The sequence below is a fragment of the Zeus faber genome (assembly GCF_960531495.2).
Source record: "Zeus faber genome assembly, chromosome: 4".
In the NCBI taxonomy this organism is placed as follows: domain Eukaryota; kingdom Metazoa; phylum Chordata; class Actinopteri; order Zeiformes; family Zeidae; genus Zeus; species Zeus faber.
Window position 1 is genome coordinate 14,244,057 of NC_137191.1, and position 72,089 is coordinate 14,316,145.

At 44.3% G+C, this 72,089-nt stretch overlaps 2 protein-coding genes across 2 annotated transcripts; both read right to left on the reverse strand.

Annotated features, from left to right (window-relative positions):
• Positions 1 to 1,415: 1,415 nt before the first annotated feature.
• On the reverse strand, positions 1,416 to 4,645 carry alkbh5 (alkB homolog 5, RNA demethylase). Its single transcript, XM_079999284.1, has 4 exons — positions 3,560 to 4,645; positions 3,369 to 3,449; positions 3,162 to 3,284; positions 1,416 to 2,328 (listed from the first exon to the last, which is right to left on the reverse strand). Exons 1-4 carry the CDS (start codon positions 4,288 to 4,290, stop codon positions 2,163 to 2,165), a joined length of 1,101 nt encoding a protein of 366 aa, XP_079855410.1. The 5' UTR covers positions 4,291 to 4,645; the 3' UTR covers positions 1,416 to 2,162.
• A 2,097-nt stretch (positions 4,646 to 6,742) lies between these two features.
• myo15ab (myosin XVAb) lies at positions 6,743 to 58,125 on the reverse strand (the record flags this gene model as incomplete). Its single annotated transcript, XM_079999437.1, has 73 exons — positions 6,743 to 6,875; positions 6,989 to 7,129; positions 8,356 to 8,489; positions 9,102 to 9,235; positions 9,387 to 9,520; positions 9,629 to 9,789; positions 13,292 to 13,388; positions 13,504 to 13,581; positions 13,687 to 13,781; positions 13,860 to 13,990; positions 14,317 to 14,399; positions 14,494 to 14,567; positions 14,672 to 14,744; positions 14,881 to 14,950; positions 15,098 to 15,225; positions 15,340 to 15,545; positions 16,901 to 16,975; positions 17,400 to 17,511; positions 17,960 to 18,101; positions 18,340 to 18,458; positions 18,694 to 18,809; positions 18,952 to 19,027; positions 19,339 to 19,398; positions 19,813 to 19,928; positions 21,560 to 21,677; positions 21,807 to 21,897; positions 22,287 to 22,347; positions 22,559 to 22,654; positions 22,946 to 23,027; positions 23,180 to 23,605; positions 23,718 to 23,782; positions 23,873 to 23,941; positions 24,162 to 24,288; positions 25,973 to 26,046; positions 26,283 to 26,362; positions 26,512 to 26,703; positions 28,254 to 28,326; positions 28,773 to 28,951; positions 29,317 to 29,423; positions 31,970 to 32,098; positions 32,411 to 32,506; positions 32,609 to 32,739; positions 32,996 to 33,077; positions 33,211 to 33,243; positions 33,366 to 33,450; positions 33,658 to 33,833; positions 34,847 to 34,964; positions 35,705 to 35,829; positions 36,056 to 36,101; positions 38,195 to 38,346; positions 38,532 to 38,609; positions 39,320 to 39,445; positions 40,517 to 40,648; positions 40,758 to 40,853; positions 40,955 to 41,078; positions 41,452 to 41,510; positions 41,644 to 41,757; positions 43,147 to 43,308; positions 43,641 to 43,754; positions 44,367 to 44,430; positions 45,017 to 45,120; positions 45,457 to 45,553; positions 45,899 to 45,973; positions 46,602 to 46,711; positions 46,805 to 46,868; positions 46,975 to 47,057; positions 47,429 to 47,822; positions 48,036 to 48,277; positions 48,409 to 48,606; positions 52,146 to 52,475; positions 52,572 to 52,691; positions 52,865 to 55,075; positions 55,471 to 58,125. The coding sequence occupies 73 exons, from the start codon at positions 58,123 to 58,125 to the stop codon at positions 6,774 to 6,776; spliced, it is 13,422 nt and encodes a 4,473-aa protein (XP_079855563.1). The 3' UTR covers positions 6,743 to 6,773.
• Between the last annotated feature and the right edge of the window lie 13,964 nt (positions 58,126 to 72,089).

Consider the following 72,089-nt stretch of genomic DNA (forward strand, 5'->3'; position numbering starts at 1 on the left):
ATGTCTGACAGTAAATAATGCTTCATTTTATTTGTACGGAACAGTTCATTTTTGCTTGCTTTTAGTGTCTTAAGGTTTGGTTTTGCTAGTCTCATTAGACAGCCGCAAAAAACTCCAGTTGAGCTTAAACCAGGAATCTGTTTCCCCAAGCAGGATTTATTGCTGAGCTAACTTTAAACTTGGTTCGATATAACCTCTTATTTTCTGTCTTTATGTAATAAATTATATATGACATGTGAAGATGAAATATTTAACCGCTGTGTTCACTGTGCTTTGGCTCAGGAATATAAAAAAAATATTCATTTGAATAGGCCTACATTTAGATTAGATTCAACTAATTGTCATTGCGCAGAGTACAAGTACTGAGGAAACAAAATGCATTTCTCTGCATCTTACCATCCTAGTAACTGACGAATCTAGGAGCAGTGGGCTGCCACATAAGCTTTGTGACACGTGAAAATATATTGCATTTTTCAAAAATATATTAGAAAATATAATAACCATACATGGCCTATTATTACATTATTAATACACATTCTAAAAATATGCTTTGTACAATATAGGAATTGGAATATATTGCATGTTGTAAAAAAATTCAATGCATACAAACATGATTCTAACTCTCCGTCCTCGTGTTATCTGAAGTTCAGTGTTGTATGCTATTACATGCTGAAAACATTGCAAGAACCATTTTGGGCATGAAAAACTTAAAAAAGGTCTAGCTATAAAATCTCCATATCTGGCAAATACATGACTGATAGGCAGTGGTGATCAACGCTGACCCGTGCAAAAAGCCATCTCACCCTGGCAGCAGCTGTTGCTTTTCACTATGATTTTGATTCTTTATACTTGCACTGTCGTACTTATCCCGCTCCTTGACATGAAACAAGTTACAACACCTCTCCACATTTCACATGGCCGACAGTTTCCCCAGAGGTCACACATTCACATGCATGCAGAGGAGAGGATAAACAGAGGCGCGTGTTAACCACCGTCCTGATACCAGTTTACCAAGACACCATCAGTCAGGTTTTGTAAAGCTAAAGGTTCATCAGCTGGCAACGTTGAAGGTGCATTCCATGGTGCCCTAACGGGGGAACGAGGTCCTCGTGGCAGAATCACCTGGACCCTACTTACACTGACCAGCTACCCCATGAGCATCTCACCGCCCTTTACCTAACATACTTTCTTTACCAAAATAAAACAAAGACTCTAAACTCTACTAGTACTGTTTGTTTCTCAAAAGTTAAGCTGGCTGTGACTGTCACATACAGTTTGTGTGATACTGTGCCAAATGTACTTATTGTAAGGCGCTTTGGACAAAAGCGTCTGATCAACGACAATGTAATGTGCATCGTGAGATGGATCGCAGGTGACAAAAGATATTTACAGACTGAAAACAACCAGTTCATCTATCAAATTAGCCTTCTCCCTTAGAAGGCTGTACGGTAGTAAGATTTTAATTTCATTCAAGCTTAAAATTGCATCAATCATCATTCATGCCAAATCAGAAAAAAAAGCAATAAAACCCTATTACTTTGCCAGCTGAACATAACAGACAAGTGAGACTTGGAAAAAAGTTCTCATTTTCTGTTTCAGTGCTACAGATGAGACGCCACGTGGTAAACAGATCAGGCCTGGCTATTTATCCATCACAGTTTTTGCAACATCAGTTTTAGGAACTGTGATAATCTATTGGAACAGGATCGATCTGGGAGCGCGCGGCAGAAGTATGGATTAGAACGGTACGCGTGAAAAAGTAGAAGTTTCTTTCTGCTCAAAGGTTACTCCAATCAAAATCTTTACAAACATATTGTACAATGTAACAACTTACATTTCAAGGTTTCCTTTGTACAAGTCCATACATACATTTGTTTTACTTTAGCTTTTAAGGTCTGTACAACTTGGTTACAAAAAAAAAAATACATGCCATCTTGAATTCTATGAACATAGCAACAGAAATCTTATATTAAAGAATTTAACAGTAGAACAGAGCATGACAGTAGCATGGTTGGGATTTTCATAAAGAATAGCAAAGATGCTGGCAAATCTGGAAAAGGAAACAACCAAACTGACTCCAACAGAAAAAAAAAAAAGAAAAAATATAAAGCAAAGTGATCATGCTCCTCAAATTAAGTTGGAGCTATATATAGACACACAACCTAATGACGCCTCAACTTGACTTTGCGTTCTGAACTTTCTCTGTGTTTGCCGTGCTCTTGGCCTCGTCTCCAGTAATTCTCTGAGCTGCCGCCGCTGCTATGGCGACGATGGTGAGAGAGGGATGGATGTCTGTTCTCCTCCTTGTCCATCTCCAGAACCCGGGGCCTGGTGGAGCAAGAGAGATGCGCAAAAGCAATTAAGCCACTGGATGATTCACACCAGCCAATTCCAAAGATAAACAGTTAGCGTAGCTCATGGTGTCCATGCAAGTGTGTGTTTACCACTTAACTATAAATAGAGTATACACAGAATGCCAACAGTTATTTAATTTTGCAAAGTTTTGCTAATGCAAAGCCACTTGAATTAACAAATAAAAAAATACAGCTAAATTGAGTATCTCAGAAAAAAGTGTGTGTTACTGTAGTGTCAGCCATAAATTTTGACAGGTTTTTCAAAATAACATTGTCCAAATTGTCAAAAAGTTTGTGACCTTGAATCCAGTTTTGTGTTGACAGCATATCAGTAATAAATGCTATTTGATTGACAGCTGGGGAGGATCAATTATTTCAAATTTAGTCTAATTTGTGAATTAATGTTTTCTACCAGGTTGACAAGACTGAAAACTGTTGCCCAAACGTAGTCATAAAATAATTGAGTCGGGCTGCCCCGTGAAAGTTGACGAGTGTAAACATCAATTGGAATCCCATCAAAAATTCACAGGGATAACATTTCATTAGGGAATTATAAATATATTTTTATGTGTATGAAACAGCCCTACAATCGAGTGAGGTCAATAGATACACGGATCAATAGATTGGAACAGTTGGTAAGGTATACCGCACTGGTTGACAAGAGCACAAATCTGGTTGCCGGGGGAAACTGGGCAACGGTTATCATTGAGCACTGTGGTACTTGTATGGATCCTTGTATGATGAGGTGATGCATGTAATCCTGCTGGTTTCAACAGGACTTTACTTCATGCCGCCCTGGCGTTTCACCTGTGAGCAGCGTTGGGGTCGGCTCTGCGACGGGAGCGTTTGGCTTTCAGGGGAGCGGGTCGCTCTGAGAGCGAGGGGCTGAGCGGACTGTCGGTATCCAGACGTGGGGCGTCGGGCCTGGTCCTGAGGGCAAGCAACAGTACAGGAATTACAATGGTGACGACATACAGGTCAAGAAGGAATCGCAATTAGCACGGGGCGACTCACTTCCTTAGGATGATGACTGCACGTCTCTCCTTGATGTCTTGGGGTCGGATACAGTGGGTGATGTCATCAGCGGCATAACCACTAGTCGAAAACGAGAGGAAGAGAGCGAGAGACAGAGAGTGAGTGATCTCAGGACTCCGGAGCCTTGAAAGTCAAAGACCGAGTTCCTCCAGCTCCCACCTCTGACCCACCTGAGCACCGTGACGCTCCCTCTCCTCACCGGCAGCACGAGCACGGGCTCCGACACCCGGATGGGTTTGAACTGGAAGCGGCAGCCGAAGCAGAGCGCAGAGTCGCTGAAGAAGGACACGGACACGATGGGCCGAGCAAAGATGTGCAGGGGATCGATGTGGGACACGATGCAGCCGCCCGGCTGGTAGTCGTTGATCACCGCGCTGTTGACAAAGCCCTCGGGGATGACCCCGTCCGACACCAGCCGCTTGATCACCAGCTTGTGCACCCAGGCCGGGATCTCGTCCACCTCCCCCTTCCTGTACAGCCTCTCCTGGCCAGGGCCGCGCTTCTCCAGCTGGGCGCCGTACGTGTAGCCCTCCCCGAAGAAGTACTTGTTCCGCAGCGGCGCCCGGTCCACAGTGTGCTCCCGGTAGAGCCCCGCCTCGCCGTTGGCCACCACGTCGTCGATCTTCTCCTCGATCAGGGCGCACTCCTCCGGGGAGAACGTGCACCGCTGCGCGATGCCGCTCTTCACCCGCCGGGCCTCGTGCTCGCGCGGCTCCCCGGTGGCAACGGCAACGGCGTCGTCGCCGCCGCTGTGCTCGAGCTCGTCGTCCTCCGACTCGCGGAACTTCCGCTTCGGGCCTTTCCCGTTGGTCTCGTCGGCGGATTTATTTTTACACTCGTCCCTGTGCGGAGTCATGGATTTCAGCTTGTCCCTCAAGTCAGAGAAGCCACTGGCTGCCATGTCACCCGAAACGGCCCCGTGCGCGCTACTGGAGAACAGAGCGCTTCAAAAACGCCTCATTTTCGGCGCCTTTCAGAGACGCACCTTCGGCCCGCACGTCGCACAGTTCCACCTTTCGCCGGCGGGACCCCCCGCGGAAATACTGGGAACGTCGCAGACACGGGCCACTCGCGCCGGACGAGGTCGCGCTAGCGTTAGCTCGCGGAGCTGCTCGGTTAGCCTGCTTAGCGGGGCTAGCCCGGTTTGATTCTCCTGCCGCTTCTCGTTGCCGTCAACAAACGACGCAACAACATTTCACACGCCGACGTTCATTACCAAACCGTAGTAGTCCGGGGGTGGGGGGGGGGGGGGGTGTCCCTACGACATCTTACTTCCTGGGTGGAGGTGAAGAACCAAACTGGACCCAGGCGGAGTTGGCGTTCGGCGTCATGGCTCGTCTCCGGGAGGGAGGGCTGGAGATAAACCCCGAGTAACCTGCCAGAGGTCTGCGCCTGCGCGGAGGCGGACCGCCGCTGTGGAGCGGAGCCACCGTGTTTCTTCGCGTTCGTAGGGCTTAAAGGGTGATGGAATTGTTATTATTATTACTAATAATAAATATTTAGGGACGCCTATTGTAATGGCTGGAGTTAAACATTTTTTTTTTCCTCTCCTCTGCATTTTGTCCAACAACTCATCCCACACGTTAGGAGCTTCCCCAGGCCACGCGTGGACACGAGCAATGGCACCGACCGGTCCATAGGGGGCGCTCTGACACGCGTTGTGAGTCACGGGCTCATGGCCGCCACCACGTTAGTGCGAGCGAAGTGAAACTTGATACGCATGCGGCTGGACGCCCTCAACGCCTTCGCCATTGGAACCTCTAATGTCCGCCGATCACTTTCTTCCGCCATTTTGATTTAAATAAACAAAAAACCTTAAACCCCCCCCCCCCGAAGAACCCTAAGTCCAAATGACACTGATCCACAGGACGTGCTTCGAGATAGTTTGAGAAAAGATGAGGGGATGGGTCAAGGGTTGGAAAGAATTACGAGGCAATTAATCCAATTTAAAAAAAAAAAAAAAGAAAAAAAAAAAAGGGGCAAGAACCTTAATGACACAGTAATACATCCACTGAAAGGGCGCCAAAGCAGCCAGGAACATGACGTGAACACACGTGAACATGTCCGCCAAGAGCGGCGGTGACAGGTTGACATTTGGGGAAAACAACCAGACATCAGCCAACAACAAAAAAAAATGTAAACAAGGCCTAAACCAAGAGAGGGCCGAGAGGTCACCGTTGGCCCGCATTGCAGACTCCATCTTTAAGGTCAGGCTTTCTGTACTGTCCACATGGCACAACTTGAGAAACAGTTACATCCATGTTGCCATGTTGCCAGTCCCCAAAACAGAACCCCTCTTGGCCCCCAGTGGCCACTGTAATAAAACACCCTCAGGTTAATGTAGAGAAGTGCGAGGTGTTCCAACGTGTAGCTGGACATACTGTGTGCAATGTCACTTCTTTACTTCATTCCTTGTCATTCATTGGAACCCGGTTCATATTATATTATAATTATTGAATTAACATTCATTTTTATTAAATTATTATACAAAAAAAAAAAAGTCCAACAGCCTTCATCCATTACAAAAAAAGGTCCCCAGTCCATAAACAGTTTATGGAATGGTGGATTACATTATTTCATCAATAACACTAATACAGCGCCGCCCCATTTAAAATATCATGACACCACTTACAAAACTGTAAATCCAATTTTGGACGGAGGGCTTTGACTGTCCGACCTTTCCCACTGCCATTACATCTCAGTGAATAAAGACTGTCGTGTTGGTCATTTCTATGTACCATAATAAATTGAATTGCGATAAAATCAAAAACCTTCACATCATGATCACATCATGTTAAAGCATTATTCTACAATCAACCACACTGTGCAGATGAGAAATAGTTTTATTTTACTGTGAAACCTTTACAAAATGCAATAATTCATGAAAAACAACGCATTTTCACTAATGTATCTGATATTTACATAAAATTTCCATAAAAAATAAAATTAAGGTCGCTCACACGTCAGTTACAAAACAAGGATGAGGACAATGACTCATCCTTCATTTCATGATAAACAGTATCGTCATAGACAGCCTCTCCCCTGTGCCCTATTCACGTTCAAATAAGATGTTAAACCTGAAAATAAATATGAATTTTTATTTCCATTATTGTTAAGCTGTTTCATTTCACTTGATGGTGGTGCCATCAAGTTATTTCATCATTGCAGTGCATATAATCAATAAATAGTGTGAGAGTCAGTAAAAGCTACACATGTTAAAACACCTGAATAGAATAGGAGGTAGGTTATTCCGGAGGTCTGTGTGTTTTTAGTCACACGTGTCTGTGGGTAAATGTGTGTGTGTGTGTGTGTGTGTGTGTGTGTGTGTGTGTGTTCACTTCACTGCTATCGCATGATTGCTTGATTGTGTGAGTGAACACTGAATTACAGCATGGTGATCTCGCTGGGCGGCAGCGTGAGTCTCTTCTCCCGAAGTGACATCATGTTCTGTACCTGCATGGCGATGACCCGGCACAACTCAAGGCCCTGTTTGCACACACACAAAACACACGCACATGAGAAGGAGGGTTGTAGCGGAGGAACTCTGGTGGAAGAGGGATTCTCTGTGAGTCATTGTGGGAGTGTCATGTGTGCAGTACCTGCTCCAGCTGCAGTTGGTTGACCCTCTGAGCACTCATGTCTCCCAGGGTGAGGTCGACGTAGGGGTAGCTGGTTCCCGCCGTGGGCCTCTGGGTTCGGCTCGACTGCACCTCCACTAGGGAGACCATCTGCATCAGCTCCTGCACAATAGGGACAAAATAGCATGGATAGCATTTACAGATGTATGTAGAGTTATTAGTGATGGAAGAAGTACTCCGCTTTTACTTAAAGGTGCAGTGTGTAGAACTTACGGAACGGATTTGGCAGAAATGGAATAGAGTATTCATTAGTGTGCTTTCATTAGTGTATAATACCATGAAGATAAGAATCATTGTGTTGATGTTACCTCTGAATGAGCCATTTTTATCTACATAGGTAGTGGATACGCTTCATGAAGTCCACCAAGTCGCCATGTTGTTTCTTCTACAGTAGCCCAGAATGGACAAACTAAACACTGGCTTTAGAGAGGGCTTTTTTTTGTTTGCGAGTTTCGCGGCCACCGTCTCTTTCACGGAGGCCGCCATGTTGCACCGCCATGGGGAGGGAGATTCAGTTGGTTGCGATATGCAACCACCCACCACTAGATGCCACTAAATTCTACACGCTGCACCTAAGTAAAGGTACAAGAGAAGCAGAAAATGATTCCAGTAAAAGTGAAAGTACCGTCATATTACATTACGTCATTTCGCAGACACTTTTGTCCTTTGTCCAAAGCTACTTACAAAAAGTACATTTTGTCATCGAACTATAAAGAAAGGAATCTCTGTCTGTCTGTCTGTCTGTATGTGCTTTGACTTATCTCGTCAACAATCTACTTCACATTTGGGACCCAAGAACGTACAGTGTCAAATTTGGTGCAATTTGGACATGGGACACGTGTAATATTTGAAAAACAACACGTGACCGCTCAGCTCTGTGCAGCAGCGGGCGCGGCTTCAGCGCTCTGTGACTGAGTCACAAAGAGTAGCGGCCAGCACGGTTGGCAGATCAAGCAGGCGTCACATTCTTGCTCAAGATGAAGAGACAAAGCAGCGCCGCTTTCTCAGCAATGTTGTTTATGAAGAGCTGCCGACGAGATAAAGGATTTACAGTCGGCATAAACAGGACTGAATCACTGACAGAAGGAACCTGGACTCGACTGATCCTCCTGAAGTTCTAAAATGCCTACATTTTCACATTCGGTGCTTCTCTTTTCTTGCAAAGTTGTCCTCACATCTTGTTAAACTGTGCCATTAAAATGTCTTAGAAAGTCTTAAATTCGGAACGGGCATGCACTAGTTGTATCAAACAACTGTATATCAGTCACAGCCAACTAAAAATTTTATGTTCGCGCATGACCGTGTGGACGGGTGTGCCGTTTTCTCACATGTGTGTCCTTGTGCAGGAAGTGGAGGCCATTTTGATTGACAGCCAGGATACAAGGGGCACAGAAAGAGGTGGAGCTGCTACTGTGGATGTAGAAGAAGGAGGAGCCGAACATCGGGAAAGCGCTGACCAGCCCTGGAAATGAAGCAAAGACACAAGGTTTAAAGACGAAAGCCCAGGGTTCATGCTGGCATTACAAAATGAAATTCAAGGACTTTCAAGTACTTTCTTAAGCACATTTTTCATTTTCAAGGGGGGGTCCGAGAAGTAGCAACAGGGAGACGGCAGTGCAGCCAGAACACACAACAAAGCTATTTTACTTTTGTTCTCTGGGTTTTAAATATATTTCTTATTTAAATTCTACTTTTCTTTGTGTTTTTTTTTTGTTTACCGTGATGAAGAATCAAATAAAAAATAAATAATCCTGTCCCATGCATGGTATCGTGTCATATCCGGTGTCACTTTGCGTGTGTTTTCGTGACAAAACGTAGTTTGGAGACCCAGCCGACTCGTCTGGGATTCTTCCTGGTGAAAGATCTTGTAATGTGTGACCCTCCATTGCCAATCAGTCGTGTAGAGTGTAAACCACAAGACTGCTAGATTCCCGATCACAAGACAGAAAGTTGGGCAGTGTGAAGAGTACAGCGATCTGACGACTTTGGAAGTCGGGCGGTGCGCCCATGGCATTAAGGACCTGGTAAGAACGCTGTGGACTGTTGAGCTGGTTAATGCTGTGCACAGTCTCACCCAGGAACTGAGCTCTGGCCTGGTGCGGGCTCAAGGTCTGGACCTGCTGCATGTGCTGCGTCACCATAGTGACCCACTGCTGGGGCGGCTGCTTCCCAAACAGAGGTGGAGGGATGTACTCGGACAATTCGTGGCTATAAGATTAGAGACAGAAATACAGATCAGGGAAAATGAAGGACTAGAGACATATTTTGACTAATAGGTTCAGGTAGAATGTTATGCAAAGGACGTTTATTATATGTTATGGATATGTGAAATTAGATTTTTTATCATGAGAATTCTCACATGCTGGGGATGAAGATAATGTCTTTGGCTCTGTGCTGCAGGGCGGCCAATTTGGAGATCTGGTGGAACTGCTGATCGCTCACTTTTCCTCGTGGAAGCACGTTTAATAGGCCTTTACGATAGTCAGGCAAAACCTGGCCGCGCACACACACACACACACGTACCGTAACATCATTGTGAGCAGCCTGAAAAGATGATCTCACCCAGATATCTGCTTAATTCCATCTGTCTGTGTCCTATACCTGGTTGTAGTGCATCTCCACGCAGAGTTCATTGTCGAATTTGAGAGGCTGCGTCCAGACGACCCGTCTGAACCAGAAGCTGTAGCTGCCGTCCACCAGCTCGGCCTCAGTAGCGATGTCTAGAATGTACTCATGCTTGTTCAAAGGACGCACATTTTGACCTGGACACAGAGGAAACACAAACACCCAGTCCCAATCACAAACAACATTAAGCACAGATTATTGTGTCTACTTACAGAACCATGCTTCTCAACATCCATGAATATGTTTTTATTTGTTACACTTCATTGATTATTTTGGAAATTTAATTTGAGCAAAAACTTCCAGAGCCAGAAATAAAAACAACTATCATTCGGCTGAAGTGTGGGGCCAAAATGAGGTGCAACCTGAAACTGATACAATGTCAACAGGCAGCAAATCATTGATTCAAACAATGTGATATGATTCCAGATTCAAGATTCAAAAGGTTCATTTTTCACATACATGCGTTCATACATATATGCAGTGAAATGTCATGGCACCCGGAGGTTTACACACAATAAGCTTTTAGACTTCTAAAATGTGCGCAATTGACACCAGGCTGAGTGTATGAGAGAGAAAGAGTGGTGGAGAGGTGGATACCTCTTCATACACGGTTCCCGGTAAATTACTGGTATAACCTTTCAGGCACCGCTAGTGAGTTTCACAATTCACACATGCAGCTACATTCCGGAGAATGTCCGTCTTGTGCCTTTTCACACATGCCATGACAATGCCAGAATAGATGGGCAACGGACAGTCCAGCAGATGGTGGTAATGCAACATGCCCATCCCCCCCTCCCCACTAACTGGCTCCCCCTCCACGGCTTCAGCTGCCTCCGCTGCCGGGGGACCGGAGCTCACAGCTCCGCTGTCACCATCGTCATCGCCGGAGGCTACACAAGGTTTATTAAATCAGTGTGACCATTTCCAACCTGTCCAACACACTCTGCCTCCGGAGAAGGAACGGTCACCACCCGTTCTACCTCTCCCTGTCCAGCAAGCAAAGCGCTTGTGCCCGATGTCACCACACTCAATAATTTTATATTTCCGGTTTCGTATTTTTAAGAAACATAAGTCAAGTCAAGTCAAATTTTATTTATAAAGCGCATTTCATACCAGGGCAACACAATGCACTTTACAGAGAAATACAATCAAAGAAAATATATAAAATGTATGTGCAACCATAAGAACAGTCAGTGCAGAATAAACAAACCTCACAGCATACAGAACACACACACTGATCTCACAACATACAGAACACACACAGAAATCTCACAACACACACACACACACACACACACACACACACACACACACACACACACACACACACACACACACACACACACACACACACACACACACACACACACACACACACAACACAGTCATAGACTGTAGTGAACAGCAAGGTTTTTAACCTGCTTTTAAAGGTGTTGAGTGTGGGGGCCTCTCTCAGGTCCTCAGGCTGGATGTTCCATCTACTTGGGGCATAGATACAGAAGGCAGCCTCCCCTGCTTTAGAGTTGGTACGAGGGATAGTTAAAAGACCGCTGCCTGTGGAGAGACCTTCTTGCTGGGTCATGAGTAATGAGCATTTCTTTTTTATACTGAGGTGCAAGGCCATTTAGAGCTTTATATACAAGTAACAGAATCTTAAAATGAATCTAAGTTTTAACGCAGAGCCAATGTAAAGAAAGAACAGGTGTAATGTGTTCAAACTTTTTAGTCCCAGTGAGAACGCCTGCAGCCACATTTTGGATTAACTGTTTTGGGAGGCCGGTGATAGGCATTACAGTAGTCCAATCTACTTGTTATGAATGCATGGCTTAATTTTTCAGAATCTGCTTTTGACAGGAAGCCTCCTAATTTTGAAATATTTTTAAGATGGTAGAAAGCTGATTTTGTGATGTGATTGATGTGGCTCTTAAAATTTAGATCGCCGTCTATGATTACACCCATATTTCTGGCTTCATTTTTGATCTCCAGGGACAGTGAACTGAAATGAGCTGCAATTTTCTGTCTCTGAGTCTTTGCACCAAAGATGAATATTTCTGTTTTATCTTTGTTCAGTTGTAAAATGTTCTGTGAGATCCATACATTAATATCATTGATACACTGAGTGAGGGAGTGTATGGGGTGTAGGTCATCAGGAAACAGGGATATGTACAGTTGTGAATTATTTGCATAATTATGGTAATTTATTTTGTGTTTCTTTATAACACAAGCAAGCGGGAGGATACAGAGATTAAACAATAATTGTCCAAGAATCGAACCTTGGGGCACTCCACATATAATCACCACTTTGTTCGAGAGAAAATCTCCAATGGACACAAAGAACTGGCTGTCCTGGCCAGATAGGCCTGAAGTGAACCTGCTGTTTTGTCTTTCTCTACTTTCGTTCTGCCTGGCGACACTCTCTCTTAAGCTGCCTAACAACTGCTCCATTTCTCCAGGGGGCTTTTTTGTTTTTCCATGTTTTTAGTTTTTTTATCAATCATATTTTGTATTTTTGGGTTGAAGTTGTTCACAGGATCCTCAGTTGATGATACCATGAACAGCGGTTACTCATTTACAGTTCTCTTAAAGGTTTCAATGGTATTATTGTTAATGATATGTTTTTAATTATTTGGGTCCCCCTGTGTTGTACAGGAAAAACACCCGCATCAAAAAATATGCAACACTGATCTGAAATAGCAACATCCATGTCACAGGGAACAGTGATATTAAATCCTTTTGATATGACTTAGTCCAGAGTATGCCCCTAATTGTGGATCGGTCCAGAAACATGCTGAGTGAGGTCAAATGCCTCCAATAGGCTAATGAATTGTTGAGCATCTGGGTCTGTTTGATTGTCAACATGAATATTAAAATCACCTGAGATAATTATACTTTCATAATCACTGGAGACCTTGAACAGTAGCTCAGAGAATTCATCAAGAAAGCCACATTTAGATTTTGGTGGCCGATAGACAGTGATGATTAAAATCGGTGCACTGCAGTTTATAGATATAACAAGGCGTTCAAAAGACGTGACTTCTCAGAGGGGATTTTCCTTGCAGCTATAGATATCAGAGAAGACAGCAGCTATTCCACCGGCTCTCTCATGGCTCTAGTGGTTTGGATGAATCTGAAATAAGGAGGTGCTGTCTCAATGAGTGCAACTTTGCCATTTCTGTCCAGCCAGGTCTCAGTCAGTAGAGAGAAATCCAGGTTATGGTTACTTATAAGGTCATTAACTTAAAATGACTTATTAGTTAGTGACCTGACATTTAATAAAGCCATTTTTTTATTGTTCTCGGTTCATCGCTTTGTGGGGGACTGATAGTTGAAGTGCAAACCATTAGTAAATTGTTTGGATTCCTGTATGTTACAGGGAAGCTACATGATTTGGGTTTATGGTTTAAAATCACAGGAATTTGTAAAGCAGAGTGACAGTCATTAATGTTAGTAGAGTGGATCGGACTCAACAAACATCAGTAGTGAAGAGAGGATTTCAATGTAAGTTCCATGTTCATGGCGAGGAGACGTGATCCGTGAGAGTTTGGATGTACTCCATCACGTCTAAAGACGTTTGGACAGTTTCTCTTGGAGAGACCAAGAGAGAGAGAGAGAGGGAGAGAGAGATAGAACTTGTGTTACCTCTATTGGTGACCAAAAACACAGTGTATTCATCCATGACCTCCGGCCTGTGGAGACCCATCTCATAGCACAGCTCCTCTATCACCTCCAGAGCAACCTGAGCAACAGAGCAACGTCAAAAACGGCGACACCAGAACCCTCCCTCTGCACACAACTTCGACAAAACGATCACACACACAAAATGTGAGCATGGATGGAGGGTGTGCACGTACAGAACACGTTTTGATCTTCAGGTGACGCTCAATGCCTCCAGGAAAGAGGAACAGCTGTCGCTTGGAGCTGCGTCCCGCCTACACACACACACACGCGCAGATAATGTGTGTCACTCGCCAATTTCTTAATTGAAGGGCCTAAATGCGTGTGGAGGGAGAGAATAGATTGCAGTGCGTACTAACCACCATGGCCTTCAGCTCCATGCTGTTTGGAGGGACGACACGGCCGCCATATTGGAATGTCTTTTTCAGATTCTGCTCACATGCTTTCGCGATGCCTGTCAATTTGAACAACAAACTAAGCACGGTAGACTAATAAGTATCTGTACGTGTGTGTGTGTGTCCTCTCGTCTCACCCTGGAACAGGACTCCTGGGCTGCGATAGGCCTGCTGGAGGTACTTCATCAGGAAGGTCTTGAGGACTTCAGAGCAGCGGTGGAATGCTGTCAGGATGTACAGTAACCTCCAGCCTCGCTGACAACTGTCCCTGTACAACATTTACACAACAATGTGTACAAATACACACATCCAAAAGCAGACATTAATGGAATACCACAGTCTTGGTCTGTCCTCTAAAAATGACCTACGGGTGAACGACTTCTCGAGTGCCTCTCGGTATGTTTAGAGATACCGTCTACGCTCGGGAAGCCCCTGTGGCGAATCAGTTGTACCTCACTCTGTTAAATGGGTTTAATGTTGCTCTGCTGTGGAAGTTCCCTTTAGGAGGGATGCAGCAGGGCGCACGGGTCGGGTGTTGAGTTGGGAGGAGGGGAGAGCAGACGACATGTTGTAAGCTTGTGAGAGCGGACTTACGGATTGGAGCTGGTGTTCGCAGTAAGTTGTTTGAGGACCTGGCAGTAGGCCTCATCCCTCATCAGGCTGAACTCTCCGATTAGCTGCGGGAAGGGCGTAAACGTTGACGTCGGGTTAATGTCAAACACGGGGCAGCGGAACGCCTCATATCGAGGGAGCGATGGCAAGTGAATTCACCTTGAGGAACGTGCTGACCACCTCCTGCTCCGTAAGTCCTCGGAGGGGATGGTCCCCCATGAAGCGCATCACAGCTGAACAAATACGATGCGAAGCACAGCCGCACATTATGGATTGATCGCAGTAGACATGCAACGGGTGGGGACAGGGTAGAAAACGAAAACGCTTGGAAACTCACCCAGGAAGAGATCGGCTGCCAATCTGTTCATGGCCGGGTCAGTGAACTCTATAAGAGACTCTGAAAGTGGGGACTGCAACACAAACAATATCAATGAACTTAAAACTCGACAAAACGAGCAATCTAGTTGGTTGATCGAGAATATCAGCAGGTTTGAGTGACGTGGGAAAGAATTTTCTAGTTCTTAGGATCACAGTTATGACGGGCACCTTGGAGAACTTGATCATTTCAGAAGGTTCTCTCGAGGCGCTGCTCTTGCTCCTGCTCTTCAAAGAGTCTCTAAAAGACAAATCGAATTGGAAACGGAACCAGTGAAATGGCCAGCTCAACTTTTTACAAACTCACATATCTCCATGGGCTCCTATGTGTGTGTGTGTGTGTGTGTGTGTGTGTGTGTGTATGTATGTGCTTGTGTGTTGGCCTCACCCCTTCCCACGAGTTCCCTGTCTGAAGTATTTCTTGGCAAACACCACCATGTCATATCTGCTGTCATGTATAAGACTTTCGTCCATATCAGCGTCCCCATGGCGATCAAACTCGTCAAGTGACACCTTCTGGAATGAGAAGGTAACACAGCGTAACGCAAGACATTTTAAATCAGTTCAATTTTAGAGAGATAGTGTGTGTGTGTGTGTGTGTGTGTGTGTGTGTGTGTGTGTGTTGTGTACCTCTAAAGTCTGGTCTATCTCGTGTGCAGCCATGGTGGAAGCCACGGCAACAGCCACAGCTGAAGACACGGCGAACTGGCCCGCCCCCCCTCGAGGCTCTGCCCTGCGGTCCAGCGGCAACAACAGGAAGTCGGGGGCAGCCACCGGTCGGACACACTCCGCTGGGAATGCACCGGGGTGGCCGCACACAGCCCCAAACTTCCAGCCTAAAACACACACACACACACACACAAGATGCTGTGAGGAATCATAATAAAATTGCGTCGTTAGTGATTTATTGTGTAATTCATTTCATGCCACTGTCAAAAGTATAAGCCTATTATCGAGATAGAATCCATTTTTTGGGATGAAAACATGTCATTACAGACGATTTTATGAAATGATCAAATGATAATTGTGATCCTGTAATAATTACACACACACTCACTCACACACACACACACACACACCCACCCACCCACATTGAGGGGATAAATATGTGGCAAGTGTCTTTAAAGAGAGGGTTTCAAAACTTGGTCCTCAAAGGAAATCACGGTATCATAAATTTTATTTTTTTCTTATTTTTCTTATTTTAGATATTACTGTACTGTGCAAAAGTTTGAGCCATTTGTGAGAAATGCTATAAAGTGACGACGCTTTCAAAAGTAATGCCATACAAAGTTCAGTAAGCACTTTGAACCTTAATCAAATCTTCGATCAAGCCTTTAAAACAGCACCGATTCTTCAAGGTACACTTGCGCCCATTTTTTTTGGTACTCGGCAGGAAGCGTCTTGGAGAAGTCGCCACAGCTTTTCTTCTGTGGATTTAGGCTCAGGTCTCTGAGCTGTTTCAGGGCTCTGTGGGGGCCACATCAATGTGTCGCAGGACTCCTTGTTCTTTGTTTTGCTGAAGATAGTTCTTCCTGACTCTGACTGTTTGAGGTGGTTGTCACGCGACAGACATATTGACACACTAATGCAGAAGACATCAAATAACCGTCCTAGAGAAACGTTTTTGTGAAGCTTGTAAAATTGCCTAAAACGTACAGTACAGCACACTACTGTTTATATCTTTATTCGTTTGGCCATCCTCATGTATGCACAATTATTTATTGTAAGATTTGCACTTTCTATTGATATGGTTTAAGTAAAACGTTAAACCACATGACCAATTCTAAGTTCATAAAGCGTGGGGGCTAAGTCTGCCAATGCAGCCTTGCCATATAAAAGGTTTTGGAACTCCTGCGCTAAATGACCGGAATGTAAATTCAAAGTTTCACTTCGAGGGGGGTCCAAGTAAACAAAACAATACAGAGGTAAACACACAACATCTGGGACACCGCATGCACCACCTGTCTACTTGTTTTCCCTCGGATCCTCCGGTCACGCTGTGAGCGGCTCCAGGGCCCTGACACTCTCTGTCAGTCAGTTATCGCAAGACAGGGAAGCGTCTCTGTCCCTGTTCACGCAACGACCCCAAGTTCCACCCGAAGCTCGGCTGAAGGAACCTGCGGTGCACCTCGGCTTTACGACGGACAACCCAGGCAAGCGGGCACGACGCCCCGGCTCTGTGCGGACTCACCAAACTCCCGGGTGTCTCTTTTCATCTCCTCCAGGAACACCACCTTCTTCCTCACCGCACAACCGTAGCTGTGTCCTTGAGGAGACAAAACGCACGCGCCGCAGTCAACACCAATCACCGCAACGCTTGAATAATCCCCTTCGCAGGGGATTGTTCTTAGGTGTCATAGTTGCGCAAGTAAGTGAATTATATATATCTAGTTCATTTTTTTTTAAACTGAGTGCCACAAAGTTCAACACATTTCTATTAAATAAATATAAATATATAAACATTAAAAAACGCCCTGGAGGTTTTCAGTTCACAGTGGAGGACAAACTGATCTCCCGCAATGGCTTTATCGACACTCGTGGAGCCTCGGTGGCGGAAGCTCGGCAATAAATCGTCCCCTGTTTTAAATTCTGCTTGAAGTATGTCCCAAAAGTCCTTGGTCAGGAGGCCGGAGAATTCCGCCGGCGTCGCCGGGGGGACAAACATTGTGTCGTGTTGTGTTGCGTCTCACCCTTCTCCAGCCCGTCCATCACTTGCAGCCTGATGATGTCTCCTTTGTGGAAGCTGAGCAGCGAGCAGTCGTCCGTCACAAAGTTACGCTCCGCAATCACGTAGTCTGAGTCCTGCGTGACGGGGGAAAAAAGCTTTTTCCAACACCGGCCGTCCAACCCCCGAGCTCTGTTGGACCGTGTCGGCAGCGGTGTACCTGCTCTCCCTAAAAGAAGGACTGGTGCACTCCAGAAATTAAGGCTCTTATTTATTTATTAACATGCCTTAAATAATATCTTGGCAATTCAAAATAGGCTTGCCTTGCTTCCACTACGGTGTCACACACTGGTGAAGGCAGGGTAGGCCGCTGCAACCCATATAGTGTGGTTTTATCCTGCTCTTTTGACAAACCAAGAAATAATAAAGGCATTCTTAACATATAACTAGCAGGTATGAGCGCCTTGATTTTTGTGGCGTTCACCAGCTCTTCTTTTCAAACTCAGCTGAGCCCAACTTCTCCGCCCCTACACCTTCCCTTTCTGAACTTTGACATCTGGGATCATTGCGGTGGGAAGACCGTACCTTTTTGATCTCGGTGATGAAGGTGTCGATGAGGTGTTTGACCTGGGGTGCCTTGGCCGAAAACAGGATCAGCTTCTCATTGGTCAGGTTGAATTCTAGCATGTTCTCAGACGGTATGGTCACAAACAGAATGTCTCCGTAGCTGGAAAGAGACAGAGACAGAGGTCAACATCATTGTCAACATATGAAAGTACCACATAAACATATTTAAACACAATTAGTTAAACCGCGATTCTGGGATTGTATGACTTGGCTGTGAATTATCTTACCTTTGACCCGATGAATATATATAACCCATCCAAGCAGTATGTGGACAAGAATAGAAAACCTCAAGGAGTTATTTGCGTATGGTAATGGCGCGACATTAAAACTGTACACACGTGTATGGCCGCAGGACCCTGAAGTAGTCTGGGGCTGCAGCGCTGCTCTTCACTGTTTTTAACAGTTTAATGCCTCTGTGAGACACCGACAACACCTGAACGCCTGTTCCCACACTGCCCTGCACGCGCACACACACATACACGCACACGCACACGCACGCACACACACACACACACAGATACTTATTAATGCTGCATTGGGAGTAGAGAACTAGGTGCCATGCCTTGAGAAATGTGTGGGATGGGAGATTATTGTAAGAAATACTTTGATTGCTCTATGAAATTATGTCCAAATACAGTGTTGTATGAACAAATGCCTGAGGATTCTGAGAATGGAGAGCACATAACACTCACCGACGCAGGAAAGAGACGGGAAAAGTAAATTTCCCAGGTTTCCCTGGCTGCCGCAACAATCCTTTTCTTCACATGCTCATCAACTGGATCCATATTCTGCTGAACGCTATGTGTAGCTGTCTCACATACACACACACACACGCGCGCACACGCACACGCACACGCACACACACACAGATGCTTATTAATGCTGCATTGAGAGTAGAGAACGAGGTGCCATGCCTTGAGAAATGTGTGGGATAGGAACAGTTGGCCTACCAAACAGAGCTTTCATTTTCTGCCTTTCATCCCGGGTGATGCGAACACACGCCTCTGACAGAGTGTCATTCACTATCTAGAAAATAGCAGAGAAGAGAAGGCAAGAGAGGAAAAAAAGAACAGAGCAAGAACAGAAGGTGAGAGAGCGAGAGAAGAGACGATAAGAAATAAGAAAAGAGATGAGATGAGACATGCAGCACATTACACATTAAGTGGCGTTTCATCCCAGACAAGGGTGTCTTGGAAGCGGCTGAATAAATACCAGCGTGCGAAGGAAAATCGGGAGGAGAATGAATGAACGGACAAATGAAAGAAAAATGAAAATTTAACCAATGCATTGATTACTGATCCGCCTTAAATTGATTCATTTTGTCCCGACCAATGTACCTGCTTGAAAATGAGGTCAAGCATCAGAGGGTGGTTGAAGCTGTCTTTGGGGTAGAAAACCTACAGTATAAGGGCAACACACAAACACACAACAAAATTAAACATTCAGGACGGAGAACAGTCGCCGAGTCTGCGGAGCCGCATATATTCCCTGCCTGGCCTCCCCAAAGGAAAACTCTGGTGTTTTTTGAACCGAAAACCTCGGTTTTAAATCATTGGGAGTCAACCCGAGTGACTGTCATCCTAATCTTTTAAATTGACCCGGGATTGAGAGAAGAGCTTTTTGCAATTGCGAAAAGGAACGATTGAAAAATAAGGTTGAGGTTAAAAAAAAGAGTTGAGAGAGCAGTTGAGAGTTTTCCTTTAATCGTTCTGGCAATTAAGAAATCAGCCCATATCTCTGTTCTAGGTGAGTGTGTGTGTGTGTGTGTGTGTGTGTGTGTGTGTGTGTGTGTGTGTGTGTTTTGCGGGTACCTCCTTTCTGAGGTACAGCCTCCAGGGGACATTGGTGTAGGTGTAGTGCTCCTCGTTTGTGCTCTGATGAAGCTGCGTCTGGATGGTCTCCGTCTCCACCGGGAGCTCCCGAGAGACTGCACGGAGCACATCAAAGCTGTTGGACCTTTGCCATTCCCCCCATCGGGAACATGAGCTTTTGTTTTGCTTTTTAAATTTCCCTTCAATTTTTTTTAATGACGCCAACGGTCGGCGGCAAATAAACAGGCAAAAGACATTTTGACGGGACACGTTGTCGTCGCTTTGATCATGAGACTTCCGAATGTAAAAATCTGAATCCGAAGAGGCCCTTCAAGTTCAAAATTTCATCAAACACTCCCCCCCCCCCGTTTCCTCGCAGTGAATTTCTGTTGCTCTTACCTCCTGTGTCAGGTTTTCCAGTTCCTTTTGCAGTAATGAGCAGAATAGGGATTGGCCGATGTGCTTCAAAAAACCTCTGACAAATCAGAAAGGGAAGCCCAACTAACTCCTCTCTATAGAGCTCAACAGTCAGTTTCTGGAAGTGAAAACCCCGTTCCTATTCGTATTCCGAATTGAGGATTTTGATTATTGGCCCAAATGTCGTCACCATCCAAGGTCGACGGACCACCAGCTGTGACATGGTGAAACCAAGGTGTATGCTCCTGTAGAAGCCACGAGTCTGTGTTTTATTATGTCATGGAGAACTACTACACTACCCACAATCCTACAGTGTAACAGTAACGTCTCTGATTGGTGGAGCTCGCTGTTACCATGGAAAAGTTCACCGCGCCCCGGTGGCGTTGTACATCGTTTCACGACAGTTTTGGGTCACGGTCGGCGAGTGGGTTACTGCTACCACTGAACTCTATGATCGTTTACGTTACGTTTACCACAGAGCAACCATGATTTATACACTACTATTAACAATATAAACACTGTCATAGTGACAAAGGTTAAATTCAAGAAGAAGCTTAACCATCGTTAGGTTGGAAGTTATGGAAAGGCATCATTAGCAATTATGGGACGAGCAGTTCCTTCACTCTTAAAATAATTATGTTCACTTCCGGGAAAACGGAGCCGCTCTAAAAGTGGGCGGTCACTGTTGACTTCCACTGGTGATGCTTGTGCGCTCCCTTTTGCACCCTTTGCACCCTGCACCATCGCCACACCGCCTCTGTCCACCGCTGCAGCGGCTCAATTTCCCAACGAGCGAAGCACAATCCAACGTAATCACCGATTCGGGCCTCGTTTAGTTGATATGTCGTGTGAGAGAACCTCAGCAAATGGAATGAGCCGAGGGCGCTGACACTTGTTGAGAAAACAGTTACTCATAGTTCCCTCGCGTCGCTGAGCATGTTTCTGTCTGTTTTACACAAATAACATTAGTTTACGTGGCTATAACAGTTCGAAAGTAGTCTGCTAACGCTGGGCTGCGTCACTGCGCCTAGAAAAGGAGGTTATCATCTGTTCTTGACGCACGTCATGTAGAAAAAACACAGCAACCAACCAGAGAACATTTAAAAGAGTAATTGAAGTCATTAATACATATTAAATAATATGTCATTTAAATGAAATGTAACAGTGGAACTATCTGTTAACATATTGATTGTTCTGTAAGCTTTATCAAGCAAATTGCAAATTGAAAGTCTTAATTTTGGCTGCAAGTTACGATAATGTGGCAAAGAAAAGCTTGTGCTGTTTGAGTTAGGACAATATAGTTTGCGTGTGTGCGAGTGTGTGTGAGAACCTGGGGGAGGCACAGGGACAGGTCGTTCTGGCGCTTTTTTCTTGATGCTCTTGGCTGGTTTAAAGCCGGCCTCTTTCACAGCCGAGGCAGATGAAGAGGAGGCAACTGGACGCTTGGGCTGGAAAACACACAAAATGTTGCTGTTACGGTACAGATGCATCTGATTATATTGTATGGATGTATTCTAACCATTCATATACCCATTCCCCAACTCAGTGCTACCGTGTAAGTGTATCTGTGCATGTACCTGCGGAGGAGGAAGGTTGTCTATGTGAGGTTTGAGGATTTGTAAGGCCTCATCTCGAGGGCTTTGCTTCATCCTAAACTTCCCGTCTGGTCTTCTACATGGATTCAGTTTCATAGTACACAATTCATACATTTTTCTCAGCAATACAGAGATTTTCTCCAAAAGATATAACTATACTTTTTCACATTGTTCCTTGTCCAGCCAATTAGTATGTATGACTTCAGGTTTATTGTGTGATTGTGTGTGTGTAGAAGAATTACATTTAGCTTTTCTTTGTGGGATTTTTTGTGTGTGCTGTTTTTTTTTCTCCATTATTTCCAATCAAAAAACACCCTCAATACGTCAGTTACTTTGTGGCCTCCTGTAGTTTATTTACGCTCATTAATAAATGCATAAACAAAATGGAGATTGAAAAATTTACTGTAAGTGTGTGTGAAAGTGTGTATACAGTACATATACAGTGTCTGTGGTAGACCCTACCTCCTGCCAGGTGGCAGAGGCGCTGGTGCCGGAGGTGGTGAATCATACCGCCTGATGATTTCTTTAAAACATCGTCAATGATGAAAGAATTAGGCACTTCAATTGAATAGATGGATTTCTACCATCAGGGTTTGGCTACTTTCACATGCAAGCACAATGCGTTCTAATCTATTACATGCAACAATAAAACAATCAAATGAGAAATTAGATAGATATGATGCCGCTGGTATATTATCATGGCAGTTTTGTTCTTTAAAGCCACCACAGGCTACCTCTGATGTCTTGGCTGGGGACAATATGGTCCGGAGTCCGAGCAGAGTATTTCACCACCTCACCAGCAGGGGGCAGAGGAGTGGTCACTACTGGGGCTAGAATGAAAACAGACAGACAGACAGAGAGAGAGAGAGAGATCTAACGCATCAGTATAAATTGGTAATTCAGCTTATGAGCCGCTCTTAAATACTTTACAAACATATGATTTAACACAAGCTCTCTCTCTCTCTCTCTCTCTCTCTCTCTCTCTCTCTCTCTCTCTCTCTCTCTCTCTCTCTCTCTCTCTCTCTCTCTCTCTCTCTCTCTCTCTCTCTCTCTCTCTCTCTCTCTCTCTCTCTCTCTCTCTCTCTCTCTCTTCATTCTAGCCCCAGTTTTTCTTGTCTTACAAAACTTCTTGGCTGGTTTGTCCTTGTTTATGGGGATACACGGAGCCTTCCGCCGAGGAACACTGTCTTTACCGGTTTCAGCCTGAAGAGAGAATTAAGGTGTTTACATCCAAGCTGGTCGCTGTAACAACAGCTAAAAGCAGCATAACACTGCAGGAAAAGCTGTGATTAATGTGCACGTCATATTATCCAGTGATGGAACAAAATGTGAGTAAGAATTTCCCATTCACTGACCGGTGGATTTGCAGTTGCTTTAGTATTTGCTGGCTCAGTTCCATCAGCTTTCACCAGTCTGGGCTGAACCTCCGGTTTTGGGTCAAGCGCCGGTTTAGAGGTCCCTGGCTTGGCCTTGGTCTGGGTCAGGGTTTGTGATTGTGTCTGGGGCTGGGGTGCAGGTTGAGCCTGGGGTGCAATAGGGGGGTAGGGGCTGGGCGGGATATCTGCAGTAGCATAGGGGCTGGGGGGAATATTGGCGTAGGGGCTGGCGGGAATGTTAGCATAGGGACTGGTTGGTAGGGTGGAGTACGGGCTGATGGGGGCATACGGGCTGGGTGGGTGTTGGAGCAGAGGGCTCATTGGTGGGCTGGTGAGTGGGGAGGTGGGGGGGCTGGTGACTGGGCTGCTGACCATGGCCATGGCCTGCATGGTCATCTGCTGGGCCTAAAACCAAAACAACGAAAACATATCAAATCAAAGACCTCAAAGTAGAAAACAGAACTTCCCTGGTTCCGAGCGCCACGCACATGCGCACTGAGCCACATGGAGGCCTTACCATGATGATAGCCTGTTGATTCATCAGAGCTCGCTGCTGCTGGGCCATGACGGCCTGCTGGGGATCTGTGGAGAGGAAGCAGATGTTGAGGATGACGCAGGAAGATGGAAAGTGAGGGAAATTGTTCCTAATTTGTTTTGACAGATGATACACACCTGGTGTTACTGGTGCAACTGCAGCAACAGGAGGTGACATTACTCCTCCCACCGGCAGGACTCGCACAGCTGCAGGAATGCACGCACGCACGCACGCACGCACGCACGCACACACACACACACACACACACACACACACACACACACACACACACACACACACACACACACACACACACACACACACACACACACACACACACACACACACGGTGTGATTTAAACAAATGTATGGGATTGCACCAGATAGATTTTTTTTGAAACACCCTTGCCAGTGTGTGGTGCTGACCTCCAGGCGGGGGTGGGGGGGAGTAGGGGCTCTGTCTGGGCTCCTCGTCACCCCACCCTCCTCCTCCTCCTCTGACTCCACCGGCCCCCCGCATCCTAGAGGTCAAAGACGCAGCAGATTCCTCCTCCTTGTCCAAGGACGGGGCAGAGGGAGCAGAAGGTGTAAATACATCCAATAATGAAATCAAAGCATAGGAGCAAAAGCAAGTGGATAACGGCTAATCACAGAATGCGATTGCATGTGTGACTTCTGTCTGTATGTTTGTGTGAGTGAGTGGAAGAGACACAAACATAAACAAACACGGACAGACAACCACAAAGCAAAGACTGTGTATTTTAAAATATGTGAACCCTGCATCAGATCAGAAGACTGATACCCACAGGTCGTGTGTGCGTGTGATTATGTGTGTATTTGGTGTGATTATGTGTGTATTTGTGCAATGGAGACAGTGTCTCATTAAATAGTAAGCCCTTCATTTGCCAGAGTGTCAGTTCCTCGTAAGCAGATCTGATGCGTTGCCCGGGTGGGAAATCACCGTGGCGATCTGGTCTCTCTGACAGTTACGGTAACTGGGTAACGTAATAGGTTGCTGGGCGGGCGAGGACTGTAGAACACATCTGATACATGCTAATTCCTGTCGGCCACATCCGATAGCATGGCTTACATTCATTACATCAGTGGCCGGGCTGAATACTGACGGACCCGGCTCGTCTGACATTCTCTGCATCATCGTCCTGTGTCGATACTGAGAGATCTCGCAGAGCAAACGTCTGTCCGATCGGCTGTGCGTGGCAGATACTAAGATGTCGCTGTCACTAATAATATATATCCTGGGTGATTGTTGTATTCAGCGCTGACGGCCTATACCTATTTTATCGTATGTGGCATTTGCCCCTCTAACAGCATAACGATACATGAGTTAAAAGCCCTGTGATCAGTTTGACACGGCTCATATTGGCTACATTAATTTACCGTCACAAAGACAGAGTCGCTTACACTCGCCGGTCTAATCTGTTAAAGGGAAGATTTGACAAGCCGAGGCTGTGAGGTCTGCATGTGAATCTCACAGCAGAAAGAAGTGTCTGTCAAAAGACATGGCTTCCGTAGAACCCAGAACCCAGAACCCTGCGACTAATATGGAAGGAATTCACAATTCACAAATAAGAATAATAAAATAAATACAAATGGAAAAATCTACATCAAATGGAACAAATACATTTCTCCATCCACAAATAACAAGTGAATACTGGAGCCTACAATAGAGTCCAAGTATGTTTTTTATAGTATACCCTTATCAGTCCCACGACAGGGAAATTTGCAATTTCTCTGCATTTACCCATCCTAGGAGCCAATGTATCTAGGAGCAGTAGGCTGCCATATAGAGGCACCTGAGGAGCAGTTAGTTAGTTGCTCAAGGACACATCAGCACGCTACCAGGAGGAGCTTGGGATTGAACTGGCAACCTTCTGCTTACTAGATGACCTGCGCTACTGCCCCTGTAATAATTTATTATTTATTTTTAGGAAAAAATAATAATAAATAAATAAATAAATAAATATATATATATATATATATATATATATATATATATATATATATATATATATATAAAACACAATAAAAAATAAAAATAAAATAATAAAAATAATTATATATATATATATATATATTAAAAAAATTGTGTAAGTGCACTTGTAATGATTTGTAGACGTGTTTCTCCTTGCGTGTGTTTTGTGTCTGCATGTTTGTGTTTGTGTGTGTGTGTGTGTGTGTGTGTGTGTGTGTGTGTGTGTTTGTGTATTTTTATGTACTCCATTCTTATCAGACAGCACAGGGTCAAACAGGCTATCAAGATAGTTATCCATCCCTCGCTGAGGCTCCAAGTCTGCAAAGAGAAGAGGGATGGAGAGACAAGGACAGAGAGGGTGTGGAAAGAGAAGAAGAGAGAGGAAAAGAAAACAACAACCTCATTGTACAGTCACACAAAACTACGCCACAGTGTTTGGGTGAATGTGTGCACTTGTGTAAGCACTTACATATTAAGTGTGTGTGTGCGCAAGTATGTGTGTGTGTGTGTGTGTGTGTGTGTGTGTGTGTGTGTTTGTCTGTGCAGCGATTTACCTTGGATGCACAGTCCTGCAAAGCCCTGTAAGGCCGAAGGTGCAGCATCATTCAAATCAAATCCACTTCCCAATAGGCTTCTTTAGTTTATCAAAGGAACAAGAAAATCATTAACGGTCAATTGTTTTGTATCCAATGCAGCATTTTTCATAGTTTTGCTATGTGTATGTGTATGCGTGTGTGTGTGTGTGTGTGTGTGTGTGTGTGTGTGTGTGTCTGTGTGTCTCACATGCTGGCGTTGGGCCGGACCCTCGCTGGGTCCTGAGCGGAGATGATGAAGTAGCTACTGTGTTTAGGGAAGTCAGCTGACAGTTCCAGGTCAGACATCAGGTCCAGCATGTAGTCGGATCCCTCCAGCTCCACCCACTGGGCCGCCTCCTTCAGCAGCACCGACCAGCCTCGCTGGCCTTCTAACAAACCCCTGGAGGCACACACATACACAGAAGACACACACAAGTCACACATAACTAAACACATAACACAAACGTGCAATTAACATAAGCAGAATTTTTTTTTAGCACTTTTAAAAAGACAAACTGGGCCATGTTTTCAGGTTCATTCTTGTCTTAGCAGGAGGCCTCTGAGCTAAATTTACATGCGTTTATTACCTATGTCTGCATCACCATAGACATTTCGGTCTCACTGGGACTTTAAAATGAAGGTGCAAATATTAATGACTCCCTATTAGTTTCATCTTCAGCACAAAAATATCACCATAGAGCCACCCAAAAATGTCCCAGCTACTTTGTCGTGGTCTCAAAATGGGTATTTGAGACAGGAGAGTTGCTGAGTGATCGTATTGTGTTATTATATTGATACTGAACCTTATTGATAATATTCCAGGAAAATTCTCTGAATTTTGAAATTGAAAACTATTTGAAAGAGAAGAACGGCAGAAGCTGCAAACGCGGTTCACGTCTCGTTTGAACTGGTATGTCACAAACACCTCGTGATTAAAGTTTCATCGAAATCGATCCACATAAGGAGCAGAAATTAGTGAAAAGCCGACCAAATTTGACCAATATCGCAGACACGGTCCAATGCATTAAACAGCAAATAATGTCCAAACCCTGCTAAAAGTATCTGGAACACAACAATGACGTAATCTACGAACACAGTTAAGGTGTCGTTTCAAACGCTATGTCACAGGCATCTCGTGGTTTAAGTTTCATCCAAATTGATCCACATAGGCAACGGATATTATTGAAAAACCGAACAACTTTGACCCCAAATATTCAGCTGGTCGTGCTTGACTGACAAAATGAACTCAAGTGATATTTGAAACCAAAACTTGTCACTCGTGTCAGATTGCACAAACAATTGGAATTGATCTTAATTCTTAAAACACTGTTCTTCGGGAATATTCAAACTGAACGGCAGAAACATGGACGTAACTCCGCGATGTTTGTAAGTTTCGTAAATTGTGATGCATTTCACAGAAACCAAAAGAAACTGGAACACGTACCTAAAACAAATAAACTGGACCCTGTGTATTGCTGCCTGCAGCTATATTTATTATTGATTTTGTTGTGTAACACTTGCCTACATTTTCCAAATGTCAGGTTTATTTTCCATTATCCTGCCAGATTTTACCTTGTACAGTTAACTGTGAGGTTTATTGTAGCTTTCATTTTTCCCCCCATTATTGACATTCCCGATATTGACACCTTACATTTTTATATTTTTGTTCTATTGTTTGTAAGTATTACTGCCTATTGTTTTTTGATGTGAGTTGCTGCGACATTACAATTTCCTTTAGCGATTAATAAAGTATCAATCTATCTACAGTATATCTATCCATCCATCTATCTATAATTTTATTTATGCATCTATCTTATCAACACTGACTTTCACTGCTGTAAAGTAGTGATTGGAATTGGCTATTTTATTATCCAATTCCAATATTATTAAAGGTCATGTCCAGTAAGCCTCTAAGACAGCTTTTTGAGTAAGTGCAGGTTTATTAAAGACCTGTGTTGTAAGATGTCCTTGGCTAGATCCTCTCCGGTCGTCCAGGAGTGAAGAGGACACAGGAAGGATACACCTGGAAGACAGAGGACAACATGTAAACAGAAGCTGTTCTCCGACTGAAATGTTATGAGGGCTTTCATTTGGCCACCGCATCATATTTTTAGCTCCGGGTGAAAGTAGTTGTTACAATCTCTCCATCCCCCAGCATTCCAAATACGCACACATCCACCCACACATATACACACACTGTTGAAACTCACAGCTTTTTTTTTTTTGATTTAGCCCCCAGCAGTGGCTCTATTCCCTTTTTCCTCATCCCAAACTTCTCAAGTATCCCTCCACACTAAGTATGTTTTGGCACGGTGATAATTTCTCCCCACGGATGGTGAATGCTCCCTCCATCACGACGCACGCACGCACACGCACACACACAGTGAGTATCAGGTGTTGCTTAATCCTCAGAAGGGTTCCCAAGAGGCTGGCGGGCATATTAGAAGAAAAAAAAAAAAAGATCCAAACCATCAAAGCAGTGGATGTGCAGCACAGTGTGAGCTCTCTTGCGGTTGGCAGTCCACTCCAGCAGACAGGGCGGGTAGGTGCGGGAATATTCTGGTCCTACACTGAGCCGCCGCAGGGCCTGGATCAGGCGGTGCTGACAGACACACTCATTGCCCTCCGGTCCATAGTCAGACACAAACCTGAAAAAATAATACAGTAAGATGTGATAAGTGTGATAAGTATGATAAGTGTATAGGTACGTTGTGTACTCCCTAAGAGTCTCAATTTCACTGTACATGAGTGACCATTTAATAGACGTTTTCTTTTTAGCAATGAAAACCGAAATATTACACCACCAAGGATAAACGCTGCACAAAAGCTGGAGTCAAGGTTTGAAAATAAATTCCCGAAGTCGAACCCTTTTCCACTTTGCCTCAAACTACAGGTTTTTTCTTTCATATCGCTGTAATAACGTCAACAAAATGAGACCGTGACCCATCGCGTGACGCGTCAGCGTTGAATACTTCATGTAATGTCAGCAGATTTCGGTCGGTGTGTGTCTTACTTGAGGAGGTACTTGGCCAGCCTTTGAGAGGGCAGGAAGGCGGAGAGACAGGCAGACAGGAGGAGCCAGCCGCGCTCCGAGTTGAGAACGTTCGGGTTCCTCCAGACCTGGCCGAGGAGGGGAAGATGGAAGCAAGAACGCGAAAAAGACTCGACAGGATGGGTATACATAAATTGTGCAGTTTTGCGGAATGCTGCTCTCTGGGAGGGCGGGTTCCCGTCCTTTTCTCACTCGTTTGGAAATCTCCAAAATGCTTTGCCGGCCCACATTCAGCCACGAGTAACATGTGAGACGGCCACGTTCGTGAGCTTAGATATTTTAATCCTAAAAGGATCACCGCACAAACAAGCACAGGGGTGGAGTGTCCAGCTTTACATTTTAAAGGAAAATACAATGAAATGACTGTGGTGACAGGGTGGTGTGGTTTAAGCAGAAACACCGGTCTTGGGTCTAGGTAATTAGGCCTGGGATCAGGGTTGCTGGTCAGAGCAATCAATGAGCAACAGGTAAAGGGACACAGACACACACACACACACACACACACACACACACACACACACACACACACACACACACACACACACACACACACACACACACACACACACACACACACACACACACACACACACACACACACACACGGGGAGAGCCTCTGTCATGACATCAGTCCATCTGCTCCAGGCTTGTTACATCTTGCCACCTTCTACAATAAACTGCTGTGTTTGTAAAATCTCTGTCTGTTTCTCTGCGTCGGAGGGCCCTGAAAGCACCACTCGGGTGGCGTGTGGCAGTGGCAGTGCAGAAGGGCCGCAATTACTCTTTAACCCTCTGGGGTTGAGAATTGCCCCCGCAATTATTAAATTAGGTTCGATTTGGCATTAAGTTAGACCTTGCATTTGTTCTCTCTATCTGCCTTTCCAAACCAACATTTATTTATCAAGTCAATGGACTAGGGCGCCCAAATCCACATCCTTTCCATTCAGCCCTGATGCCGCTTTGTATGATAACGCGCGGCCCGCGGTGACCCAGTCGCAGCCCTGCGCCAGTGTGATGTGTGCGGATTCGTTAAATCATCATGTCTTAATACTGAGAAAGAAAGACAGAATTTTGAATTGAGAATTGACCCAGCTGATGACCCAGTACCTGATGATGAGTAAGTTACATGACGATAACACTGTCAAGATAGCTAACGTTACCGGCGGTGGCCACAGGGTAAAGAGATGGGATTTTTCTTTTGCTAAGCAAGCTTAGCGTTGTACAGAACATCCAGGCGATAGCTGAAAACAGTAGCACGCAGCCTTTATGCAGCTCTGCTCTCCTCTCCACTTAGCCCTAGCCGGTGTCCTACAACCTTTTTGTTTTACTTATGGTTACAGTGACAAGGTATGTTTTCCAATGAATTTGCACTGAATGTGTGTGTGTGTGTGTGTGTGTGTGTGTGTGTGTGTGTGTGTGTGTGTGTGTGTGTGTGTGTGTGTGTGTGTGTGTGTGTGTGTGTGTGTATGTGTATGCAGTCTATAAGCTGGTGAGCTGTATGTAGTATGTGGTATCCCCCTGCCTGGCGTGACGTATGTAGTCTGTAGATATATGTCTGATGTAAATATCACATTTCCTTACACATTTTTTAAACTCGTTTTTACAGTATCAGAGCACCTCTACAAGCTGCCACAGAAAATCATCTTGCACCTGCACCAGCTAGCAGGCCAAGACCGCATGCGCCTACTCCTCTAAATATATATTTTGTTCATGAATTCAAATTTTGATTTGACTTGAACGTGATTGTTGGTTCAAGAGTTGCTCTTCTCCCCTATTGCCTAAAAACATTTTTTGGAGTTTTTGTATATAGTTTGTGTGACGTTTTCAATAAATCTTTCAAAACTAAAAACATTTCTTACGTTTCTTGCATTGCTCACTCTCCCCACTCCCACTAGCCTACAGCCTCATTCCTTTGTCTGAGAGAGAAGGGCCCCGCCTGATGCAGATCCACACCTCTAATGGCCCCCACCAGGAGGTTATGAATTTTTAGGTCATTAGCTAATGGCCCATTTCACACCTTGGGGTCAACTGAAATAAAGTTGTGAGCAGTTATGATAAAACCTTGTTTTTACCTATTTAGACGTCAGATTTGATCAACTATTTTGACTTCATTATATACCCAAGACCTTGATGAACAACTTTTGTTGTGACAAAACAGTTCGTCAATGTATTCTAGTGTGCACTACGACAACGTTTCTGGCGGCAACACAAAATAAAAAAACATACTCCTTATATCTTGTGTTTTTCAGATCTATCTAAAAGCTGCATAATATAACTGACAAACTGTTTACGGCATATCAATGTAGCTGTGATTTTCCTTCATATACTGTAGATATATCAACCACTTTGGGTTAAGAGTGTGTTAAGTTGATTATATTTAGATAAACATCAGACCGTACCAAAATCACAAGGCTTCTCTGAATTCAGCAGGGACTCCAGAGGGTTAAACATTATGAAATACAGTTTGTTCTTAAAAATCTTATGAAATAACAATTTCATTAAATATGTATGTTTTGCCAATAATTTGGCGGCCCACGTGAAGTACTATCGTGGACCATTAGGGGTCCATGGTCCACAAGTTGAAAATCCCTGCTAAACAGGGTCTAGATCTTACCTGGTTGGCTACCTGAGCCAGGATTTCGTCTCGGAGACTGGGGTTGGCCAGTCCCCTCTGGATGATGTAGTTCCCAAACAGGTTCTCCTGAGCTCCATTCAGATCAGGATCACCCATAAACCTTAGTATCTTGAACAAGTTCAACACAGTTACCATCTGAATCAGAGCGAAGACAAACAGCCTGGAGGTTTGCCTCAGGGCTTTCTGACGACTAGGAAACCACAGCTGAATCTTTCATATAAGTGCTTAGGCTCTCCTTGGAGTATGCAGGTACGGTTATAAAATACACTCAAATAAATGTGTTTAAAAAATGTTTCTCAACCAGGAGCTACTTTGATCAGGCTCCATACACATGATTGTGTGCATGTGCAGAATGCATATTATTTGGATCACTTTTTTGTGTGTATCCGTGCCCGGTCTTGTGTGTGCGTGCCTGTTTACCAGAATAAAAACATCCAGGGCTTCTTGTTTCAACTCCTCATCCATTCTGGTCAAGGAGTTCTCCAAGGGGGCCGTCAGCATCCCAAACAACGGCTCCTACAGTGGGGACACACTTCTCAGAACCACTCGCCCACACAGGATGAAGGGGGAGCACTCAGCGTACACACTGTATTATAGTGTGTGTACAGGAATCCCTACCCTGAATATGGCCCGTATGTAGTGAGTGATGAGGTAGCTGTTGATGTCTAATGGCAGGGTCAGCTGAGGATCAACCTGAACCTTGGGAGCCTGGACCAAGGCCAAGCAGTCTGAGTGGAGCTCTTCCCCACCTGCACGCACGCACGCACACACACACACACACACACACACACACACACACACACACACACACACACACACACACACACACACACACACACACACACACACACACACACACACACACACACACCAGGATATAGAATTACAAACAAAAACAAACAAGCTTTCCCATGAATAAACTGATATCAGTAAAATATCTGGCTACCAAAGATGTGTGTGTGTGTGTGTGTGTGTGTGTGTGTGTGTGCACAGCATCTGTCACACCTGATGCGGCGCGCAGCAGGGTTGCCAGCTCAGCAGGGATAGGCAACGTTGTCACATTCACCACTTCTCTGTTAATGCGATCCTTCAAAAAAAAAAAAAAACAACACAGGGCGCCACGCTAACTTCATTACTGTTCCTTCACAAAACATGGCCGCCGTCGCCGTCCCTGCTATTACATCTGACTTGTTTCATTTTTCCATTTCACTTCCACTCACCTCCTCTGCCTTCCTAGCGGGCTCCAGCACTGTCTGACAGAAAGAAAACAGCATCATGTTTTACTTATTGCTCGGCGCTCCATTCATTTCCTGTAACATGGAAATATCCCGACGGCGTAGCGCCCGTACCAAAAAGCACAGCAAGGCCAACATACCCTCATGTATCGCAGGCGATTGACAATCAGCAGTACTATGGAGCGAAGCCTGATGAGACGCTTCCTTCTCAGAAGAATCCTCTTCCTATTCAGGGGAAACAGGCCACATGTGTTGTTTTTTTTCATCATATTTTGTTAATTCCTTCACAGGGAAATTCTCTCTTCCACCCTCCGGTTGTCCGGCAGTTTTCTTACTACTGGATATTGGATCTTTTCTGAAATGGAAGCTTGTGAAAATATAAAATATGAAATAAATGCTGATAATGTCTGGTTCAATAAAGAATAAAATGACCTGGCCAAGTGGCCCCTGCCGTGGGCTTGGAGCCGAACCATGCGGAGTTTGAACTTGAGGAAGTTCTTGCGGACGAAAAACATCCGTACGTATCTCTGCAGTGTCATCGCCGCCAAGTTCAGCAACCGGTCACGTTTGCCCTCCAACAGTTGAAACAATTCCTCCTTTAAGAAAATCTAGAACACATGCACGAGTGTGGAAAAAAGAGCAAAACCCAAAACAACATGAAAATCACATACACAAATATACATAATTGCTCCCATTTGAGATATGTACTCAGACATATTCCATATACAGTAAATCAAAGGTACAGGAGGCTTGACATATACATGTTATTTTGCACAGTAACAAACAGGTTACAAAATTATAAATGAATTGTTATATCGCCCCATTATGATGTAAATCCTGATCCAAGTGGTTTTTTTTCCTCTCATATGCAAATTAACTCTAGAGGTCACTTCTCTTCTTTGCTTGCAGGAACACCACGAGCTGAATGGCAGAAGAAATGTCAGGTCCTAACGCACATTGTGAGTGGCGGCTGTGCAGAAAGTGATAAGCGCCTTATATCCATGACAAAGAACAAAAACGATTTTCTTTATGAAATATACCCGATAGCCCAAAAACAAAAAAAGTCACGAGATTTCGCTTGATGTTTCGAGCAGAAAAGTCACATAATCTAGCGACACACGTGCCGGTTGCTAAGGTGGTATGTTTGTAATTGTGTTGTCAGGTTGCCACTTTCTCATTTTCTCTCACGTGAACAAACTTTGGATTGGAGAGTAATGATGTAGAAAAGGACAGATTGTTCAAAACCCTTTGGCTGTAGGAATAAGGCGTGAAAGGCTAAAGTAAAGGAACCGCAGGGAATGAAGAGTCTTTGAACCAACCCCATATAACACCGATATTATTTCAAATTCACAGGTTTGTTCCTTTAAGAAAAGGTTTGAATGATAACCTAAAATGTGTGTATGTGTGTATCTGTGTGCCTATGATTGTATGTAAGTGTGTGTGCACTTGTGCATTTGCATTCGAGATATATTTTTAAACCAAATTGTAAGCCATTGTAGTCCTTACTGCAAAGAATGTAATTTCCCTCAGGGATGGAGTGTAATAAAGTGGATGTGAGCATTGGAGTAAAGTGGATTATATCCTGTTACACATGCACGTATGAGTCTGTGTGTTTGCTCACTTTGGTGACTCCGAGCTGATACGCCCCCTGTTTGACCGGACAGAGCTTGTGGAGCATAATGATACAGCTCTCTCCATCCGCCGCAGGGAGATCCGTCATGAACAGCAGGGCTTTATACCTACGCACGCACACACACACACACGCACACACACACAGCGCATATAATAATGACGACCAAGTGTTTAATCAATGACCAAGTTACAACGAGTAAAATATGAATCCAAAATTGAAACAAATGTCAATCCCACAGTTTAGTCGATTTAGTGTGTCCCCCACCGTGCGTTGGTGAATTACTGTGACGAGCTAGTGTGTGTGAGAATGCGTTCCGAATAAGCAAACTAATAATACTGCGTCCTAAATAACGGTGTGCGAGCGTCAGTCTTCAGTCAGAGTGGAATGGAAGCAAATCCTCAGGCTGCTGCACCCCTGCTGCTCAATAATTACTTAAACCAATTGTCAAGGGTAGATTAAAAAGCATTAACGGAATCCTTCCTCATTACAGATTAGCACTTTTGTTTCATTAGTTTCCCTCATTGATCTACGTGTCATACTATCAGTCTTAATTTGACTTCCAGTATGAATGTGACTGTTAGGATGAACCAGCAGAATATGTAACCTTTTTTACAAATGAAAGACAGTACAAGTTCTACTCCCTGCTCTACTAAGTTCTTAATTGTACTTCTGTTAAATTTGTACATTAGATTTTGTTTTTTACTTGCACTACGGCTGCTCTAACACAAAGTGTTCAAATCTTATGTTATCTTATCTTTTATGTTAAAATATTTCTTCTCACTGACTAATAGATGTAAATACACTATGTTAAATGACAAAACAAGGCGTCATTTATTCCAGGCCGACCTGAACAGAAAGGTGTGAAAGTGCATTCTGATTGGATAGCCCTCCTTCCGAATGTGAATCGTCTCCAAGATGCCACAGTAACGCAGCTGAGTGCTGACCAGCTCCATGTCAAACACCCCGGGCTCCTATGCGCGCGCACGCACGCACGCACGCACGCACGCACACACACACACACACACACACACACACACACACACACACACACACACACACACACACACACACACACACACACACACACACACACACACACACACACACACACACACACACAGAAATACCAATTAGCTGCAAATTTTATATTTAAACCTCAAGTGATCATAGCCCACAAGGCAAAACGTCACAATGTACCTTGTGGTGGTTTGGCTTGATGCATCGCACAAAATAGGGTTTACACCTGCAAGAGACAGACCACAGTGACTAAATACATGGACAAATTATTGAATGAGTAAATAAAATGATGAACAGCGAAGAATTATTCGTTTCACTAATTTGTCAACATTTTATATAGTTATACAGGTACTCCTCACTTAATGACCGAGTTCTGTTCCGAGGACAAGTTCATTAAGCAAATTAGTCGAGAAGCGAGGACCCGTGTTAAGGGGGCTTGGTGATTGTGAACGCTAGTGTAGTGAATACTGACAGACTGCAGGAAATGTACACAGTGTATATAGTATACATGGTGTATATAGTACAGTATATAGTATCTACAGTCTATATAGTGTATACAGTATATATAGTGTGTATAGTATATATAGTGTATATACTGTAGTACATATAGTGTATATAGTATATAGTGTATATAGTGTTTATAGTATATACAGTTTATATAGTGTATATATATATACAGTTCATAAGGAGCAGCGTTCGCATCTGTGCTCGTGTCCCTGTCACGGATGATTAACACATATAAAAATATATTTATGATTCCCCTCATTTATAATTCCTCATTGAAATGTTATCCCTGTGCATTTTGTAAGCTTCTATCTATTTTATCCCGTTATTGTAATGCACACTGACTGACAAAAATAAAATAAAATGACTGCTCCACTTTCCGACTGATAATTCGGAGTCGGGGCAGCTCAAACATTATTACCACCGTAACAAGCAATTTAAAATATATAAGATATCGTACTGTCTATGAATAAAGAGTGAAAATCCCTGTAATGAGTATTGTGATGATAAAATCTGATGCACGCTGGCTTTCGCATAACTTGTGAAGTCACCATAGGAACAAATACTGTATGTTGCTAAAAAAAGAATATAAATTATATCCATCTACTCATGTAATTACATTTAAAAAAAAAATGATTAGAGATGTTGTGTTGAGGCCTGGAAACACATGAATAACTTATATACTAATATGGTATAATATTATGTTTATGTTATACAGTATAGTTGTATTAAAATAATCTCAACTCATCATATGCATCTACGGTGGCCCTGAGAGCTCAACGCACTGCAACTTAAGAAAACACAGGTTTTTATTTCAGCCATCTAAGTGCAATATTCCAGAGAAAACAGCTTCTATTGGCTCTGTGATAGTGTGGTGTCGTTCCTAAACGATCCAAATCTTTTGGGTGAACAAATTCAAATGAATCACTTCCTGAAAATCAGTCATTTCAGTTGGGCTCTCGGTCAGTTGCGAGTGAACGTGATTCAGGATCACGTTCACACGCACTCACTCAGTGAGAGAGTGTGTCCCTACGAATGAATACCCGTTTTCGGCCAAAAGATCTGAATCGTTTGCGAACGACACCACATTATCACGGAGCCGGTAGAAGCTGTTTTCTCTTGAATACCGTACTTAAATGGCTCAAATAAAAATTGAGATTGATATAAAATTATTTTTTTCTATTTATTAATTGCACATATTTATATTGCATTGTATTGCAGATAAAGATGGTGGCCCACTTCCTTAATAGTGTGGCCACTCCCGTAATGTGGTTTTGCGTTTTCTGTTAATGTGGTTCTGTTTTCAGTTTATCTGGTTCTATTTTCTGTTAATGCGTTTGCGGTTTCCGTTAATGCAATTGTTTTCCAATAATGCCGTTGTGTTTTCCGTTAATGCACTTGTGTTTTTCGTTAATCCAGTTGTGTTTTCTGTTAATGTGCTGAGCTTTCCGTTAATGCGGTTCTGTTTGTCATATTTGCAAAGCGTTTTGCTATGCAGTTCGTTCGACACGTCTGGATTTGCAGTGCATTTTATAAATGCTGCGCAAGATGTTTTCTTAATTTGCATGTGTTTTCTTTAGTTGCAGTGCGTTGGGCTCTCAGGGCCACCGTTTGCATCAAGTAGAAAAGAATATCTTTGTGATTTGTAAAATTAATTTTCCAAATCGTTTCCAATTTATAATTTCCTACTTGGGACTTTGCTGCTGATTTCTTACCAAATGGAGTGTAGGAGTACAGCCCACTGTTCTGGATAACATTGTCATACCAATCATATCAAGAAGAAGCCAAAAAGCAGCAGAAGTTTATTTACTCCACCTCTCCATCTTCTCTACGAGCTCCTGTAAGCTGCTCTGAAACTTAGCGCTGACGGTGTTTGCTTGGTGACGACGGGCCGTGCTGCTGTGCCGAATATTGGAGCGCTGCTGAGACACACTCTCTGAATACTTCAGGAACAGGTTGGACACCATCTACACACACACACACACACACACACACACACACACACACACACACACACACACACACACACACACACACACACACACACACACACACACACACACACACACACACACACACACACACACCGTGAAATGTGATAAGAAACCACCGTGATATTTTCAGAGGAGGAAGAGGAGTGTGGGCGTCTCACTCTGTTCTTGCTCTGGATGAAGAGCTCGAGGACATCCTGGCGAACACAGTCAAAGTTCTTATCCAGAAACTTCTGTACCTGGAGTGAAGATTCCAACATTTATGTTTGAAGACCAACACTAGAAGCTCCATAGATGTGACATTGGGGATGCCACGGTGAGGAATTTTTCCCACCGGTGAATAAACTCATGACAACACCGGTGTTACCGGACATTTTACAATGTGTTACCGTTACGCACGGTGCTGCTTTTATTGTAATACATCTAAAATAAGAACACCATGTTCTCAATGTGTCATTGAGAGGACAGGGGCGAACAGTGGACAGAGATCGCGGCCGCAAATGACGCATGTAGAGGGAGAAAGGTCCCGATCCAGGGTCTTCTGGAGCGTTGTTTCTCTACTCTCCTCCCGTGATAAGTGAAATGTGACTCCGCAGACGGTGCGACTCTGCTGCACACGCACAAAGCAGCCACTTTCAGTTCTGTAGTGTCCGACTAAGTATTGATAACGAACTTAGTATTTTACAAATTCGATCTTTTAAATTTGACGAACGTGGGTGCAGACACGTGGAAAGCAACTAAATGTGCTTTATTTCTATTAAAGAAAAACCACTGTGGGGGCGGTGGGAAAATTATGCAATCTGTGTGTGCCGGAAAACACCGTATAACAGCGGTAACACTGGTAACCGCTATGTCACGAGAGAGAGGGAGAGAGAGAGAGAGAGAGAGAGAGAGAGAGAGAGAGAGACAGAGAGAGAGAGAGAGAGAGAGAGAATATCCACATGTGTACCTGATAGGTGACCTTCCCTGCGTAGTGTTTGAGGGTGAACTCTGGAAGGGGCATCTTTGGCCTGGCGTACAGTGGGTTGTTACCATGGTGATAGTGGCACTTCTGAAGAAAGGTGTGGTCTGTTGCCTATCCATGATTATGGAAACCATTTAAAGAAGATGAGAGTATCATTAGGAGAGATCAAGACCTTAAGATGCTCTTCCCAAAGTATATGGTTTATTTGATATCAACGACTTGGGAAACAGAATGGGAGCAGTAAAATGAACAAAACAGTTGGATGCCATGTGGGCGATCTAAGTAAAAAAAGACTAAAAAAACTCTCTTAAACAAATAGAACACATTTGCAAATTGGTTAACATTGTCATTTAACCATGGAGCTAACTTAGATTTATTGTTTTTATGATAAACCGCCCACCTGATTAAAGGCAGTACTATTTTTAACACACATTGCCTTCACTCTGTGCAGCATGTAGACTCACACACACAGTTCATGATTTAATGAAGCATCAAAATCCAGCGTTACGTGGGCCATAAGCTGGAATGTGATGTAGCTCTGTATGAATGTGGGAAGCTATGGATCAGGGAAGTCAATGTTGCTGGCTTCCGGCTCACATTGTAGGCTTCAAAACATCTAATCAGGTAGACAAGTATGTGTGTCAAATCATTTCCATTTCTATCTTGGCTTCACATTAAATCTAAACTATTAATGGATAGAGCTGTCGTCATGTGTGATTTCCCTTCACCTTTGCGTATTCTGCTCCCTCAGCCCACTCGGTTCCCTCAGATCTGGAGCATGTTCAAGCATTAAAGGATTTAGTCCGTGTATAATTTGTATATATATATGAGTGTGTGTATCTGTGTGCGTGTTTATGGGTTTGGCGGAACATTTGCTTATGTGCTCAATTCACTTTGTTGACGTCCAATGAACCCGTCATGCAGCAGCCTACGTTTACATTCACAGTGAAAAAAAATGGATTTGCTTAGTGACCTGCTCTGATGACGGTTGCATTCCACAGAGCTACTATTTTTTTTGAAGACCACTTTCAACTAAACAAATCTTTGTCTTTATTAAAACAATATATTATTATTATAAAATACTCTATTCTCCATTGTTTGTGATTTCCATATCTCAAAAGCTGAAGTGTTTAAAAGTAGTTTTAACGTCAGGGAGCCGGACAGAGGAAGGTGTGGATGTACCTGTGGAAAACCGCTCTGGTCATCCAGAATGCGCAGTATGCCATGAGGCTTAGCAGCAATCAGGTCCAGACAGGCCTGGTTGTGGCTGAAGGGCTGCTGCTGCCACTCGATCTGCTCTCGCATGTACTCCTCCTGAAGACATGACCAAACCAATTGCTCTGCGAGATGGACTTTACGACTCAGGGTAAGTCCATGAAAAGGTCATGTTGGATTCATTTGCAGCTGTGCTGCAAACATATACCTGCTCTTCCTGGAAGATGACCCTATTAAAGTAGAACTGCAGCGTTTCGTTGGCGTAGTTTATGCACAGCTGCTCAAAACTGTTCACCTGCAGCTCCTGAGGGGCGGAGAGCGTTAGACCGGAAGGCGGAGAAAAATCATTAGTCCAATGGGACCCAGTGGGCACCGGGGCGATCAGATGGTAATAGGGGGCTTCACCTCGAAGCCGTAAATGTCCAGTATCCCGATAGAGAGGGCCTCGTGGCGAGGGTAGATGCGTCCATTGATACGCTCCGTCAGCCAACCGAACAGCAGTGAGTACAGGATCTTGGCAACAGCGTCTCTATGGAAACACACAACAGCGTTGCTATAGAAACAGAAACCTGGGTTTCTATGGGAACATGGAACATCTTAGCCCCTGCCCCCCACACCAAGTCCTCCATTTGTCCTCATATCCCTCCAATAGATAGGAAGAGATTACTCAGTCTGTACATTGACTTCTAAACAGAGGGTGAAAAGCGGCCCAAAAACATGTTCATGCCTCCAAAACATTCCTCCAAGTAGCCCTTTACTCACTCACTATCAGAATAGTTAAGACATTAAAACAACCATTTATTTATTCTTTGGTTTATCCATTCATTCAGCTACCAATCCCTCTGCCATACAACAAACTCACTTCCACACTCATCAATTCAATCACTCGCTCACTCACTCACCTGGCATCCACAGCACTCTCTACTGTTAATGGACTGTAGATCTTCTCCCTCACTGTATCCTAGGGATTTAACACATTTCTGTTCTCAACAGGTTTCTTGTCTGTTTGCATTTGTGTTTGTTTGTGTGTGTGTGTGTGTGTGTGTGTGTGTGTGTGTGTGTGTGTGTGTGTGTGTGTGTGTGTGTGAAATTACCGTCAGCTTGAAGGTGACAGCCTTTAGCAGGCCATCAGGTGAGACCTGCAGTAATTCCGCGACCACCCTGATCTCATGAGCACTTACCACAGAAGCTACCTCCTGACCTTCAGCCTGTGCACGCACGCACGCACGCACGCACGCACACACACGCGCACACACACACACACACACACAGTTATTATTATCATCACTCATCAACAACATCCTCAGTCATCCATAAAATATGTTAATGTATGTCTATTTATGCTTGGTTGTGCATAAACTAGTGTTAATGTGTACCTGCATCTGTGTGTGCGGCTGTGTTTGTGTGCTTGCTTGTGTGCATTTTTATGTCTGAATGTTTCTATGTTTCTGAGAGTGTATCAATGTGTGTGAATGTCTGTGTGCCTGGGTGCTAATTTCGTTAACGAAAACTGTGACGAAAAATGTTCGTCAACAACCTTTTTTTATTGAGTAAGACGAGATGTTGATGAGCTAAAAATAGATCTTTGATAATAAAAACTATGACGAAATGTATTGTTTTCATTGATGAGACGGGACTAAAATGTTTGTGGTGGGCTATCGGACATTCAAAATGCATGATACTTTCCCCCAGTTGTGCGTCCTTGAGTTTTTCCTCGAGAAAGTATGTTTCTCTCAACTTATTTTCAAAACTGAGTTTTTTCACTCACCCATTGTTGAACTCTGAACAACAGCAAGAACAGCCATCTTACGGTTTCTTTGATGCACACATGCAGATCCTATATAATAATTCTTTGATATTCTTTGTGATGTCAAGTCAGAATGTGAAACCGTTTTGATAAAATAAGGTTATGAAGTGTATCGACTCGAACGACTGCACCGGCAAGGGGTGACGTCACATCCGTAAACATCGCAAGAAACGACCACAAATAAACACCAGAAGCAAGAAACTTCACTTCTCCGTAAGAAAGAATCATCTCCGTGTTGTTATGGATTAGGAGAAGAGGGCGGCACAAGCTCTCAATTATATCGCAGAACTGCACTGGTAGCGCGAGGCGGCGCAGCGGGGTCCTCCCAGAATAACAGCAATTCCTAGGATGCAAATGGCGGGGCCCTCTAGGTCATTTGCACGCTGGGAGCGGATCCCCAGAATCCCAGCCACACAGACAGTGTATTAACTTCATTGAATTGGTTTAAAGAGAGACTAAAAGTTGAATAAAATGCACTTTTACTTTTCATCGACTAAAGCGTTTTGAGTTGTCATCGATTAAAATTAGACAAAAACTATAAAAGATAAAAATGACTAAAATGTGACTAAAACAAATATGTATTTTGTTGAAAGACTCAGACTTAGACTAAACTTGAAATAGCTGCCAAAATTAACACTGCTTTGAGTGTATCAATGTGTTTATATTTATATTTGTGTCTGTGTTTGTGTCGGCGTCTTGAAGTGTAAGCATCCATCCGCAAGCGTATCAATGCACCATGTTTGAATGTTTGTGTGTGTGTGTGTGTGTGTGTGTGTGTGTTTCTGTGCACCTGGTGTGGTTGGAAGTAGACGTTCCCTAGATGAAGGACGGAGGAGAGCAGTCTGTAGATGCCATTTTGCTCCTCCGTCGAAAAACCCAGGATCTCCATGGCACTGAGAAGACGTTTGAAGTCCCCAGCATCGTCCTTCCCCTCAATCGTACAGTCACCCCCCTACACAATACCCACACACAAACGAGTACACATACTTATCTGCAGAAATATATCTGCCCTAAGCCACACACGATGAGGGACACATCTAAAGAAAAGCTGGTATTTTTTAAACCCCGAACCTTAATATTAGATCATTGTGAATCAACCCAGTGATTGCCATCAGAATCTTTGAAAGTTCCATTCCACAAAATTCCACAATTCTGATTCCAGTCACTCTGGTTGATACTTGTGTTTGAATGAGTGAGTGAGTGAGTGAGTGAGTGAGTGAGTGAGTGAGTGAGTGTGTGTGTGTGTTTGTGTGTGTGTGTGTGTGTGTGTGTGTGTGTGTGTACCTGGTTAAGGTAGTAATAGGTTTCAGCTTCCTGCAGATAAAGTGGGCGTTTCTCATGTGGAGGAAGTCCTGTCAACATCTCATAGAAGATGTGGTAGTTCCTCTCTGATTTGGCCTGCACACACACACATTTGCATACATATTTTTGTGTATGTATGAGTATACGTTTGTGACAATAGTAATCATAATCTTCATAATCATCAGTACGAAAGAGAGTGATTTCAAAGAATAATATTGTTATTTATACTTCATACTAATAACAATTGATTGTTATTAGAATAAATTATACCGTCTTTCAGTAGTGGCACAGTAGTGTTTTGAAGGTATTGTCATATACACAATACATAATTTCATGGGTTTCACAGTAACATTATTAGGTCTAAAATATTTGAGAGAGTTTCACTTGAAAAAAATGTGTTTTTCGTATTTTACCATTTAATTCAATATGATGGGCCAAAGCCAGTTTATCTGACATGATATGATGTACAAATAATATGACAATGGTGAGTGGATGGATGATTCACTAGAACTATAGTTGATTGGTGTGTAATGTTAGACACAAAGAAACAGGTTTGACATTTGTCCCCACTGTCTTCTTCTAGAATGTCTGTTTGTGAGTGACTAAGTGGTAAGAAGACTCCTCTAAGTCTTTATTTGTGTGTGTGTGTGTGTGTGTGTGTGTGTGTGTGTGTGTGTGTGTGTGTGTGTGTGTGTGTGTGTTCGTCACCTGAAAGACGATGCGGGACTTCTCCAGCAGATACTGAGACGTTATGGCACCACTGATCACACCCCTGTAAATGGAACACACACACCCAGAGACACACACAGTGACTCTGAGTTAAGTAACAGGTCATGCATGTGTAATGTCCCGAGAGCTTCTCCGTCACCATTCAGAAGATCTATCAGAAGATCCACCAACTATGGCGCTGTGGCGCATGGAGGTGCACACTAGTGCTCAGTCCAAGTCGGGAATAAACTACGGCACAGCCAATGAACCCCCGTCAAGGCTTGGAATTCCTATCAATGCTTCACGTGTACCATGGCATTGGAAAAAGAAAGAAATCTGCAACACATATACCACCTCCAAACTACTATTTTATTCAGAACATAGTTCTCTGTTTGAAGTTGAAAGATTTGAGGAAATGTGCAATACACATGCTTATTATTATGCTGTCTACATACAACAAATATTATTTCGCTTATCAACGATGGTGAGTTGTTTTTTTTGCGATTCAGACCTGAAAACATTCACGTTTACTTTTCGGAATTATTCTAACTTCCCAAGCTTGTAAAAAAGCTTTTTGTTTATTTCATTTTAATATTTTTTTTGTGCATAAGATGACAGAATTGTTTGTTTCAGAAATGATGACTACTCACTCCTCCATGTAGATCTGGGTAAACTTGCCAAAGCGAGAGGAGTTGTCATTGCGCACCGTTTTGGCATTCCCAAAGGATTCCAGCAGGGGCGTGGCCTCCAGGATCTGAACAATCGTCGCAGACAGGGGTGTTACCATGGTTACCTCCAACAGGTATGCAATGTTAATATGGCAGCAATAAAGACATACAGTATATTGACAAATATAGAATACAGAGGAGAATGTTTACCTCTATCTGTAGGTAGAAACATGGCACGGCAAGAGAGCAAATGCATTAAAATGTTAGTATTCATATTCGCAATACAGACTTTGATACGTGTGTTTGTGTATGTTAGTTATATTTGTACACACACACACACACACACACACACACACACACACACACACACACACACACACACACACACACACACACACACACACACACACACACACACACACACAAACCTGTTGTGTGATGTTGCGTTTGTGATGTATGGCTGTCAGGTAACGAAGGATCAGTTTAGTAGCTTCAGTCTTTCCTGATCCACTCTCCCCACTGTAATAACGACAACAGCATGAAGCTGCAGCTGCGACAATATGGCGTTTATCATCTCCTACAAGGAGTGACAAATTGCTTGTTTCTGACTGAATTTGGGGCCAATCAAGTTAAGTTCTACTTAAAGCCCAATATCAGAAAGTATCTCCAAAGGGGCAATAAATACAATACAATGGACATGCATTCTCAGGAAACTGGAGAGGTACGACTAGATAGTCACATTAAAGCAGCAATAAGTGCTTGAAAATCCTTATTATTGAAGAATCTATTGAGCACAGATGGCAAAAGAGGGAACTGTGTGAGCGCAGAGCTCACTGTCTGGGTATGAACTGTGATTCCTCCTACCTGATAACAATACACTGGTTCTGTTTGGCATCCATCATGGTGGTATATGAGAGATTAGCAATGGCAAAAAGATGACTGGAAAACAACATTAGCAGTAGATTACAATTTGGGCAAACCTTTCGCACGCATGCACACACACACACGCACGCACTCACACACACACACAGTTGCCCACCTGGTCAACTGTGACCAGCTTTTGTGTGTGTGTGTGTGTGTGTGTGTGTGTGTGTGTGTGTGTGTGTGTGTGTGTATGCATGCCTGCATGTGTGTTTAGTAGTTGCTGGACAAGTAATGTGCCAGCGAAATCAATAACCAAGTTCTCCCTTGGCAACCAGCCATCAGTGGAGTAATACGAGCCTCGTTCTAACACCTGAGAATGCCGGTATTTACACCTTCACCTCCACTCCCCTTTTATCAAAGACAGTTGGCTAACGGCTAGCCTCAAGTGTTTATCAAGAGCGAGATTAACAATACATGTAGTCACGCAGTAGAAAAAAGAACAATATAAAATCTATGCTATAAATTCAACTCAATGGTGAAACAGCAAATTTCACTTAACACACGTACAACCTCAAGAGTGTGTCAAGCACTCCTTATGTTTTCTCTACTCCCTGCATGACATGAATGCGCACATATACACACACACACACACACACACGCACACGCACACGCACACGCACACACACACGCAGCCTGGTCTTACGGAGGGTTGTCACCCAGGCCATGGCCCTTGTACTGCAGCACCATGTCAGTTCCATATATGTTGAACATTTTGTAGGGATTCACAGACACTAGAATAGTGCCTATATAGGTCTGGAGGAAAGAGGAAAGGGTGATAAATGAATATAACTTTATTTGATTGTTTGTAATTGTTTAGAATTATGTATATATAAAAAAGAATCATACATATAAGAGCTCTTGATCATAGCGTTTCTTTAGGTTCATCAGGACTGTAGTTTCATTCAACTCCCTGCAATTAATACGACACACACACACACCCACAATTTGAAAAAAAATGCTGTAGTTTGTAGGCAACTTGGTGCTTGTTAGTGTGTGATGGATTGGTTGACACTTACTCCATCTGCGTCATGTCCTCCATCCCATCCGCCCAGCTCTTTACCCTGTGACCTACTGTGGGCATGCATCTAATAGAGTAGACCTTGATGGCAACACACACGGGCATGCGCGCGCGCACACACACACACACACACACACACACACACACACACACACACACACACACACACACACACACACACACACACACACACACACACACACACACACACACACACACACACACACTAAATTAGTTGGGGAGAAACATCTACTCATATTTTAATTGTTAATGCATCCCTGCTTTTCGAGTGGGTCATATCTTCACACACTGCTAAATTAAATTGTTGACTGTCAATAAAAACAATACTATTTACAAAATACAAATTGTAGAAATATCTATGAACTCATGATGCCATGGCTGATGATGGCATCCTCTGGTGCTAGTTGTTGAACATACTGTGCTTCAGATACCTTGTCATACCAACTTCCACTGGGTTCCCCTTCTCTTTCGGGGACCCAGTCCACCTCCCGAGGCCTTCCCTCCATGTCCAGAGATGGCGGCATGTAGTCCTCCAAGATCCCTGCCTCCCGGTACATTGACCACTTTGACAGGTTCTGAACTGTTCCATGTGGCAGGACCCTCTCAGCGGCCCAGACGTCATAGTCTCCATCCCCTCCACCTCGAGCATTCCTGGCCCAGTGGCATGAGCGAGGCCCATAGGGAGGCTCCACAGCATAGTGCCCATCCTCGCTGTACAGCGCTGTTGGCACTCTGTACGACGCATAACGCAGATGCTGGTTCTGGATGGCATCACCTATTAAGGGGTTATGGAATCGACGTGTGAGAATGGATCCATCTGGCAGCCTATGAAACAAGCAAAGGGTCTTTAGGACATATTTTATAAGATGTATGATACTAACCAAAAAAATACATCTTGCTGGCATTTTCTACTGTGGAAATTGTTTTCTGTGATTAAAAGAGGTGATATAGAGGCTCTGTCAATTTGTCTACATTTTTCAAAACTAAATACAGCCAGTCTACCAAGGAGTCGTGTGGATTTTAATAGCAGACCCCTACCTGAAGTTGACACTGCGGAACTCTTGGTTCTGAAGCGCAGATGAAAGTTTTGGGCTAGTTGGTTTGGGCTTTCCTGTGAACACAGAGTTGTCTGAGAGCTGAAAGAGACTTGGAGAGCGCAGGCCCAAGTTCTTCTGCAGTGCTGACGATAGTTTGGGGGAGGTGGGCTTCTGTCCCGGGAGGATAAAAGAGCCATCGGGAAGTTGGTATGAAGCACTACGCATGTTCTCATTTGTGAGAGCCTGTAGGGGGCAAACGACACAGCACCAGAGAATAAGTTGGTCCGATTTCTCAATATATCCATCAATTTGAATTACTCCGTCATACATTGAGAGACAATGAAGAAAGATGAGTTAAAAAGACTAGTACACACCTGAGACAGGTTAGGAGCAACTGGTTTCCTTGGGTCAATAATGATGGTTCCGTCTGGTAGAGTATAAGATGCCCCCTTTAGGTAGGGGTTTTGGAGAGCAGCGGTCAGGTTAGGAGTTTTGGGTTTCCGGGGGTCCACGAAAATAGTACCATCAGGAAGGGTGAACGTTGCACCTTTCAAGGCCGGATTATTCAGAGCCTGAACAACGTGAAATAAATAAAGTCAAATTATGGTCAAATTTAAGTCTCTGGGCTCTCAAGGGAAAGTTCAACGCTACTAAAACAGAACTGAGTAAGCACTCTAAACAACCCCTTTGGCTATGTCTTCAACAACATATTGATTTCACCGAAAAAAACCCCAAAAAACAACACAACAAGGACCATACTATTAGTAGTTTTAGCCCTTGTTTACAAGCAACTATGTATAACAAATACCAGTTGTTATTGAATTGTATTGTAGAATTTAAGTATTTATTTTGTATTTTGAGTATAGAAGCAAAGTGATAAAAATAGGAATATTTAATTCCTTCATCATGCTTTTAATACTTAAAAAGTAGGGGTGTCACGATTCCGATTTGAAATTGAAACTCGATCGAAATGAGCGCTCGATTTCGAACTTCGAAATCACAATAAGGTTCACGATTCGCCCCGAATTTTTATATCGGCCGTCGTGGTCACCATATTAGGGCAGTCAAGATCCACCAGTAAACAAATGCAGTGTGCGCTGGGGGGTGCGGCCCCCTCTGCGGCTCGCCCGGCTCCAAACCGACTTTCATGACATTTGGTTTGGAGTTGGGAGAGCTGCGGTCGGCTCCGCAGAGGGGTCCGCTGTCCCACATCCCTCAATGCATACTTCACCACCCACCTGGCCCTGGGACTGCAGGAACTAAATTCAAAGAGAATTTGAATATTATATTTTTATTATATATATATTACATATTATAATATTACAACAACTAAGTTCAATAAAGTTAATCCAGTTTGTTACACAGTCTGACCAAGTAAGTAGATCAGTTTGCCAAGACCGCGTTGGCGGAGACACGCAAGCGCACCATGTGTTTCCCTCTCCTCCGGTGTTTCACTGTGTGTACAAGGGAGGGTGCGCCCTCGACCAGAATGTCCAGTAATTTCACAGATGTGGTGATGGAAGTGGGGAACAAACCCGACCATCACAAACAGAATATCCTCTAGAGCAGAGGTCTCCAAACACCGGCTCGTGGACCGTGCTGGGCCGTGGGGTATTTTCCACTGGACCATGAGAACGCGGGCAGGACTTTGTCAGGAGCGATCTGCGAGCTCCTCCGCAGCAGAGCAGCAGCAGGAAACGGAGTAAATTAAATACATCTAGAGTTTTAATTTGCTTTGTTTATAGAAAAGTTCACTCTGATCGGTGCTGCAGTTAGTAATTTGCCTTTTAATACCAGCGTTTCTTTCCCTTGGGCAAAAATAGCAACAGTTTTTCTGTGGTTATTTTGATGAGTAACTTAAAAGTAGTTTAATAAGTAAATTATTGTTTATTATTTTAAAGTCTAGTTTGTAAAAAAAAACTCGGTTTTAGTGTGTTATATAGAATATTTTCATATTTTTGTTATTATTTATAATATTTAATATTCAAATTAAAGTTACTGAGAAACAAGAATTTTTCTTTACAAATCAAGACTGGATAGTCTAACAACGGCCGTCAGTGCTGAAAAAATCAAAAATGTTAACAAATTATGACCTTATAATCAAAAGTCAAATCGGGTCGTGGATTTGGAGAATTGTGACACCCCTAATAAATAGTGGGGCGGATAAGGGGGTGTGGTTAAGACACGGTCTGCAGGTGATGGTGCTGGCTTTTTCCCACCACAGCACAGCTGTACCAGGTCTAATAATCTAAGGACTAATCTGCCTCATTAGCGATGATAGGTGGGACCTGGCTGGGAGAGTTTTCTTAAATGTTGTTTGTCTTGCAGTGGGAATCGCAGTGTGCAGGACGCTGCAATATCAGTGGGCCAGACTGCGACTGAGGAAACCCAGACTCTGATTGTTCTCTTAATTTTATGTTCCTGGTTTCAACCAGCAAGCCTTTTCTTTTGAATATGCATGAAAGTCTCGCCATGTCGGCACCACACTGCCAGAAATACTCTGTCTCCCTCCGTAAACCCATACCTGTGGATAGAGACTCCCACAAGTGGTGCCTGAACAGGGACTTGGGAGGGGCAAGACGCCGGATGAAAGGAGCCCAGGAGCTGATCCACTGGCAGCGCCCCGGGGAGAAGGAGGTGCCGAGTGAGCCAACTAGTGCCCGAACAAAAACGCTTGTGCGCATAGAGAATCCCGCGAAAGGTAAACACGGTGTCGAAATTCGATGTGTATCCAATGCCCCGGGTGGAGTCCTTGACCGGGTAGGCACTGCTCGAACACTGGATTTAACCAAGGGCTACTGGCAGATTCCCTTGTCTCCAGAGTCCAAAGCAAGATCGGCCTTCTCCGCTCCGCAGGGGTTGTATCAATTTGTGACGCTTCTGTTTGGGTTGTTCAGGGTCCCAGCCACCTTTCAGAGACTGATGGACCAAGTCCTGCGTCCGCAAGTGGCATACACCGCCGCCTACACAGATGACATAATTATCCACAGTAATTATGACACCTGCAGCACATGCAGCATGTGGGCAACATGCGTCCCTGAGGCGGGTGGGGCTTACCACCAACCCTAAGAAGTGTGCAGTTAAGCGGAGGGAGGTACGGTATCTGGTGTACCACTTGGTTGGAGAGTGGTCCAACCCCAGATAGATAAAACTGCCGCGGTTGCGAACAGTCGGACACCCAAGACGAAAAGGAGGTAAAGCAGTTCTTTGGGCTGGCAGGTTACTATAGGATATTTGTAGCCGACTTTTTGGCGCTGATCAGCCCTTTGTCTGATTTAACTCGGAGAAGTATGGCAGATCCGATCTAGTGGACGGAGAAGGTACAGGTCAGGTACAGGACCGTCAATACCGTCCGGTAACACCTCCTGAAGCGCCCTTTCACCCTCTGTTCAGACTGCAGTGGCTCCACGGCATGAAGGATACCAAGGGTATCCTTGAAGGGTTTTCCAGCCCTTTAAGTTCAAGTGGGGGGGGTATGGGCTGCCGGCCGGATGTCTCCCCAGCCTAAGTTGGGCGGTGGGGGTATGTGGCAGACGAGGGGGCGTGGCTAAGCCACGGTCTGCTGGTGACAGTGCTGGCTTCTTCCCGCCACGGCACAGCTGTACCGGATCCATCTTATCCGCCTCATTAGCGCTGATTGGTCGTTCCCTGCTGGGAGAGTTTTCTTATATGTTGTTTGTCTTGCAGTGGGGATCGCGTGGTGCAGGATGCTGCAACGCCTGCGGACCAGGCTCTGTTCTCTTTATTTTATGTTCCTGGTTTTAGCCAGTGAGCCTTTTGTTTTGAATATGAATAAAAGTCTTGCTATGTCGGCGTCTCCCTCCCTAAACCCCCACCTTGGGGTAGAGACTCTAACAAATTGATAGTAGAATTTGAGATAAAAAGATTAAGAGGGATATTTTTTAATGAAACATTCTAAAATCTGTCTTAATAATTTGAATGTTTAGTCTTTTTTCCCCCAGCACAAGATTACAAATGTCCTTGTCCGCACCATCTTCAATATCTATTTGGGTTTGATTATTACAGAGAATTGAACACCACATGTGTAATGTAACTGATCTTTCAAGAAAAAAAAAAAAACAAGCGATGAGATGTTAAATGCCCTTCTCACCTTTGCCAGGTTTGGTGAGATGGGAGCGTTGGGGTCCGTGACCACTGTTCCTTCTGGGAGTTTATAAGAGGCACTCCGCAGGGCAGAGTTTTGAAGAGCGTTGGACAGATTTGGAGAGACAGGCTTCCGCGGGTCAATAATTATGGTGCCATCAGGCAGAGTGTAGGATGCACTTTTAAGGTAGGGATTCTGAAGTGCTGCCATGAGACTTGGAGAGGCAGATTTTTGTTGTCTGGGGTCAATCACTAAGGTTCCATCTGGGAGCGTATAAGAAGCACTGCGGAGAGCGGGGTTGCTCAGTGCATTAGCAAGATTTGGGGAAATAGGTTCCTGGATGGGAAAAGAAAAAGGATATGTTGGGCGAATATGGGATAGGGAAAAATATACTACCTCTAACTGGAGATATGCTCAGTGATCATGCCATACCTGTTGTCTAGGGTTAACAATTGTGCCATCAGGAAGAGTGTAAGTCGCATGTTTGAGTTGCTGGTTCTGAAGAGCTCTGGAAAGATTTGGAGAGGGTGGTATCTGCGGTTGACGTGGGTCCTAGGGGGGTTGGGACAGGGAATTGAGTATTAATTTGAATCTTATTAGGTTATGTATGCTTGAGCTCTTTTCTGCTCATGAGCAATATAGGCAACTCATGGACAAAACCATGTATTTTACATCATTCTGTTTGTATCTGTGAATATTATTTTAATTTACTTGAAAATACTCACCCTGAGAACTGTTCCATCAGGAAGAGTGTATCTGGCTCCACGAACCTGTTGATTTTGTAGGGCGCTACCTAGCAATGGGGAGGAAGGAGCACTAATGTTGGGTTGTCCATATGGAGACACTAAGGTTCCATCTGGCAGCCGGTATGAGGCCTGCATCAGTTGGGGATTTTGTAAGGCACTGCCTAGAACAGGGGATGAGGGCCCATAGGGCGAACGTCGAAGCGGTATAGGTGTGCGGTAAGATGCCTGCCTCAGGTATGGGTTCTGGTGCAGTGCACTGTTGACCTGAGGACCAGTGGGGGCATATGGATTTTTGCGTTGCATCATAGGTGTTCTAAAAGATGAGACATTGTGAAAGTCTGACCGATTCTGCAGGGCTTCATGCAACAGTGGTGCAGGGCCAGGCTCTGATATGTAATCATATGGAGTGACTACAGTTGGGCCGTATGGGGAGCGTAGCGAAGGGGTCCGATAGGAGGCCACACCTCTCAGAGCTTGGCCATGTTTCAAGGCCCCAGACAGCATTGGAGATGATGGAACTGACTGGCCATATGGGGAACGAGACCTTTGTAGTGGAGACACATAGGATGCTCCTTGCAACGCCTGATTTTGAAGCGCTCCAGACAACATGGGGGAAGAGGGCGGCATGGGCTGTTCATAGGGTGGTGATGGCAGTTGGAAAGGGGATGTAAATGATGCATCTCGTAATAACTGATTTTGTAGAGCATTAGAGAGCACTGGAGAAGGGGGTGGTGGCTGTTCATAAGGTGACATTGGTTGTCGTAAAGGAGAGGTATAAGATGCATCACGAAGGGCCTGATTTTGCATTGCCATAGATAGCATTGGTGAGGGTGGGGGAAGCAGCTCTTCATATCCGGGAGCAATTCCACTCATGTCTTGGGGGTCATAGGATGCTACCTCTGGACCAAGAGGAGATCTGAAAGAAGCCTGGCGGATAGCTTGGTTCTGCAAAGCACCGGAGAGCACGGGAGAAGAGGGGGCAATAAACTGATTGGTCTCTTGCATGTAGGCCTCATCATTAGGGTCTGGGGTGTAGATCGGTTGTGGAGGACCTCGTTGGGAAAGTAGAGGAGAAGGATGACGTGACATTCTGGGAGAGAGGTGAGGGGATGCTGGGTAGGAGATGTGTTTAAGAGAGGGCTGTGGAGAGGAGGGAGGCATCCCGTAGATTGACTGCTGGGCTATGAGTGGACGTCCTCGAGCTACGGGGCGATTAGGGAAACGCCCAGATTCTCGTCTCCCAAGGGGTACACGGTGGGGCAAGTGAGGAGAGTGGAAAGGGGAGGAGTACAGGGAGTCCACTGTGAGAACGGAAGACCTATTGCTCCGTATAGACGAAGCACGGAATGGAGGCACATTTTGTGTGGGCGGTGGTACAGGTCGCCCCCTGAGGCCCATAGGAGATGGCCTTACAGTGCCCAAGGGAATATTGCCCCTTCCCACCATCCTGGGCTGTGGAAGTGGTGTAGGATCCCTCAGTAAACGAGTGGAGCGGCGGGACAGTGTAGGAGATGATTGTGCAGGTAGAGGCCCAGCAGGGGAAAAACTACGACCGGAAAAGGTAGGAGAGGGTCTCCTACTGATGTTGGGAGAAGAAGGAGGGGATGCACGACGAGGGGAGACCGGAGGAGATGGGGAACCAGGTACTTTCCTTCCCCCAAATGGGCTGCGGGTAGGGGAGGGCAAAGTGGGGGAAGTTGGTCTCCTCATGGATGCACGAGGTGAGGATGGGGGTGAACGTCGCATCAGGGAGGCTCTGGGTGAGGTTTGAGGACTCCGTCGGATTATAGAAGTATGACGAGAGTGTGGGGGTGAGGGTCCTCGAGCGAGTGAGGAGGGGGGTCTTTGAGGATACATTTTGCTGGGGGTCATGGGAGATGGTAGAGGTGAGAATTGTCTAGACATAACTGAAAGGGGTCTTTGGGCATTCTTAATTCCACCACGCATGGAGGGCTGTGGAGAGGGGCTTCGTCTGATTGGGGACATAGTGGAGGCCATTGGGGAAACCAGTGGAGAGGGATGACTCTGCATCTGAGCGGAAGCCATCATAGAGCGGCGGGATGGAGTGGGAGAGGGTTGCAAGCGACGGGAGGGAGAAGGAGACATTTGTGCATGCTTTATGAGCATGGCAGTTGGGGTGGGGGCATAACCCTGCTGCTGTGACATCATAACTTTGTCAGACATCATTTGCTGGGGAGACAAGAAATGTAAAACTTGGTCACAAATGTATTTCATGGTATTTATACAAGTCACACACAAACAATAATTATAATTAGTAATAACATAATCTGCTACCTCTACGAAACATAGGTAAATTCTACAAATGTGCATGCCTGCTTTCAATAATCTCATTCAACCAGATTATTATTCTATTTTTTCCTATTTCAAAAGTCCACAAGACTATATAATTGAAGTTAATGCAAAATATATGTCCTCTCTGTCTAATGTGCTATTAAAAATATAGTATCAGTTAAAATTTTGAGTAATCTAAAAAGAAAACAATAGTATATAATAAAAGGTGAAATTCATACATCCTGTGGTGACATCATTTGTTGTTGTGGTGACATCATTTGCTGTGACATAACTTGCTGCTGTGGTGGCATTGTTTGTGGAGACATCATTTGTTGTTGTGGTGTCATCATTTGTTGCTGTGGTGAAATCATTTGTTGCTGTGGTGAAATCATTTGTTGCTGTGGCGACATCATTTGTTGCTGTGGCGACATCATTTGTTGCTGTGGTGACAGCATTTGTTGCTGTGGTGACATCATTTGCTGTGGTGACATCATTTGTGGTGACATTTGTTGTTGTGGGTGCATCATCTGTTGAGGAGGCATCATCTGTGATGCCATCATTTGAGAAGACAGCATCATCTCTTCCTGTGGTGAGATCATTTGTTGTTGTTGCTGCGACATCTGCGGTGCCATCATCTGTTGTGTCAACATCATTTGTTCTTGTGGTGACATAATTTGTTCCTGAGCTGACATTATCATTTGCTCTTGTGGTAACATCATTTGTTCCTGAGCTGACATCATCATTTGCTCTTGTGGTGACATCATCATTTGTTCCTGAGTTGACATCATCATTTGCTCTTGTGGTGACATCATCATTTGTGGTAACATCATGCCACCCTGCGGATCTGGTGCAAGAGGAATCTGGTCTTCATATTGTATTTCTGACATGTCTTCAAACTCTGGATCAGAGGGTAAAGTTGGTGGTGGTTGCAAGGGTACATCAAGGCGCTCCTTACCAAATAGACGTACTTGTGGTCTTGGCACTCTGAATGTCACCTCTCCTCCCTGAACCCCACCATTGTCATCCCCATATTGATCAAACTGGTCTGCATACTGGTCTCCATATGGACCCTGTACCTGTTCCATTCCAACAAAGCCATAACCCTGCTGGCTACCTGGCTGCAAGCCCATTGCCTGCTGGGAGCTGTAGTCTTGGTAGGGAACTCCAACATTGCTGTAGTTTAGTTGATAGTCTTGTGGAAAACCTCGTTGTGTACTAGTAGTTATGCCAGCATAGGAGTTTTCATAATAACCTGCTTGCAAATCATCGTAGTAACCACCAAGGCCATCATTGATGTAATCTCCCTGACCACCATCATAGTACCCCTGAGCTTGTGGATCAATGTACCCAACCATTTCATCTCCATAGAGACCACTGTCTTCTCCCATTGGTCTATAGTAGTCCAGAACATCTTGACCATACATTGCCATTTCCTCTTGTAGCTGGTAGCCATATAAATCAGCTTCCTGGTTGTTATAATAGACCTCAGCAGGAGAGTAGGGGTGATAGTAGTCCCCTGTCCCTTCGTCATATTGTCCGGTGTCATAATACCCAGCAGAAGGGTCATAGAGTCTATCTTCCTCACAGTAACCAAGGTCCTGGTATTCTGCTCCACCGGCTCCATCATCATAGTAACCGAACCTACCACGACCCCTGTGTGCTGCAGCTGCCTCCTCACCATAACCAAAATGACCAGCGTTATGGTGGTTATATCCATATGGATCCTCTTCATGCTCATAACCACCATTTTGGTAACCATGTAGTTGATGCCTGGTGTTAGCCTGTCGGTTTTGTGCTTGGTGCCCTCCCCAGCCTCGGCCCCCTTTTGCACTTGCTTGCATTTTACTTGACAGGAAGCGCTTGGTTAGCCAGTTAGTTGCTCCTGCAATTTTACCCAGCAAAAGACTCCTGTTCTTGAACTCATCCGCAGGGCCCTCACCCCCCTTTTTACCAAATAACCCCTTGAAGAAGCCCCCTTTCTTCTGTGACGATCCACCTCCTCCGCCCAAACGGAGTAACATGTAGGTTGGCTTCTTCCCACCTTTCGCTGTTGCCTTTTCCTTGGCCTCCTTTTCTTTCTTCCTCTTTTTGCTGGCCTTAAACCTCATCATGAATCGAGAAGTGTTCTTCAAGATGGACCTGCGCCGTTTCTTCTTTGCCAGGCGGTTTTTTCTCTTTCCCAGCCCTAAAAACAAACGTGATGTACTTTTCAGCTTCTTCCTGCTGTTTCTGCGCCTCTTGAAGCCTGAGAACTTCATGAACATCCTTGACATATTCTTCAACCCTTTCCTTGGGATTTCCCTGATTGGCGGTGGAGGAGGTCCCTCCTCCTTCTTTTTCTTCTTTTTCTTGGCATCAGGGTCCTCCTTCTCTCCTTTATGGTGGTGGTGGCCATCTTTGGATTTCTTCTTGGCTTTTCTGTCATCTTCTTCATCATCATCTTCCTCCTCATCTTCCTCATCCTCATCCTCTTCATACTCATCTTCAGAATCTCCCCGTCTACCACGGGAATTCCCTTCTTTTCGCCCTTTAGCCCCCTTACCGCCTCGCCCCCTCTCTCTCCTGTCATGTTCAGAGTCTTCCTCCTCATCATCCTCCTCTTCCTCGCTAGGCCCTTCCTCCTCTTCTTCACTCAGAAGTTCCTCCTCCTCCTCCTCCTCTACCTTCTTTCCCTTACCTTTATCCTTCCCTTTCTTTCCATCATCTTTTGTCTTTCCTTTAGGGGGCTCTTCCTTTCCTTTCTTCCCACCTTTCTTGTCATCCTTCCCTCCTTTCTTGTCATCCTTCCCACCTTTCTTGTCATCCTTCCCTCCTTTCTTGTCATTTTTTCCTCCCTTTTTGTCATCCTTGGCTTTCTTTTCTTCTTCCTTCTTTGTCTCAGGTTCAGGTTTTCCTCCTTTTTTTGCATCCTTTTTGGCGTCCTTTTTGGCGTCTTTCTTGCCTGGCATTCTGAAAGGCAGCTAGGAGTACACCATGCCCGCTCCACAACTCTGCAGTAAACCTTGAAACACATAAACATACAGAACAAAAACAGTCATTAGATGTGGAAATGAAATGCAAAATAATCTACACAGGGACAGAATGTGTGAGACACTGTATGTCCAAGGCTGGTCTCCATCAAGACTCCTACAACACAGAGGGGCAGTCTAGAATCAGTTTATGCACTGTTTTCTCTCTCTGTCACGCTCCACACTCACTACGTGTAGATACACAGATATATGTCTGTTCATGGAAAAAAAAACAGTTCAGTCACTATTTCCTTATTCTGCATGTAATGCTGGCCTTGCACAAGATGAGTGTTTGATGAATAAAGTTGTAGCCCCCCTCAGATCTAACAACTATTGGTCATTAATCATTCAGTTTATAGTTGTAGAGGTGCCCACTACATGATTTTTGCCAAGACTGGGAATCATGCCACATCCCACATTGAAAGAAATATTTTTTTCAAAGATTACTTGCACCTCAGAGAAGTGCCTGCCAGCCAGAGAACTCCCCTCATTGGCTCTTGGCAGTGTGGGATGAAGAATGACGTTATTGATCACCTTACACTACACAAACCAGAACACAAGACTCCGAATAATATCCACCCTGTTTTTTAGAGCAGTTGAACTCGGCAGAAATATTGGTAAGAGTCTGTGATCATGTGGCAATGAAGGAATCCTCTCACCATACATCCAATAACTTACACTAATCAGAAATTTGTACCAGATAGGTCAAAGAATGTAACAGATAGCTAGTAGTATATTTATATTTAGTAGTATAGGTAAATTAAAGAAAGTTTCAAACCAATATAAGCAATATATAATGTAAAGCAAAGACTTTCTGCAGGTTTTCTGCATACTCTACCCAGACCACTAAAATTTAGCTCCGCCATAATTAAGCCCATATAGTCACATTTTTCCTCACCTTGTCAACAGAATACAACCAGACAGAGCCTACTCCAATTCTACTTTCATTATTGCCATATTTTTACATCAATGCATAATTTTAGAGCAACGTTTTTCCGGCTTCACTTAAGATATAATAATCCGTCACAAAACAAAAGCGCTGCATAGCACAGATATACCACAGCAGTGCCGCATCCAGCATTGCGTTGCAACACCGGCTGGCAATCATAAAAAGAAAAGAATACCAGCAGTCATAACAACAAAGCACCAAGGGAAAAACAAACAAACATGAAAACAGTCTTTCTTCAAGCCTGTTCTCTCCCTCTGCGCCCCAATCATTTTCCTATACTGATGCAAGTTGGCCCCCACTTCCGGGCAGTTTCACCAAACGCGATCACACATCGTAATCACCTGTGGCTTTAGTGACACATCGCAGAGTACATGAAGGAGGCGGCGGGTTCGGTCCTGGGGCTGGCTACGTCCTGGCTTGCAGCTGTCTCCTTTAGCATACGGGGGAGAAAAACCAGCTCAAGGTCTCCTCGGCCAGGGTCCCTGGGTCACGCTCCCCTCATTACACCAAGAGTCCCTCTGACCTACTCCGTCCCCCGCCTCTCACTAGGACATATTCCTTCACTCAACACAGTGCTCCGCTAACACACTACCCCCTCCTCAGACTTCTGTCTGCGTGTGTATGTGCGTGCGTGCGTGTGTGTGTGTGCGTGTGTGTTTGTTTGTGTATGCCAGGGATTAGAAAGGCAGCGGGAGAGATGGAGTGTCTGTAGAAAGGTATATGAGTAAATGTCCTAGTGTGTGTGTGTGTGTGTGTGTGTGTGTGTGTGTGTGTGTGTGTGTGTGCCTGTCTGTGTGCGTGCATGTGTGTTTGTGTGTGTATGTGTGCCTGTCTGCGTGCGTGCATGTGTGTGTGTGTGTGTGTGTGTGCGTGGGTGTGTATGTGTGCGTGTGTGTGTGTGTGTGTGCTAGAGGAGTTCCTTGTGGCGATCGTAGAAGGAGTCTTAATTTGTCATTTGGCTCAACAGGTGAAACTCTAGCCCTCTGGGCTTCTAAGAGGGGGGCGGGGGGGGTTAAATAATACAACAGGGAAGCGAAAGAGAGCAAGAGATGGAGAGAAAGAGAGCGAGAGAAAGAGAGAGAGAGGGAGAGCGAGAGAGGGAGGGAGAGAGATGGAGAGAGAGACAGAGAAAGAGAGAGCGAGAGAGAGGGAGCCAGAGAGAGAGAGACAGAGAGAGAGAGAGACAGAGAAAGAAGATGACGATTAGACAGGTTGTCAGTGAGTCATCATACCAAGCTTTAAATTCCCCACCGACGCTGCCAAGCCGGATGAGTGACGCGTGGCGTGGATATCCACAGAGGTCACGTGGATGACCTTTACGCTATCTGAACTCAAATCTACCGACTCGTGTGCTCTTACAAACGCACATCTTTGTTCATGCTGACGTGTGTGTGTGCGCGTGCATTACGACATTTATAAAAAGCAGACTGACAGACTGCATTAAACCATGAAAATAAACAACAGCAGCACAGATCAGTCACTTCCACGCAGGTGAGAAGGAGAAGCAGCGAGATAAATTATGTCTTCCCTCGAGATCAGTGGCAGAGGAACGCACGCACGCACACACACACACACAGAGGAGGCTCAACAACAGGGCTGTGATTATTGGTGCCATCAACCAAAATTATTTCTGTTCAGAGAAGGGGGGGTCAGGTTGCCAGATCTGTCCTGTTATTTGGTACGGGTATTGGGTTGCCAGATCCTGATCTCTTGGTCTTGATGTGTAAGTCTATCTGCTCCTCGCCGTACAGCAAAGAGTGTCCCCCGCACAGTGTGGATGAAAGAATACACATTTTAGCCTCGTAGACAGCTCCCAATGCTGACGCATACAATTTCATAACCAAGACATATATTGTTTTCTATTATCAAATCCAAAATTGTCTCTTCCATGTTCCGATTCTATGGCCTCTCCCTTACTGGGTAGACCTGGGTGGGAGTGGGACACTAAAGGATATTTATTTTGTTCTTTCTTGATATTTCTTCTGTGTTAACTGGCAATGGTCGGTGGCGTGACCCCGTGCACACGCAGTCAAGCAGGCTGCTGCTACCTAGCGGGGCTGCGTTCAACCTGCAGCAACCTGAATGGACGGAGGCCAGGTATGTTGTGTTGCACGTTGTGATTAGCACGTTATGATTAGCATGTTATGATTAGCATATCAACAGACAACTAGAAACTCGGCGTCACTAAGGAAGGCCCTGACCTTTGGACTTTTTGCCCATCAAACATGCAGACAAACACAATTTTGTGTATCTTTATACAAGTATATAGAAAAAAACACATAAGTGACGAATAACTATCTAAAAATGAAACCACAAACACAACAAAATATATAAATATATATAACCATATAAAAACAAAATATTAAAGTAATATAATATCATATGTAATGACGTGTATGTTTAATTGGACATATATTTGTATATATTCATTAGTGTATATTCAGAATGTTACGGAGTAGAGATTGGGGCCATGGGGGGGATCCTACCTGCTCACGTCACCGGGGCTCCGTATCCACGTGTCTCCATCCTCTTGTGGATAAGCACGCAACGAGGAAATGTTCAACTTCAGTTGATGCCACGTGGAGCGAAAACGACCATTAATACGACACGAGTTCAACTTCCACGGCGTTTGCGGCACGAGCAATACGGGGGGCGGGGGGAAGGCGTGCCCGCAGCGGCGGATGAATATTTCACGACCGCTATTCTTCGGCGCTCCGACGGGGCTTGAGTTCCACGCTGCCCCGTGAGAACCGATCACCGCAACAGCCACGAGCTGCAGGTCCCAACACATTGTAAGGAGGTGAGGTGGGGCAAATCTCACATTTACAACTGGCTTCAACTCTTCCCACCATTGCCCCTCTCGCCGTCCTGGAGCTGAAAGCCCAAACACACAGGGTTGTGACAGATGCTCTGGCCTTGCCCCGTAGGGCTCACTGGGCTGCCTGCCGGCCTGCCTGCCTGCCGGCTGGCCTGCCTGCCGGCCGGCCGGCCTGCCTGCCTGCCTGCCTGCCAGCCTGACCGCCCGGCTGCCCACCTGCCCGGCTGCCCGGCTGCCTGGCTGTCTGGTTGTATGGTGCTTATGGAGGCTTCTGTAACTCCGCTCTAATGGTTTCTTTCCCGGTTTCTCCTGTGCAGTGACTCTGTCGTCCGCCAGATGGACCCACCTCACTGCAAACAACAGCAATATGCACCACGTCTGCAGTGCAAGGCCTGGATTCCCCCCAAAAAATTATATAATTATATTATATACCTTTAATGAACAAACATGTCATTTAAAAACAAGGTAAACCTTGCTGAAAAATAATAATATAGTATAGTATATGATAGAATAGTATGGAATAGTACAGAATAGTATTGTATAGAATAGTATAGTATATAGGATATAGTATAGAATTGTATAGTATAGTCTCAAATTATATTGTATAGAATAGTATAATATAGTATAGTGTAGAATAATATTGTATATATAGTATATAGCATATAGAATAGAATAGTATTGCATAGTATAGTGTAGTATAGTATAGAATAGTACAGTAAATAGCATATAGTACAGTATAGAATAGTATCGTATATAAAAGTGAAGTATTGAATGGTAAAGAATAGTATAGAATAGTATAGTATATAGCATATAGTACAGTGTAGAATAGTAAAGAATAGTGTAGAATAGTATTGTATAGTGTAGTATAGAATAGTAGAGCATAAAATAGTATAGAATAGTATAGAGTAGTATAGAATAGAATAGTATAGTATAGAATAGTAAATATATAAAGTATATTGTCTATGTATATTGTCTTACATTAAAAATGTGAGATAAACAAAAGTGTATATTTTGCTGCAAATCCCTGCAATTCATTTGAGGATCCATAGGGGCCACGGACCCCATTTGGGAACCTCCGACCATAGTCGCATTTTGAGGGATCCAACCAGAAAACAGATCAATATCAAGCAAATATGTTTCTTTGTTTATTGGTTACAGAATGACTTATAGACTAACAGGGCCGGTCATGGTCCCGTAAGGCCCCTGGGTTCATGTCTTTTTGTCAAAGGGTTGAATCAAAAATTATTTACTTATTCAAAAATAGATAACAACAGGGGCATTGCAAGGAGGCAAAGACATCGGGGCTTTGCCCGAGCAGGCTCTAGCCGTTTTTGACTAGAGCCTGGGGGGGTGGGGGCGTAAGACAGTGACGGATACCATAGATAGAAAATCCCGCAGGGCGGGCTCTTCGCCCCGATCGCTCCCTCTGATGGTCAGCACCGTCGTAGCGCGGGTGCACCATCCCTGGCGCCGTGGGCACAGTCGGTACTGTCAGAGAGGGAGAGATTGGGGAGCAGAGCCCGCCCTGTGGGGCTATTGTGGCTATTCAGAAAACATTTGGGACTAAAGCCCCAATGCCCACCCCTAACACCACCACTGGATAACAGTAACAGTAATATCACATATTATTTAAAACTGCATTTTGCAATTGTCGCAGCAGTATTAGGAAATTCAAGTAGGAAGCGGCACGGCTTCCTGTTTCTAGTCTCTTACTTGAGGATGTAGCCAGAATAGCTGATTTGTGGATTTACAAAAGAGTAAAAAAAACCCTGAAAAATCTAATAAAATGCAGGGTTTGCGGCATTATATTTCACGTTATTTCGGTCAAGCATATCAGGACTGTCTGAAGGGTATTGACTGGAAAGACGTTTTCACGAAGAGATTTCATGTTTTCTTTTTTTTCCGGTTTTAATATCTACCCCATTGGACCGCATTTGAGCGGCTGCAGCAGAGCAGTACGTTTCTCAACAGTGAAGTGTTCAGCGAGGTTTTTCTACGAAGGGTTGTGAATGATGGTAACCAACATTTTAATAAGGCCTGGGTTGAATAATGGCAAACCTATCCTTGAAGGTTGCATGAGGTTACAGAGCCAGTACAACACTGCTGGCTCAACCCGCAGCTGGCTGCAGAACCCAAATCCCTACGCTAACCATCATGTAGAGCTCTGCACGACCTGGCTCCCTCGCGGTGTAAGGCTGCAGGCGGTCGACATGTTTTCTACAGGATGTCAGCCAAATGTGTGTCAGCTACAAAGAAGTGAGTAGGCCTACCCACTGTTTGTGGAGAACTCGAACAAAGACACAGAGGATAATAAAGAAACATGAGAGAGAGAGAAACATGTTCCACTAACTTCCCCACACAGAAATGTGTGATGAATTGAATTTTATGGCTGAAGATCCTGGCTTTGCACTTTCAGAACAAAAACAAATAAACAACAACCGACATTTAGACAATTAGTTGAGATACAGTAGCATTCTTGAATTATTTATATAAATGAATAAATGCAACTTGTTCACAGGGATTGGTTTTCGACTTGACAGAGGGATATGAGGAAGAGAGACACAGAGTTTAAGTATTTTGTGGATATAAACATAGTCTAACACATTGCATAACACATATTTGGTCCCATCTCCCATCATGTTAAACAGATGGATTGAATGAATTTGATGTATGTATTACTTTACATGGGAACAGTGAAAAATGTTGATTTTACAACAATAACTAAATTAAAGGGGCAACGCGCAACTTTTTTGCGTTTGCTTCTCATTATGAAGTGGAAGTTGATTGCACAGTGTAATGACAATAGAATAATGACCTCATTGGCGTTTAGATTGGTAACCTATAGGCTTCGATATCACTATGCATTCGGACCGCCACCGGGTACGAACTCCCAGGAAAATGATCGATTTACGGCGTCACAGGAAGTGCTCCTGTGACGCAGTAATCGGTCATTTTCCAACCAATGAGCAACCACCAGCTGAAAAAAATCTACCGGGTAGATTTTTTGAAACCCTCGAATTTAAAAACGACTCATTGAAATCAGTTCTCAAATGTATACGTGATAGTGCTTTTTAGCCAGGAGAACCGCAGGTCCCGCCGTTTACTTGTATTTGTTTGCAGGTTTGCAGGCCATTATGGCGGAACAGGCAAGACTGTTAATTTATTGTGACAATTTCAATGTGCCTCTTCAGTGAACATGCTTCTTTCTTCTCTGATTTCCAAAGTGCTGTTGATCGTTTCCACGGAGCGCTATGAGGAAAACGTAAAGCGATTCGGTTGTTTTTGCGACAGCGGTGCAAACAATAATACCACTTGGAAACGCTCTGGGAGGGGGGGGGGGGGGGGTGCATGTGTAAAGAGTACAATGCCTTCAAATGTGTTGAGAATGAATCAGTCGGTGCCTGCCAGTTAACCAACGTACAGCACAATGGCAGACGTCCCCGGACACAAAAGAGCGGCGCTGTAGGCGGAGTTATTTTTGGTGGCAAACAATCAGTACAATCAATTAGCAGTTGCGTACAAAGAATCCTGGTTAATACAGTGTCATCACTTTGACTTTGTTTCAATCGAACAGGATTCCTTCAATGCAATGGCTAATTGTTGGTTAATTGTTGTTAATTATCAACACGAACGTGGTGAAGCTGATAATTGAATTGGAAAAACACAGCAATTACATGACCAAACTCATCCTTTCTACAAGGATGACAAAAAAAGAGATAGGCCTGACCATATTGAAGGAGATTATGTCTGTGTCTGGTAATTCCAATCAGGTGAATCTTCAACATTTTGTACCGTCTACAGGTCCTAATTATATTTTTACCCATTTACTTACTTCATTGTATTCTATTATTGAATTATTTAATAATTACATTTTGAATAATTTGGTGTGTCCATCTATCCTGCCGGTGAAGTTGGACTTGCAACCACGGAGCCTCTGCCAATGCAGTTTGACTTTTTCCACGTTTGACATATTCTGTCTTTCTGTGTATGTGGTGTGTGGATGGTTTGGTTTGAGCAGCCACACCTGTCCTGGGTCGGGGTAATTGGGGGCCCAGGATCAGAGTGGCTGCATACCTGTTGCACGTTGGTTGGTCTGACGAGCAACAGGTAAAACCCTAATCCCCACACACACTCAGGAGAGGAGCCTTATCATGACACATGTCTATCTGCTCCAGGGCTCATTCCACCTAGCTCCCTCTATACATTATACTGTGTATCTGTAACCCTGTCGTCTGTGTCTCTGTGCCGGAGGTCCCTGAAAACGCCACTTGGGTGGCGTGGTAGGTGAAACTGCCACATGATACATTTACATTTACATTTAGTCATTTAGCAGACGCTTTTATCCAAAGCGACTTACAAGGGAGAATAACATTCAGCTACATTGCGACAGAGATTGGTGTAACAACAACATTCGTGTAACAATAAATACTGCAAGGTGGTGCTATTGTAGGTTAGGACAGGAGGTACTCACTGAAGAGCTGGGTCTTCAGGTGCTTCTTAAAGACAGAGAGGGAGGTCCCCGCTCTGGTAATTTTTGGCAGCTCGTTCCACCAACGTGGAACTACAAATGAGAATAGCCTGGATTGCCGTGGCTGTATGGCCGGCAGAGCCAGGCGACGCTCATTTGACGAGCGCAGCATCCGGGGGGCAACATGTGCTCTTACAAGAGCATTTAAGTAGGCGGGAGCATTCCCAGCAATCACTCTGTAGGCCAGCATTAGAGACTTGAACTTGATGCGGGCGGCTACAGGTAACCAGTGGAGCTCGATGAGCAGCGGAGTGACATGTGCCCTCTTTGGCTGGTTGAACACCAGTCGCGCCGCCGCATACTGTATCATCTGAAGTGGCTTCACCGCACAGGCCGGCAAGCCTGTTAAGAGGGCGTTGCAGTAGTCGAGGCGGGACATCACCAAGGTTTGTACCAGCAGTTGAGTGGCATATTGGGTCAGGTACGGCCTGACTTTTCGGATGTTGAGTAGTGCGAAGCGGCAGGACCGGGAGACGGCGGCAACATGGTCCGAGAATGTCAGTTGGTCATCAATAATGACACCAAGATTCCTTGCAGCCTTGGTAGGAACAAGAGATAGAGAGTCGATTTTAATATCAATGTTGTGATAAATACCTTGTTTGGCCGGGAAGACCAGCAGTTCCGTTTTCGCCAGATTTAGTTGAAGATGATAATCCTTCATCCATGTGGATATGTCAGCGAGACAATCCGAGATCCGCGTCGAGACAGTAGGGTCGTCGGGCGGGAAGGACAGATAGAGTTGAGTATCATCCGCATAGTAGTGATATGAAAAGCCATGTGAGCGGATGATCGGGCCCAGTGAGGTGGTGTATATGGCAAAGAGGAGGGGGCCTAGCACCGAGCCTTGGGGCACCCCTGTGGTGAGGTTGTGAGGCACAGACAGCTGGCCTCGCCATGTCACACTGAACGAGCGCCCAGTAAGGTAAGATTCGAACCAGGAAAGTGCACTGCCCGTTATGCCCATGCTTGAGAGTATGGACAGGAGTATGCAATGATTGACAGTGTCAAAAGCAGCTGATAAGTCTAGCAGAATGAGAACCGAGGATTTGGCAGCAGCTCTAGCAGTTTTTAAGGCCTCTGTCACAGACAACAGGGCTGTTTCGGTGGAGTGACCACTTTTGAAGCCAGATTGAAGTGTATCAAGAAGGTTGTTTCTTGACAGGTACTCTGTATGTGCTGTGATGGGGTCAGACAGAGGGGTTAAAGATCCTGGGCCCCATTTACCTAGACCCAGGACAGGTGTGGCTGCTCAAACGACACCATCCACACACCACAGTATAATATTAGATATTATATATAACATACAATAATCTATGCTAATATATTACATATATTATATTATTCTGCAGGTTTTGTGACTAGTGCACAATGGTTCGGCGGTTTTGGAACTCATATCAAAACTGCAAATTGTGATCATTTATAGCTGACACATACTGTACTGATAATTGCTCCATTACTGATTATGATTTAGTGACTTCAGAGTTTACCGGTGTTTTCTTTTCTATGTGGTGTTTCTGTTAAGTATAAAACCGCTTGGCTGAATATTTCGATTATTATTTACTGAGCAATGTGAATAAATAATATTATTGCCAAGCGTGCCCACGTAACCAACAAAATATGATCATTATTTTATAGTCTATCTACCCATTACTTTCCATTTTATATTATGTCCAGAATTGCAATACCCAAACCTTGACTTCATCAAATGTGCAACTATAAGGAGTGTCAACATGCCCACGGCTTTGATTTTTGTCTCCAGGGTTGGCTATATAATATACAGTAATAATGTCAATGAAATATTCCTATTGACAAAAATGAAAAATCACCTCTGGATTTGAGGACAATTTATAGAGAATATGTCAATTTGATCCATTTTGATAGACCCTCTGACAATACAATATGTAATCCGATCCAGGCAAACACCTTACTGCGTGAAAAAGCAGTGTTCCATTGCATGGGAAGCAGCTGGATGCAAACACAGAGCTTCATCCACGAAACCCAGCGTGTTTTCGCTCGACTACATTTCAAAGCAGGTATCTTTAGTCTTTACGCTACTACATCTCGAACACAGTCACGTTATTTTAGTTTTGAAAAAAAATCTGCTGTCGGATGTGTAGTCGCTCCAACTTTATGTCACTTGTTTCATTTATTATTCTAATGATCAAAGCTACTTTGTACAAAAGAAGACCTTTTACTTTGAATGTTTTTAGTACATTTATGGGCAAGTACTTATACTTAAATGTACCTTTACTTGAGTATAAATGTCAATATGGTAATTTTATACTAGAGTTATTTTATGTCAGGGCATTTGTACTTAAAAGCTTATTTGGTACAGTATTTGAAGTAACATACTGTGTCACCATATAGAGTAAACGGTATATCCACACCTGAAACTTAAACAGGCGCACAGCACTTGTTGAGGGGCTGGGGAGGGTGGGCTACATTATGATAGATCTGCATATGACTTTGACACAATATTTAAGGAGAGGAAAACGCAGTGTAAGCGTTATCCTATAATCTCATAGGAATGTAATGCGGCAAAAAGCATTCATGGTCAAAGAGACTTTGAGGTGAGGCTCCGGGATCGCTCAATCTCATTTTAGCCAAAGAAGATAATAGATTTGAACGGCAGACCCCCACCCCCCCCCAAGGCTCTTTGACGATGTGCTCAAAATGAAAGGACTACAGGTCGAATGTGTTGTTTCTTATTTCACCTTTCTTCTAGGTTATCGGGACAACACACATTACCTACTGTGCTGTCAGTGAATTTCACAAAAACAAATCTTGTGTAAAAATGGTAGAAGTAGAAAGGAAGAAATACAAGTAAACCCTGCATTGTGCACAGTATTCAGTATATCATACAGTATTTTAACTGTACTGACTCTCTCTCTTTAATCTACATTTACAGATGTCTTGTGGGTGTGTACTGTACAAGAAATGTTTGATAATAAATGTGTGTAGTAGTGTAATTATTATAAAAGTGTACAAAATGATGAGAAATTGGAGAAGGAGCTATTGCCGGTCTGTAACATTGCAACAGCAGGATTCACACACACGGCACCGGCAGCAACACACACACACACACACACACACACACACACACCGCTTCATTTGGTGATTGATCCATTGATTGATTAGCAGAAACAATTGTCTGCTCTTTTCATCTCTCCCCTCTGGCTCGCTATCCATCTCCCCCCCCCCCCCCTCTCTGTTTCTCTCTCTCTGTTTCTATCTGCTTCTCTCCAGGAGGTGCAAATGATTTAGCCTTGCCAGGAGCAGCTGGAGCAAATCAGATATAAAGTCAAGAAACAGCTGGAGTGAGTTCAGCACATTTAGGCCTGGCACATTCACTCATTCACCCATCTCTCACACACACACACACACACACACACACACACACACACACACACACACACACACACACACACACACAGCGGTAGAGCTGTGTAACATAATTATTTTTTTCCCCGTGATTACACCCAAATTAATTATTTTACTACTCTATGTCTGTAAGCAGGTGTGAGCACGGCAGAAAGCACAATGAGACCTTGGCGATGAAGGCGCTGCATTCGAGATTATAAATCTGTGTTTCCAGCTCCTATTATGATGATCCCGAACTGAGCCGGGATATATTTTTAACATTCCCAGTCACACATGGTCATCTCATTTGTACTCGTTTCAAGAACCTCACAAATAACCTCAGCACAGTGAGAAGTGCAGAGATCCGGAGTGGAACTTTGTCTCAGGTCCTATTCGCTCCCACCTCTGAATGCATACAGGTTGAGCTAATAGGAGTAACCTGAAACCTCTTGTATGTGACAAGGAATTAATCTCACTGACGTCGATGTGTGCTACAGCGTCTTACAGAAAATGTTGTACTTCCCGTAAGATCATCCCAGTGCAACTTTTGTCAATGTTGCCGTCACAAACTGCATCAGACAGTCAATTTATGCCAAAAGAATTGCTACAGCACTGCCTGGGTATCAGTTATGATAATCATAAAATCGGTAATAGTCTCCAAATCATCTGTATATCAAGACATTGCAGAATTCTCTGCTTTGCTCCCTGAGACGCAGCAGAATGAGGACACCATTCCAGATATTCTCTATTCTTGAGGGTGCACTACAGAGGGAGATAATGGTGTGTGGACGGCAGCTTTAGGCTCAACTTGGGATTTCCATGAGAGGGCATGAGAGTGGTTTGCTCTTCATCAAGATCAATTTATACTGTTTACCTAATCTGCTGCATGTCAGGTTCTGTTCCAGTTAACAAATAGAAACAGAAAGGTGCTGCCTAAATGACAAAATATAAGATACAATGAGATCTCCAGGGGTAAATTCACAAAAAAAAATAACCTATCAAGGAAATTATTATTATTATAATTATTATTAGCATCTAATTAAAATAGGACAGTCAATACAGTTTAATATTACCCAATGATTTAACAAAATCTCCCCGTGTTCCCTCAGTGCTAAGTGCACATTCTACTGTCTACTTATATGTCATTATATATATGTCCAAAAGAAATCAACATCATTAACCGGTGCTGTGGCTCCATCCCATGTGCGATGCTCCATCCCAGCCGAAGCCGCCTCCGGACAGCTCAGATCACAACACAGTGCTCCTCAGAGCGCTCTGTGGACATCTCTGAAGAAGGAGAAGCCTCCCAGGTACGGCATGAGGACGGCGCTGATACCCGGCCTCCAGATAGGAGGCAAGAGCAGCAGCAGCAGCAGCAGCAGCAGCAGCAGCAGCATAGCCCCGTGAAGAGAGACACGGCTGTGATAGGGATCACACTCATCATTAAGGAGGATGAGATGCAGCGGGTGTCTAAGAGCATTAGAGCAGAGAAAGAGCCACGGGCCTGATGGCGATTGATGGGGAGCTGAGCCGCTAAACCCAACAGAGTGTAATTTTCTCCCCCTCTGTCAATGCTCCCTCGATGCCCAAGTGGTCTTAAAAAATTTCACAGGCGGTCCCTCTTCACAAAGCCACTTCACCATCCTCTCTTAAGGACTACAAGCCCTATCAATTTCCCTATCAATCTATCCTCTATTTATCGGCTGATCCATTTCAGAAGGCGGCTCACGACTCCATGAAGAAAGGCCCTTGATCCCTTGATCTTGATCCACCTGCCGCCGTCCAACTGGCACCAGGAATCGGCCGCTCCTTGTTTTGGGTGGTAGCACGCAGGGTTTCCTGGATGAAGCTCTGTGTTTGCGTCCAGCTCTTTCCCAGGCAGTGGAACTTTCTCGCTGAGTGAAATGTTTGTTTCAGTCAAAAGACCCACAACGGACAAAAATACTTCTTGAACAAGTTTATTGCTGAGTTTATTGCTTTATTGCTCCATATAGGTTCAGCTTGAGCTTGGATGCAGTTTTGTTGAGCCAGTATATTTGAAGAAACCCCCCTTTTTTTTTGTGGTGGCCCTCGCGGTATAGCCCTCAGGAGAAAAATGACACATGACTAGTGGCACAAACCAGAGTGTACGACAAGGCAAAATGACCCCAGGTGGAATTGTGCTCGCCCCACAACAAGTATAAAGATTCTCTCTCACACACACACACACACACACACACACACACACACACACACACACACACACACAT

Excerpts from the sequence above, each read along its gene's own strand:
- alkbh5 (XM_079999284.1), bottom strand. The coding sequence starts at position 4,290 with ATGGCAGCCAGTGGCTTCTCTGACTTGAGGGACAAGCTGAAATCCATG. Across the intron at positions 3,450-3,559 it reads GGGAGCGTCACGGTGCTCAG|TGGTTATGCCGCTGATGACA; the intron begins GTGGGTCAGAGG and ends GTTTTCGACTAG. Across the intron at positions 3,285-3,368 it reads GCAGTCATCATCCTAAGGAA|GACCAGGCCCGACGCCCCAC; the intron begins GTGAGTCGCCCC and ends GCTTGCCCTCAG.